Source organism: Helianthus annuus, chromosome 13, assembly GCF_002127325.2.
Source record: "Helianthus annuus cultivar XRQ/B chromosome 13, HanXRQr2.0-SUNRISE, whole genome shotgun sequence".
Classification (NCBI taxonomy): domain Eukaryota; kingdom Viridiplantae; phylum Streptophyta; class Magnoliopsida; order Asterales; family Asteraceae; genus Helianthus; species Helianthus annuus.
The window spans coordinates 149,833,413-149,905,501 of record NC_035445.2 but is presented as its reverse complement, the minus strand read 5'-3'; the positions used below and the strand labels follow the sequence as shown (position 1 = coordinate 149,905,501).

Sequence of the window (72,089 nt, the reverse complement as noted above, 5' to 3'; positions counted from 1 at the left end):
TTCACACTATTAACCGGGCCTGCAAACAAACAAGCCCACCCAATGGCATCTGGGCCGCACAAGTTTTCTGGTCGCACACAGTTATGGTAGTCACACACTGTTGTGCGACCTCACAACCCATTGGGCTTTAGGCACTCTTGGGCTTTCACGCTATTAGACTGCACACTTCTTAATTGGGTCATTTGAGATGGGCCACATACGCATACCCTCGAATGAAGTACATGTCACTAGGCCGTTGAGCTAGATGAAGCTGTTACCCGAACCATGAGCTTGTGTTAAGAATGTTTATATGATGTAAATGTTTGCAATGTGTGAGTGATGTTTATTGTCTATTACATACAATAGGTCAAATGACATGAGCTGTTAAATGCTTTCGGGAGACATGGACAACATAGACTAACCAATACGACTTGTACAACTTGTTTAATGCTAGTGCATTGTTTGTATAGCATGTGAAAAGAATGTATGACTTAAGTGATTGCGAAACTGATTATTATTGGTAACCACGCTAGGGTTTGATTGATCAACGTGGAACAAAGTAATAAAACATACCGAGCAATCTCAGGTGAGTTCACTGCTCTTTTCCAAGCATGCATCCCGGGAAGGGATATTGGGTAACGTTCCAGGGAGAATGCAGGTTATTGGGATGTTGGTTATTACTCAGTTTCTATCATATAAGACCCCTTACATCTACCGACAGTTGCCGGGAAGGCAACGAGGTTATTAGTTGATAGCGCTATTAGGTTTGGCACCCTCACACCGTCTCAGGGAGGTCGGGCGTGAACTAATTTCCTTAAAGCATGACCAATGTTTTGATAGAGACATTGGGTTTGGGCAAACACATCTTGTAGCCATTTCGGTAATCGAGTTAATAACAACATCAAATCAAATTGATAAACTGTTTTGTATATACATCTGGTAAACTAAACTCGGTAACAAAACCTTGAACTCACCAGCGTTGTCTGACACACTTGTTTGCATGCTTGTAGGTCGTTAGCTGTTTGCATTGGAACTTGCTGTCTGGAGTAGCTGGAGAGGTCATGGGTCGACTGGGGGAAATTAATGCTATTGATTTCTTGATACTATATATTGGATTTTAAACTGTTTAACTTCGTTTAATTTTGCTTCCGCTGAATACTTTGGTTTTCTTTTGAACTTGGATGGTGTTTTGTTGATAATCAAGAACTTTATTTTAGAAACATACATGGGTTCCATGTAATTAGTGGCTCTTTGCTGGTACGTCACACGCCTATTAGGGACACTCCCTAAGTGGTATTTTAGGGGTGTGACAGTTTGGTATCAGAGCCACTGGTTATAGTGAACTTGGTTTTACGACGTTTTTATAAAACCAGACTATAACCGAACAACTTCAAAAATCGACCATGACACTCGGCTCCAGACTGCAAGGTTCGTCTCTTGTTTACTATTGCATAGTATCTCTAGTGTTTGCTCATGAATAGCATTACACGTGAATACACTTGGCACTATATTTTGAGCTATATGTCGTCAACCCCTGTTACGTGTTTTAAGAGTGTGACTCTTCTTGAACTTACATGATCTATGTTGTGGTGTCACCTGTCTTATTGCTTGAATTCGGGGAACCTTTTTAACACGAATTGAGAGGAGCTGAGATAAACATGCAAATTGGATTATTATTATGGGTGCACACATATTAATAATGTGGGGTGCATGTGAGTCCCAGTGAGGCTTAACGAGTGTGAGAGGGGTTCCGCTCTGTTAATTGATATTATGTTAGAACTCCGCAGTCTATAGGAGTCATAGCAGTGATTGTCTCCTACTCGAACATGATCTTTTCACCCCTTTCTGAATCCTTACTAATCTCGATGTTATCGAATATCGCCTGATCACACATCTAAACGCCTAGCGAACTGTGTAGAATGTTAGGTGCTAGTACGAACGTCCCTGAGTTGGATGGCTCAGCGTCAAATGATCGGACTATACTTTCCTCACTTATCTTTGTTTGCTGGAACTTAGCGTGTTGACGCCTTAGATCCCGAAGTGCAATCACTTCCGCAACACTCTCGTGACATACCGTGTATTACTCAGTCAACTTGCAAGAACGATGGACAAGAGGGTAAATGTAGTACCTTACCGACTTCAGTATTTGAACGACTCTAGTTACCGGCAACGAACATCAGCGATTTGACTCCAATCGAATCCTTAACCCTAGTAAGCGACTTATGGGAGTCAACACTTACAAATCAATTGGGACGTGATCGATGACAATTGACTATAGGATGGAATGTGTAACTGCCCACACCAGGAGTAGTGCCATAGGACGTGACACGAGATGTGAAAGGATGGACCCTAATGGCGAAAGGCCGCATGACTCCGTTTCGAGCAACGACATTAGAAGCAACAGTCACGATGACATCAAGGTACTCGCAAATCATGACTTTCGGTATGAAAATGATCGTGGCCTCAACAAGGATTGGCCGATGTTAAGTCAGGACGCCAACAGCCCATGGAACAATGGCAGATTTGGAAATTCTAGTAGCAGTAGCAACACTGGAAGCGGTACTCGTGGAAGGGCATTTAGGACTGGCTTAGGCTACGCCAGGTATAATAGCAACATGGTGGCTTGTATGAGAAGCTAATCGCTTCGTCCTTGTCTTACTTAACCCTGATGCTTCTTGAAGTCGGACCTGATGTGGAATTGGTTGTTGGCAAGTCAAATTTTATTCGGGATGCAAACTAGACCTTGTGGGACAAGTGTTCGACATCAACCTTCTTTCTACCACCCTTGATGGTTACAATACAGTAGTTGGTGTAGATTGGTTATCCAGAGATCCCGCAGGTATACCAGTGAGGAGAAAGTTTTGTAGGGAGAATCGTTATTTGTTTTACAGTGTCAGAGTGGTGCAAAGGTTAGCGCCATTTCAGTTATGAAGGCCAGAAGTGCGTACGGAGGGATTACTCCGCTATATTAGCACCCGTTACTAATGATAGGGCTAAGGAAACAGAGGATCGAGGATTCACCAATTATTTGTGATTCCTTTCGGTGTGCTACCCAAGGAACTTTCAGGATTACTTCCACAACTGTTAGGCGAAATCTCAGCCTGATCTCACGCCAGAGGCAGCCCTGACTACACGCACTCTTATCGTCATGCACCAGGAGGGTCCACGAGCTGTCTAATCATCTGCAGGAATTGTTGAACAGGAGTTTTGTCGGACCTAGTTTTCGCTCCGGGGAGCCCCAGTTATATCCGTGAAGATAAGACTTTTCGTATGTGTACTGATTATCCGGAACCTAACGAGGAGGCAGTTAGGAACCGGTTGCCTCGATCATGTATTGGCAACCTGTCTACCAGTGCGAGGGTCAAGCTTCCATTCGAGGAATGACTAACGAATGAACTATTATCAGATGGGAGTCCAGAGGGGAGAATGTTCCTACAACGGCATTACAAGACGCATGGCGGCCATTGCGATGTTGTATTCCAAAACCTCTGGGCTAATCATCACATCGGCAGCTGCATGGATCACATGAATCGGCTATGCTTATTGACAACGTGTGAATCATTCCAGGAGGAAGGAACATCATAGACGGCATCTGTATTTTATTTTAGGACTCCTGAGAGAGGAGCCATTACGTGCGAAGTCTTGTTTAGTGTAACATCTAGATTTGAGAGGTGTAACAACTGTCACTAAAATCCATAATTAGGATGGTGATTAGCTATTAAGAAAACCCTAATTGAGAAACCCAAGTAATTCTGCACTAACCCTAAAATTTCCAGAATAATCAGAATCAGGATCAGGACCCCTAAAACTCAGAGGGGGGCAAAACCCTAGTTACGATTATCTAAATAACTTTTTGGCCGTTTTGAATTTTACGATTTCGTCAACTCAGCAAGCCTAGTTAGGGACGTGGCTACCTATAGAAAATAGGTTACCCCTCGCGTAGCGCGACGCCCAGGGGGGTACCCCTCGCGCTACGCGACAGGGTCAAATTTCGGGTATAAATAGTAGAGGTTGGGACTTGAATTCTGGCACAAAATCGACGTTAAAAGTCGAATTATACACGGAGTTATGCTCTGTTTACCACAATTAACACACAAACCTCGAAACGCTGCCGCAATCAGGGTAATAACTCGATCGCTATTACGATTCAACGTCCGATCGATTGTAACTATCCAACGATAGTCCAGGTGCTGCTCAATTGAGCTTGTACTTTGATTATTCGTCGTGATTTCGACTTGAATATTAGAGTGCTGTTCGAATTCGGACTATGCTCTGTTATTCGTTGTGAATCCGATTGAATTATCGAGTATTGCACTGATTAATCATTGTGAAGGTTTAATCTCGTGAATTGTCGTAATTGCTGTATTAGTTACAACCCCGTTTGTGTGAATTAGGCTAATCAGTAGACTAGACTCTGCCCAAAGTGAATCAGCAGTATATCAAGGCTTATCTGTAGACTAAACTTTGCCCGTAGAAATCTGCAATGTGAGTTCATTTCTCTTTTCTCACCGTTTGTGAGTCCATACTCTTTTATCACAGTTTTATCACCTTTTTGTGAAACAATTATATTGCAAAATGCTTTCTAAAATCCTAAATGGTTACCAGTTATACTTACAGTGATTAAGTTATTATATTTTACTGGTATGGGAGGTATTATACATTATTTGATTCTCGTTACTACTACCCAGGAAGTTAGCATGACCACAATTATTCTTAATTTATTAGGTATAAATCTAAATGGTGCATGCCATAATAAAATAATCAAATATAATACTTTTAGTCAGGTTACTATACACTGATATTACAATTAGTGAATTAATATATTTTGATAAGTTATAATAATTGACATAACATGTCATTATTCTGAATTGCATGATTTAGTGCTAGAGATAATATATTTGACAAAGTAATAAGACATCATTATGTCCAAAGTCACTAGCTGAAAGAATGATCAGCAGTGATATGTCCAAAGACACTAGTTGAAAGAATGATCAACAGTGTTATAATTAGAATCACTAGTTGAAAGAATGATCAACAGTGATAATGACCAGAAGCACTAGTTGAAAGAATGATCAACAGTGCCATGAATAGAATCGCTAGTTGAAAGAATGATCAACAGCGATATGACCAAAGACCTTAGTTGAAAGAATGATCAACAGTGTTATGAACAAGTGATATGGTCAGAGTCACTAGTTGAAAGAATGATCAACAGTGATATGACCCAGTCATAGGAATTGCCTAATGATAGATAAATTGAATAACAGTAAAGTATAGTTATTTGATTAATTCACTATTGGATGAAAGTAAACCAATAAGTGATATTATTGCTGTTATATTGGAATTGCTATTATGTGACAAAATACTGATTGAGTAAGGTAAATGCAAATAGATATAAAACCTTAATACTGTAAGGTATAACAATATATTTGTATAAAAATGGAATGAATTCACTCAGCATTCCCGCTGACAAAACCTTTTTCAAACATGTTTCAGGTAATTATCATAAGGCTGGATACGGCACTGAAAGGCATCAAGAAATGGCTTATTAAAGAAATATTGTTTTATAAAATAAAATTTATCTTTATTAAAGCTACCATTTTAAAATAGGGATTTATCCCATCTATTTAAATCAAATCCGGTGTTTTCTAAACTATGATATTTTTCCTAACTCACGGTCCTGATGAAAATTCCGCTGCAATGTTTTTCAAAAATAATCACCGGTACCACGGGACTGCTCACGGCACCCGATTCCGTCCAGGGTGGGTCGGGGGTCGTGACAAGAGGTGCATTTGATCATGTAACCAACGAAGTGGGAATACACGTGGATCTTGCTAGGATCCATTTTGCTAGAAACTGATCGACGCCAAAGATTCCTTCAGGGGTACAACAATTTGGTTTCGCTAGATACTAACGCAGATTCATTGTGGGATATTCGAAGATTGCGCAGCTTTAACCTATTTAGCACAGCGGGGAGCTGTGAACTCATAGGAACCGAAATAGGAGAACGTCTTCTCAGCTTCTGAAACTCAACTCTACAATGCACTGACTATTGTCTTTACCTAAGGGTATGGGCGATCTAGTAGTATATTATAATGGTTCGAATCAGAGTCCCAGTTATACAGCGATGCAACATGAGAAGGAGATAGCTTATGTGGTGGATTAATAGGAAGAGTTGCACGACTTACAACCTAGGTTGGAAGCCACGATCTTAAATTTGAGTTGGAGGCATTACTTAGACGGTACCGAATGCACGACTTAGACCGATCGCAAGGGCCTCCCGTGTACCCTTGTTTCAAGAGAGCTAAACACGCGATGGCAACGCTGGACGGAACTTTTGAATGAATACGACCGTGAAACCTGGACGTGCACGAGCTTTGCAGCTTGCTATCGACTCCAACGTACCTGATCAGACTCGCCTTGTTCAAACTGAAGAACGGAAGGAAGAGAGTTCTCAAGATTGACCCATGCGGGGCGTGGGGAAGCAACCCTTGGCAGGTCGGACCATATTTGCTACTTCATGGAACGAATATAGACCTCACTATACAGCAACCTTAGGGAACTGGTGCAGGCGGAGCGCATGGGTCTCAATATCATATCTATCTGAGTTTTGATAGGATGTATTAAAACCTGAAGACCATGTACGAGTGACCGTGCCTGAAGGCCCACATAGCAACGCATGAGAACGATGTTTGACTTGTGGGAAAGTCAAGGTGGGATATTAGCACCCAGAAACACATGTGTGGAGAAGAGAACAGACTGCCATGGATTGGTCACTAGTCTACTTACAACTCGAAATGGAAGCATTATCACCTGGGTGGCACTCTTTCTTGCAATCAAGAAAACTGACGAGTCGTCACAACTTGCGAATACTCCTATGAGGGAGGCGGCTTTTAGGCAAGAGGTGCCAACTCCTGTTACCTCTGAAATTGATCTACGTATGATTTACGTCAAGTAATACACAACACCCTTGGCTCATTTCAGGACCAGAGCAATGCTTATCGCAGTTGGGCAAACGATCAGAGAAAACGAACTCTCCTGGCACTCGAAGACATGCTGTGAGCATGAGTGTGACTGGCTTTGGTGCATATTGGAAGGACTTTACCTATAGTTGAGTACCACTGCGGTAGTTATCATCTTGGTAACCAGACAGCTCTGTTGAGGCATTACATAAACAATAATGCCAGTCTTCGTGTTAGACTGTGATGGTTGACAACATAATTACTGGTCCAGGAATGGTACTTGAAACTCTTGGGAAGCGCTGGAAAATCGTTGTAGGCGATCGTATCATGTTGAGAGTCTCACCCTGGGAGGTTGTGGAATACTTGGGAAGCATGGCGAACTTAACTGACATCACGAGGGACCATTCAACAGTCTGGGAGGAAATGGGTAGCGTAATCTACAAACTCGAGTTACCCGACGAATCGGGTAATGTACACGACGTCATTTACGTTTCAGATCTAAGGCAATGGTGGTCTGATGAAACACGTGTGATACCTTTACTAGAGGAATTTATCGAACACATGGACTAGGAAGTCATGGTATGTTAACTTAGTCGAATTCCAATCGTGAGTGTTCGTTGGAACTCAAGACGTGGACCGGAGTTCACGTGGGAACGCGAGGATCAGATGGAACTTAAATACCCTCAATTTTTTTACCTGATGACCAATCTCATTCTGGTAAAACTGGTGAATTTCAGGACGAAATTCCATTTCAAGCTGGGGATGATGTGGCACCTGAGGTAAATCCGCAACGATCTTGATTTATCACTCCACTTCCCTGTGATTATTTGTCAAATTTCGGGACGAAATTTCTTTCAAGTTGGGGATGATGTGACAACCCGAATCTTTAAGGTCAACACTCTTTGAAATTCCTCAAACCGTGTGTCTCTGTGTTCATTTATTTATCTTGTGCTCGTTTATCACTCCTTTATACATTTGGGCCTGAGGCCCAAACCAAGCTTGCACACACACTTATGATTGTGATAATCGTACTTAGTTAACCAAGCCCATCTAGATAGTTAGTACTTGGGGCCGGTTATACACTTGGGCCTGAATTAGAACCTGTTCATTATACTTCGGCCCAAACCAATCCAAGGAATCATGTGTATATTATATACTTTATATGATACGTAATTTATAGCTACAAGTTTTGGTAAACCCTAAACACCCTTATCCCCTATTACAAAGTACGACAACAGGAGACCCCTTTCCCCCAGTTCGTGATCACCATCACCATAATTCCTTCGGTTAGTATTACCTTATGCTCGCTTAATCTTGTAGACTGTTTTGTTTATATGCGAACAAGTATGATCTCTTGATTGATTAAGTGTTAGGGAGGATTGTGATTCTTGATTTGTGATATAGTTGTTATTATGATTTTGTTACACACCCGAAACACCCTGGTGATCATATGTGGGTTCGTGAATTGTATATAGATTGAGTGATCATGTTGATGTTTCTTAATATGTGCTAAGGGAGAGGGATCGGTCGTGGGTTGGTTCTTATTCAGAGACTGGTTAATAGTGGTAAAGTAATGAAATAACAGATTGGTAAATAAAGTTGTGTAAAGAATTCGAATATGTTATGTGGTGAATTGTTTATGTGCTAGGGTTGTGCTACAAATTATGACTTAGAAGGTGAAGTAGAAAACAAACTGATGCCTTATGAAATTAATAAAGTTAGTGGCATAATTGGTCCAATAGATGGTATGTAATCTTGAACAAGGAAATTGGCGGCCATGTGCATTGTCAGATTAATCAAATATATTAATGTCATGAAAATCAAATGTCGTGATGATGTCTTGTTGTTGAGGTTGAATTATGTGCCTAAATGACATATGAGCCGAATAACTGTTGGTGACAAATAAACTAGGTAATAAGCATGATTAGTCCAATAGGGTTGCATGATATTATTGTTCAAGCTGGTTGTGATGATGTAATTGGTAGATGATCGTCAGGCTCAAGAACCTCAATGTGAAACTGATTGATTGTGGGAAATTGTATGTCTTGCAAATTAATGATATTGGGTGAATAAATTAACACATCGCACACATACGGGCTTGATTGTAAACCGGACTGCATATTCACTGATAATATGCAACTTGATTTGGACTTAGGAATTTGAATGAATGGCATGTAAGTTTATGTGGGCTTCACACTATTAACCGGGCCTGCAAACAAACAAGCCCACCCAATGGCATCTGGGCCGCACAAGTTTTCTGGTCGCACACAGTTATGGTAGTCACACACTGTTGTGCGACCTCACAACCCATTGGGCTTTAGGCACTCTTGGGCTTTCACGCTATTAGACTGCACACTTCTTAATTGGGTCATTTGAGATGGGCCACATACGCATACCCTCGAATGAAGTACATGTCACTAGGCCGTTGAGCTAGATGAAGCTGTTATCCGAACCATGAGCTTGTGTTAAGAATGTTTATATGATGTAAATGTTTGCAATGTGTGAGTGATGTTTATTGTCTATTACATACAATAGGTCAAATGACATGAGCTGTTAAATGCTTTCGGGAGACATGGACAACATAGACTAACCAATACGACTTGTACAACTTGTTTAATGCTAGTGCATTGTTTGTATAGCATGTGAAAAGAATGTATGACTTAAGTGATTGCGAAACTGATTATTATTGGTAACCACGCTAGGGTTTGATTGATCAACGTGGAACAAAGTAATAAAACATACCGAGCAATCTCAGGTGAGTTCACTGCTCTTTTCCAAGCATGCATCCCGGGAAGGGATATTGGGTAACGTTCCAGGGGGAATGCAGGTTATTGGGATGTTGGTTATTACTCAGTTTCTATCATATAAGACCCCTTACATCTACCGACAGTTGCCGGGAAGGCAACGAGGTTATTAGTTGATAGCGCTATTAGGTTTGGCACCCTCACACCGTCTCAGGGAGGTCGGGCGTGAACTAATTTCCTTAAAGCATGACCAATGTTTTGATAGAGACATTGGGGTTGGGCAAACACATCTTGTAGCCATTTCGGTAATCGAGTTAATAACAACATCAAATCAAATTGATAAACTGTTTTGTATATACATCTGGTAAACTAAACTCGGTAACAAAACCTTGAACTCACCAGCGTTGTCTGACACACTTGTTTGCATGCTTGTAGGTCGTTAGCTGTTTGCATTGGAACTTGCTGTCTGGAGTAGCTGGAGAGGTCATGGTCGACTGGGGGAAATTAATGCTATTGATTTCTTGATACTATATATTGGATTTTAATCTGTTTAACTTCGTTTAATTTTGCTTCCGCTGAATACTTTGGTTTTCCTTTGAACTTGGATGGTGTTTTGTTGATAATCAAGAACTTTATTTTAGAAACATACATGGGTTCCATGTAATTAGTGGCTCTTTGCTGGTACGTCACACGCCTATTAGGGACACTCCCTAAGTGGTATTTTGGGGGTGTGACAGGTGAAGGATTATGAGTAATCACCGGTCTAAAATGTGCTTCAATACCTCTAGCATGTTCTCGAAGATTTCTTCTTGGCACACCCAAACGAACTCTTGGACATATAGGACCTATTGGTCTTTGAACTTGCCTACGTGGAGGCCTAAATTGTTGTGGAGGTGGTTGAATCTCGGCCCCACATGAGGTTGTTGAACACGTCTTTGCACCGGTGGACCTTGTGGTAGCAATTGTTGAGGTATAATTTGTTGTTGAGGAATCCTACCAACACTTGACATCCTTTGATTTTGACTTTGAACATAGGCATACTCCCCTTGATCTCCATCACCCCCATACATGTATCCTTCTTCATCATAACCCACAAAGTCATCCTCAAACTCATTATCGAACCCATCTTGTCTTACTCCCGAAGTATGTTGAGATTGCACTCTTGGTTGGAATGGAGTAGAATGGATATTGGATGGACCGGTTTGGTATAGGTTAGGTGGTGGTATTTGTGATGATGATGGTAGGTCGGATGTTGGGAAAAATGTTGAATAAGCTGGAACAGCGGATGATGTAGGGTTGTAACTGAAGGAGTATTCAGACTGTGTGTTCTCAGGTAAGGTAGTGTTGGTTGGATTGATTTCTGGTGTGGATGCAGGAGTGGTAGTATTTGGTGATGGTTGTGTTGAAGATGGTATAAAGGGTGGTGTAGGTTCACCCGTAGTGGGTGGAGGTGGTGGTGGATTCATGTATCTGATTAGTGTAAATGGTGTAGTAGGTGTTGTTGGTGAACCGCTGATTCTGTTTTCTCTTAGCAAAATTCTGTCTCTTCTCAAAGTTCGCTCAATTTCTGGATCAAATGCCAACGGTGATAGCTTGTGAGAGCTTCTAGTACGCATGCACCTGTAAGTACCTGCACACTAACACACCCAGCGTAACACAGAAAAATAACAAACTTATAAAAGATCAAAAATAACACATGTTGCGCACTACTCCCCGGCAACGGCGCCAAAATTTGACGTGATGTCATGGTCACAATCAAATTTAATCCAATTACAACTAATTAGCTAGCGGTAAGTGGGTATCGAACACAGGGAGTTTGTGGAATATGTGTTATCTAAATGGTTTATCTATAGTACTAAAGTTAACTAAATTTCAAGAAAAGTAAATTCAGAATTTGGATTGATAGGTTTTAATTAACTAGATTAAACTAAACTAGATTGCAAGTCAAATGTTGGTTTTGAAAACAGATTAGGAACAAGTGACCATCCTAGATTTCAGGTTTTAATCCACACTAATGTTTATGCCCAACTAGAAAGAACCACATAGACATGGCTCGTGTTTGATTATCTATTTGTGATGAAAGGGAACTAAGTACTCGGATTATAAAATGCGAGGTTGTTACCCGATGATCAGTTGACAATTATCCAACCCTAATCCCTCCCATGATATCTCGATTGCCAACGGCACCAAGAATGTATGGCTTAGACTAACATCAAACAAGAATCAACACTTTACAAATAAACATTCAAACACCATAGTAACTTAAAAAAACATTCAAAGTCATTATTCTAGAAATTCAAGCTCAAACAAAGTGTTTCAAAAGTAAACCTTACATCTAGGATGATCACCACGAATTTAGCCACTCATGACTTGGTACATCATCATCACACAAGGATTAATGTTCATATGAATCGAAAACACAAACCAATTGTTTAGCACTAAGAAGAACTAGCCAAAATCTCCCCAAGAACTGCTCCAAAACGTCCCACAATGATTGCCAATGGAAAGACACCATAAAACACCTTAAAAGGGGGGAGTTACACTTTTTTTGCAGGCTCCACCGTAAGCTACGATGGCCACCGTAGCTTACGGTGGCTTAAAATGGTTTACAGTGGATTTAAACTGTCTTACGGCATCAATTTTTGTCAGAGTCTACTGTAAATTACGCTAGCTACTGTAATTTACGGTAGGCTTCAGCAATCAATTTTGTTTTCTTCGTAACTTTCTCGTTTCAACTCCGTCTTCTTCACCGTTTTCGCCTACGTTCTCGTAATTTCACCCTCTATCATGTTATCTTCTTAGTTCTTCAATTCCAAAATTTTATTTTTTTCATTTATTCTCCATCTTTCAATCTACAATCCAGTCGTGTCTATTCGAAGCTTTATTTCCATACTTTTAAGCTCCAAATGTACCTGAAACACAAGCAACCGTGGTTATCTAATTCAAGACAATTACATGATCAAATGAGGGATTAACTCGTCTTTTAACACACTTAAGGGTTGTCCCATGGACCACCCTTCAGTAACCGCATCTTTGTTGAAACCGTACTTCGTATCATTCTTGCCTTCCAAGCTTGTTCTTCCCGTTCCAGCCATGAAATCCTTTGCCCTTCTAACAGCACTTGCAAACGCCCACTTAATATCCATTAACTCCATTTCATTATGGTCTATCTGCTGATAATCTTCATTGGTCATATTGATCTTTCCAATTTGACCTGCAACCAATCCACAGTAGGCACTAAACATTGTGTTGAGAAGTTCCATATGTTCCTTGGCAACTTCTACACTGACTTTTGAAAGATTGGAAGTATCAACTCTGAGGGTGTTGGGGTTTTGGGAATGAAAGGTGCTACTGTAATTTGCTTGTTGAGGTTGTGGTTGGGCTTGCGGTTCGGTTGGAATATAGGCATTTTGATTATATTGAGGTTTTGAAAAGGCGTGAGCTTAAGCAACAACATGCGCTGGTGGAAGATATGCACTTGGATCGAAAACCGGTGGAGGAGCTGACTGTGGAAAAGGAAAAGAACTTGTGTTGGACATAAACGCCGTTTGAGGTTTTGGTTGCTGAGCTGAACTGGAACTGGAACTAGCTAAAGAGCTAAAACCCGGGAGGTACATTTCAGTATTATGAGGAGCAGGAATTCGTTTAGCTTTCCGAATTTCTTCATCATTCTTGTGCTCCAACTTCTGAATGAATTCATAGATACTGACAGTATCTAAACTACCCGTATGCTTTAGCAATTCAATAAAAGAACTCCATTTTGGGGGTAGAGCATCAGCAAACCTTGCTACCATTTCCTGTTGAGTTGCAAGAACACCATAAGAATACATTTCACTAATCAAATGATAAAAACGAGTTGTCATATCATTTAGCGTTTCGTTGTCCAAGAATTGAAATGATTCAAATTCCTTCTTCAACAGATCATGCCGCGTCTTTCTTGTAGTCGCATTTCCTTCACCTCTTGCTACCAAGGCATCCCATAAGGCTTTCGTGTTGGTACAATAACCGAACTGGTGATAGATATCTTTGTGGAGTGCTTGTGTGAGGATAGCAAACGCCTTCTTCTCCAGATCGTATGCCTTTTTGTCAGCTTCTTGCATATTATTGAATGTCGTGGCATTTGATCCTGCTTTGATTATACGGCGCAATGAAGCACGTCCACAACTCGGTGTTTTGCCCTAGAACGTTCGTGTGAAAACGACCTTTCCATGTTGGATATTCGTTCATGTGATTCAACTTTGGCGGGCGGTTGTTGCTTCCCGTTTCGTTCTCACTTATCAACAGATTTTGAATGCTTTGATTCTGATTCGTCACCAACGCCCATTGACCCTCACTGATAGATCATGGTGTCATAACATTTCTCATCCAAGCGGCTGCGGATGTCTGATCTTCACCTGGTCGTGGATTCGTACTCCAATCCCATGGACTCGTATAGCTCATGATCAATGTATGTAAGTGAAAAACTGATTACACACTTGAAAACAAACAGTGTGAAAATAGATTTGCAAGGCTTCTGTTAAAAATTTAACAAGTTTCGACGAAACCCTGGTCTTGGCGAAACTTGTTTGACGAAAACAAACTACTCGACAAAACTTTATGTGATGAATCACTGTTCGACAAAACTTGATTAACGAAGAAACTTGATTAACGATGAAAACTTGATAAACGACGAAACTCTATGCGACGAACCCTCTTGTGAAGAAACTCTCTCTCGACGAATCTTCTAGTGACGAAACCTTTAATTACGAAACCTTAGTGACGTAATTCAAGGTTATTGCGACGAAACTCTGATGTGTAACACTGATTCGACGAAAACCTGATGTGCTAGACGAAACTCTTTTATGTATGACGAAACTAGGAGATAGTGACTGGCGAACTTGATTAAAATATCGACGAAACTTGTTTAAAATATCTGATCGACGAAACTTCTAAGAAATCAATGTGACGAAACCACTTATATGAAAGACCAATGCGCGACGAAACTTGTGTTGAACTTCTGATTGACGAAACTTATGTGATGGCGACGAAAGTTTTGAATGATGTTGAGCGACGAAACTTGTGAATTATGTTGGCCTACGTAACCTCTCTATGTGTGTGATGAAACTTGATTTGTTTCATGGACTTTCGTCAATCAAAGGATAAGATCAGTGAGTTGGTGAGATATTTTCAAAGCAAATCTTATCCCTACTGACACATGAACACAAATTTCAACTCATAGCATACCTTTCTTACCAAACTCACAACCCACCATTCTTTTGAGCACAATTTTCAAACAACATGTAATTTTTAATTCACAAACAAATTGCACAGTAACTTTATAAAGAATCAAAAAGTGGAAAGATTGAAGAACTCTTTGAAGGTTGTCGAAGAACACGATGAATGTTTGAAGATTCCGATCACGAGATTGCTTAAAACTTTCACTAAAAACCCGGTTTTAACACGTGAACAACCAACTAACAAGGTTTTTAACAAAACTTTTTTAGCAAAACAACAAGATTAACAGTTTTTTAGGATGATTTTTCCAGAAATATATGAACTTTCAAGAACACAGTTTTTAGAAAAATATAAACAACCAGTTTCACACTTGATAAAAACTGAACAATGTTTGATTTTAAACAAGGATAAGAGCCAAGGCTCTGATACCACTTGTAGGTCCCGATTCTCGGAGGATCGAAACCGAAACCGAATCCTTGTTTATAACAAACACGGTCATGGGTGCCGAATCCCCGTAACGATGCCAAACCAAACACAGATAATGATGATGAACACAAAGTAACCAATGAAACACACTCAATTGATTAGATGAGAACAAATGTAAAAACACATACAAACAATGCTTGAAATAATCTCTTAGTGGACTGTGTTCTCATGGTCTCAAACAGAGACCATGATGTGTTAATATTGCAACCAATCACAGCATATGACGAAACTTAAAAGGGGACGACGAAACTTCAAAGGGTTGATGAAACTTGGGAGTTTTGTCATCTAGTGATGGTGAAACTCCTAGAGTTTCATCACAAGGGGAAGTTTCGTCATGGAGAAACTTGAAGTTTCACCATGGTTGTCTTGTAGTATAGAGAAACTCCTAGGAGTTTCATCATGAAGAGGACTTTCGTCATAACAGGAGTTTCACCATGTGGGAAGTTTCATCATGCTTTTGTCATTTAGCATGGTGAAACTCTAGGAGTTTCCCCATGTATGATGTGCTGCAACCTGTTGTAAACACACAAACAAACCAATATGCAACATGCACAGTCATTTATACAATACATTACAGACGAAAGAAACTTGTCGGACCCAAATAGGATAGGAGGATATCCGACTTGGTCTTCATTCCGTTAAAGGCTCGAACCAAACGTGCCGCGTCCACACAAAGTGTATCAACAATTATAATAAGGCTAATTGGGTTTATTTAATGAAGTCTAAAACTAAAGTCTTTGAGAACATTGTTAGTTTTGTGAATTTAATAAATACTCAGTTTAAATTCAAAGTAAAAGTATTTAGAAGTGACAATGGTATTGAGTTTGTGAATGGGAAGATGTTAGGATTTGTTAATTCACTAGTTATTATTCACCAAACTTCTTGTTCTTACACACCACAATAGAATGGTGTGGTAGAAAGGAAGCATAGGCACCTGCTTAATGTTGCCAGAGCGTTACTCTTTCAGACTAATTTGCCTTTATATTTCTGGTTAGAGTGTGTTTTAACGGCATCTAATTTGATCAACAGGACACCCTTTTCAGTGCTAAATGGTAGGTCACCTTATTTTCTTATGTTTGGTTTTGAACCCTCTTTACATCACTTGAGAGTCTTTGGGTCATTATGTTTTTGTACTATTTTGAGTAACAATGATAAATTTGAAGAAAGAGCTAAAAATGTGTGTTTATGAGATATTCAAACTTAAAAAAGGGATACAAATTATGGAGCTTGAATGAAAAGAAATTTTTATTTTCAAGAGATGTAAGTTTCTATGAAAATGTGTTTCCATATAAACAAAAAGTGTTTGATAATTCAATTGATTTTCAAAATCTTAATGATGTCAATCATTTGAATTTTTTTTTTTTTTTTTTTGATCTTTATGACTCTTCAAGTGACATAGTGCCCAATGATGAGAAGAGGGTAATAACAGACTGGTCCTTGTAGTAGTCAGCAACCAGATGAATCTACTAGGTCTATAGGGGCTAATGATGCACAACAGCCTATAAGTAAAACAGGCAGGGTAGAGCAACCCTCTTCTGCAAGGTCTGGTAGTGAATCTGTGAGGACTGATTGTCCTAGGACCGTTCAGGAAGAGTCTGATCTGTCTGAGGGTAATATCACTAATGCAAATCAAAATGTGAGAAAATCATCTGGAAGTTTAAATACACCTAAAAAGTTTGATGATTTTGTTATAGAAGGACTGGTTAAATATGGGTATGAAAAGGTTATTAATTATGTGAATTTACCAAATGATAGTTTATGTTTTGCTGTCAACATTAATAAAATTAGTGAACCTACTTCTTACAAAGAAGCTATTAATGATATTATTTGGGTGAATGCCATGAATGATGAGATATTTGCTTTATATAGGAACAATACGTGGGAAATTGTAGAATTACCTACAGATAGAGTTCCGATAGGTTGTAAATGGATTTACAAACTTAAGTATAAGTCAGATGGTGATATTGAAAGATACAAGGCAAGGTTAGTTACCAAAGGGTTTAACCAGAGAGAAGGATTAGATTTTGATGAAACCTTCTCTCATGTTGTGAAAATGTTAATTGTTAGATGCATGCTAAGTATATCCGTTCAAAATAATTGGCAATCGTATCAATTAGATGTTAATAATGCCTTTCTTTATGGTGAACTAAAGGAAGATGTGTATATGGTCATTCCTGAAGGTTTAAATGATCATAGTTCAAATTTGGTGCGTAAGTTGAATAAGTCTTTACATGGGTTAAAGCAAGCACCCAGAATGTGGAATAATAAACTGGTTGATGTGCTTGTTAAATTTGGTTTTACTGAGTCAAAATGTGATCATTCCTTGTTTGTTAAGAACATAAATGGTAGTCTTATGATATTACTTATATATGTTGATGATATTGTGTTGACTAGGAATGATCAATCTGAGATAAATATCATTAAAAATTGCTACGAATTGAACTTTTAATAAAAGACTTAGGAAAATTAAGATATTATATAGGAATTGAAGTGATTGCAAAAGATCATGGTTTGTGTTTAACTCAAATAAAATACTGCATGGATCTATTGAATACATATGTATGAGTGGTTGTAAACCAGTTAATTGTCCAATAGAACAAAATCATGTTGTGACTAAGTTTGTAAAGATGAAGATGTGCTATTACCAAATGTTACTGAATATCAAAAGTTAATTGGTAAACTAATATATATGTCTCATACAAGACCAGATATATCATATAGTGTGCATTTTCTTAGCCAATTTATGCATAAACCTAAAAAAAGACACATGAAGTTGGCTATGAGGTTGTTGAGATATTTAAAGAAGGCTCCTGGATTAGGAGTCATGTTAAAAGGAAGTAGTTAGTTTCAGCTTATGCTGACTGATGGTTGCAAAAGTCGTTAGGCGCTCCCTAGTCGGATTCGGGAGTACTCGGGAGGTACTCAGCCTAGGCGGAGATTACTCGGGGAGTAAGGGCCTCGGCAGCCTACCTTGTAGCGAGTACTCGGGGAGTACTCGGAGCCTAGGTGAGACTTTTACAACCATGGCTAACTCTGACCGGGCGAAAAACTACACTAATAGAAGATCAGTAACTAGGCATTATGTTTTCTTTGGAGAATCACCTATCTCCTGGAAAAGTAAGAAACAATATGTTACCGCCAGATCTTCTGTAGAAGCAGAGTATAGATCAATGTGTGATGTAACCTGTAAGGTGATGTGGTTGGTAAATGTGTTGAGGGAATTGTATGTGGATATACAATATCCTGTGGTGTTGAAATATGATAATACAGTTTCACTTTCAATCGCTATGAATCCTATGTTTCATGATAAAACAAAGCATTTTGAGGTAGACTTGTTCTTTTTACGATAAAAGATTGCAGCTGGTATTATCAAGATTGTTGGTGTGGAATCAACTGTACAACTAGCTGATGTGTTTACCAAGGGTCTTCTGCCTAGCCAACATGAAAATATATGTAAGTGGCTGAGATTAGTTAATTTATTTCAAATATAAAACTGAGAGGGCATGTTAAAAATATATAATCGTTTATCAGTTTTATATTCTTTGTTCATCATGTGTGTTTTGATTCTAATAAAATTGTTTGTTTTGTTTTGTGTGAGGTATAAATGGGCTCTTATTTTGTTAGCTGCTGATGGACTTATAAAGAACATTTGGGCTGGACTTATAAAGAACATTTGGGCTGGACAAATGGAGCAAATGGGATGTGGATAACTAACTGAAGATATGAAGAGACTGGAAGTGCCTTGACTATATAAAGTGAGTCTCTCTCACATTTGCAGAACACACTTCCAGAGAGTTCTTTCACTTAGTTGTTATGCTAGGGTTTTCTATCGTTTTTCTCAGTGATTTCACACGTTGTTCGTGAATCCTGAAAGTATTAGAGTTGTTTGATCCACTAGAGAGTTGTTTAGTTATATTTTTCTCAGATCTCCAATAACGTCTAGTTGAGATTATTACAGGCCAATTCCCCTATTTTAAATACAATAAATTACCTTTTCAATCCTTGTGTTTTGGGTGTTTTAGCTAGTTAAGTTCAAAATCAAAATGTTTAACACCCTGAATATCCACATTATGAATTCTTAACCCATTGAGTCAAAAATCATGATGGTTGTTAACTCCTCTATTAAGTCCCCCCACGTGCAATCCACCTGAGGGGTATTTTTGTCCTAGCAGGTCATTATAAAAGTTTTGTTTATTCCAACACTTACCTAAAAGCCTCTCATTCAATTCCACCCCAAATTTCACACTCGCACACTGAAACAAACAATGATCCTCTTCTTCAGACTTGCACACTACAATCCAATGATCAATGAACTTGCACTACATCTCGACTTGGTCCATTTGTGGTGCCGCACAACATTTTGATTCATATGAGGAGTATGGTAAGCATTTGATAACCTAATTTTCATGTAATAACATGTAAAATTTGAAACTAAACCTACCTCTGTTTTTGTTGATATTAGTTGGTGAGCCTACATTGTTCAACATTCACGTGTTCCTTGATAGGGAGTTCATAGATAAACTTGTATATAAAAGGTAAAAGTAACCACATTGATTACATAGATGCAAACGTCGCATTAAACTCCATAACTGAATTCTCAGTTATGGAGTAACTGAATTCTCAGTTATGGAGTTTAATGCGACGTTTAAGTTTTTATATTATCCAGAAGATGAAGTTGTCACTACTAGAAAATATGGCTTTTGACACCGCATATTCGGTAGCAAAACGGTAGCAATTACTCTACTGTCACCATTTTGTAACCGAAAATGCGGTGGCAGAAACACCCGTGTCAATTGCCCTATTGGCACCAAATAGCCACCACTTTTATACTTTGCTACCAAATTTTTGCCACCACAAAAATGGTCAAAATTATTTGTGACCGCTCCATGTTTGCTACTCGATGGCCTTGTTTGCTACCAAGTTGTGACGGGTTTTTTGCCATCGTTTTGGTACCATTTAGCCATCGATGTTGCCTCCATTTAGCCACCGTTTTCACTAAAAATTTGCTACCATTTAATGACATATTTGCTACCATTTCATTAAAAATTTTACTACATTAAAAATTTGCTACCATTTAATGACATATTTGCTACCATTTCATTAAAAAATTTACTACCATAGCGATTTCTCTATTTCCATATTTTCCATTTTCCATGCTTTTTTCATCATAATACATTTCTATAATATTACAAATTTATATAAAATAATCAAATAAAATTATAAAATCCCAAAAATATATAAAATTATAAAACATTCTAATATAAATGCCAAACTAAAACATCAAATTTCCGAAATTATCCTAATATGATAAATATCAAAACATTCAAAATCAAGTGTTTATAGCCTATCTTCGAACCATAGTGGTTAACATAGCTTCATTTTGTGACATCCTATTGAGCATGACATCTTTGTCCACCTTATCTTTTTCTTTTTCAGCCAACAAGCCCGCAATAACTCCATTTAACCTTTCGTTTTCTTCATCCTTTTCCTTAAAGAGCTCCTTGATAACCGAGTTCGACTTTTCAATCTACAAAACAAACAATGAACAAAATCAAGAAGTCATTATGAAAGAAAACGTACAAATTCACACAACCGGATGAAAGAAGTCAAGTATTGGTGAGAAATAAGGCACCTATGGCCATCGTTGACCTATTTAATGGCGTGCTTCCTTTACTACAATGTGATTGCTTTCGCATCGCATGAGCTAACAATTCACGCCCAATTATCTTATCCTACAAATGTAGAATTTAGAAGTTAACAACAATGTACAAAGTAATAGATACAAGCATTCAAATTTTTAGTTACTATCCTACTAATTATAACTCCTACTGATCCATATCTAAATATATGACTAGGGGTGAGATTTTTAACCCAAATTGTGAGGCAAAAACATGGGAAAACATAGCTTCAATTTGCTTCTCTAGCGGTGTAACACCACGTAAAAAATGTGTCCAATTATGTATAGACACGTGTCATAAACTCTGAATATGTGAAAGATTGAGTTTGAAGGACTAAAGTTGACAAATAGTGAAACTATGTCTACAGAAGGACTAAAAGTGTCTACATGCCAAACTTGAGCCTCTGAATGACCATACGTGATAAATATATTCTTAATCGAGTGATTAATTGGATATAGGAAGCCATTTGTGAAAATAATCGGAAGATTATAAAACTACAAGGGTTAAACGTGTCAACATGTCAATTCTGACCTCTGGGTGACCTTTTAACGAAACCGACGCTTCGAGATATTCAAATATGCTCTTAAGAATAAGTGGTATAAATTTCACGTAGTTTCGAGATCGTTAAGCATGTTTTCAAGACTTTGGGCTATAAGTGTCAACTTGATGAAACTTGTCCTTAATTCCTTATAGTGATATTTATCGAACCCGGGCTTAACGAAGTTTGTTTATTCATCCTTGAGCCTCATCAAACTAACTACAAAGGCCTTATATGTCAAAAATCATGTTAAAAAGGGTTTAAAACAAGCAGGGACTGAAACTGCCAGCTTTGAAACTTGTTTTGCCAGTTTAACAGGTCTACGCGGCCCGCGTAAGCCCCCTCTATGGCTTACACGGCCCGCCTGAGAGTGCCTAGTGCAGAAAATGGCTGCCAGGTGCGGGTTTAAGCTGTTGCACCGCCTTAACCTTGTTTGTAACGACTCTAGTGGCTGTAAGTCGGTCATAATAAACTACTAGGACACCTGGGGTGATCCTAGGGCCTCCCTTAACACCTGGAGCTGATCTATGATCTTGTGAATTGCTATATAAAGGGACTAGTTCTTGAGTTCACAAGCACATTGCAACAATCTCTTATACTAGAACTTCTGATGCTTGCAAAGGACAAGGAGAAGACTTACAAGGGTAGAAAAGACAGCTAAGACCATTAGTAAGCTTCTAATTACTTGCTTAGTCGTTTTAATTAGCTTAATTACCTAAAAGTCAAACTTATCGTAAATCATGTTTAACTTTCGTTTTAATTACATATGGACCAGCCACTGATCAAATTGAAAGTGGTTATGGAACTATATTAAGGTAGGTGATTAACCCTTAAAAGGGCACCTCCTAATTATCTCGTTTGACTAGTTAATTGTCGGGTCAAAGTAGTTTGACAAAAAGTCAAATTGGACAGAATGTTTGAAATGATGTAAATTAATAAAACAGAAGTTCTAAATTATATTTTAACATTCTAATGACTTGGTAATTAATATTAGAACATGTTTTATCAGTCCTAACCCGGCAATTAGTAGTCTAAGGTCAGTTTATAACCGAAAGTCGCAAAAGTTTGACTTTTGCTTTGACTTTCAGTTCTGACCGTTCAAGCTTAATTCTCCCATGTTTTAAGCTTCCATTAGGACCACATTACTCAGTAGTATAACCCTCTGAAGTTATATTGCATGGTGCCTAATGGTTTGAATTATATGCACTTGATCGTAATTAATTATATGCACTTGATCGTAATTATGCTTAAAAATGCCATAAACGCCCTTTTGACACACAACTGAGATTCTTAGCAATGTGAATGGATAAACACCTTTGCTACTGATATTTAGACTTGTCCCGAAAATTTGACATCAATTTGAGGTCTAGATTAGGAGTTATGCTCATTAGCATAATTAGAAGGTTTTTTATTAATTAAATGGCGTAATTAGCATAAAGCCTATCTAAACCCAATTTTTTATACCAAAATTTCGACCTACTGTTGTAAAATAATATTTTGGGATTTTTGAAGATTTTTATTTATTTTTAGGCTGAGCATAACATAGGATTATAGCTTGATTTCGGTAATTGTCGGTTTTACCCTTTTCATGCATAAAATGAGTTCTACATAACATTTTGATGTCAAACTTTTTGCTACTGATTTTATATGATAAATAAAATATTTTGAACTATATAAACTGATCAAAAACTCAGATTTCCTATTTTAACCCAAATATCCGTTAAAACCGACTTTTTAGCGTTTTTAGCGCTTTTAGCGCATAGTATGAGTTAAAACTATATTTGGCATATAAAACTTACTACCTACTGATGCGTTATGTTAGTTTATATAATTAAACAGTAAGCCAAAGTTTTTAAACTCAGAAGTCTATTTTGACCCTTAAAGCCTATGTGAAATTACCAAAATGCCCCTACGGTGCATAGTTTGGTTATATAAGATAAATTTCACATATATGAAAAACCCTACTGTTATAACTTATAAAAATACATATATTTACTGATTAGATCAGACCTGAAACTCAGTTTAATATTTAAACTCTTTTATGAGCATTAAAATTACCAAAATGCCCTTATGGGACTTAACTTGGTTTAAATTACTTTTTGGGCATATATGTTAACATCATTCTGATGTATTAACATATTTTGAACATAATAATGATTAAGACCTGTATATAATTTATTTGGTTACCCGTTACGCGTTTATGCGTTCGGGTCGGTTTACGTGACTAGTTTACGTAAAATAGCCGAAATGGGCTTAACCTTATCATTAAATTCTCAATTTCCAGAATGTGTTTAGTTTACCCATATTATACAAGTATCCATGCTTGTCGGGTCTAAACCACATTCTATTCCGGTCTCCGCTTAATCTAGCGTTTAGAAACGTAAGGTTTCCTTCTAGCTAGCCGGTCTAAGTCCTTGACTTAATTAAAGACCTGTTAGCATCCTAATAGGTTAATAAACCTTCTATATAGATTAAATTGCTTCTGGTAAAAGGTGCCTTCAAAAGCTTTAGGATTATACTACTAGCATCAGGTAAATACTTTTAACTTATTTTCCCTTATACGGGCTTGGGATACGGTATTATAATAATACCGCTTGGTCGAGTATGAAATTATTTAATCGGATTGTGATTAATAAATTTACATAACCCGTTTTAATCTGTCTTGTTTGATAACATAAACATTGGGGGTTAATCTGACCGTGTCCTGGATATCCTCGGCTCATTTCATTTGAAAATGGCCACGACCTATGCACGGGGTGTAGGCATACACCTCACAGATGCAAATGCAAAATAATATATATAAACCCACATGTTGGGGATAACTCCTTTGTGGGTTCTATAAGTGGTGAGTCGGTTAATCACGACCGGCTTCCAACCGACCCCAATTGCATGACAAACATGTAAAGCTGTATACAAGATTATCTTTAAATAATTGTCCCAAGTTATAAATGATTTGTGCCATGTGCACTTAAATTAATTTTCATAAATGTTTTCAAAAGAGTCAGTCAATTGTATTTACCAGTGTAAACTGACGTATTTTCTTAAAGACTGATTGACAGGTACCTCTCGTAATAGGCTGGAGCTATATTAGGTGTCGATAGAGGATCTTGCAAATCCATAAGATACCTGAAGTCTGTTGTTTTGTTTCTTTGTACTTTCATGATCCGCCTGTGGATCTTATTACATTCCGGTCTGTATATTCATAAACTCGAACACTCAGACATTATGGTTTGTAATAGTTTATTCACCAAGCCTTCCGTTGGGGCTATATTATTGTGTGTATTGACAATGATGATATCAACTACGTCACGATACTCCCCGTCGGGCCCACCGGTAATATGTGGAAATATCGGGGTGTGACAAGCAGTTAACATAGCTTCAATTTGCATCTCCAGTAGTTCCACTTCAAACTGTGAGGCAAAAACATGGGAAAACAATGATACCATATTCAACTTTCACTCTTTTTGTAAAGAGTAAACTGCCATTTTGGTCCCTGTGGTTTGGCCAGTTTTGCCATTTTAGTCTAAATCTCAAACTTTTTACATCTGGGTCCCTGTGGTTTCACTTTTGTTGCCATTTTAGTCCAAAATGAAAATCAACTGCTATTTCTAAAAAAAAACTTGGTTTTTTGTCCTTTTCTACAGGGGCAATTTAGTCATTACAAGTATTATTATAACACACTATTAATTAAAATAATTAAATTAAATAATCCCCATACAGTTCATCTTCCCCCAAACACTAATCATCTTCTCCAATCACTCCACAAAACAAGATTTAACAAACAAAATTGATGTACAAAGCAAAACTGACTGAATAATCAAACAATAAACATATCTCCATACATATTTCTGCTGAGATCCAACCGAGAAAGCATCAACAAGAAACAAAGAAAATTACCCACCTACCACAACCAAGAATCACCAAACAACAATACCCAGAAATGTATTCAACAACAATGCTCAAATCTCTCATATGCACCTCCGACATCATCTTCATCGGTGGAGGAACTTCTGGAGGTGGTAACAGTGGCAGCGACGGTGGTGGAGGAACGATGATAGAGGTCTGCAAAATCCAACCACCACCGACGCTCTGATTAACCACCATCGCTGCAAAATCCAACAAACAAACAATAGGACCGATGTTGCGGTGATTATAGAGGAACGATGTTGCGGTGATTATAGAGGAGATTCGTGGTGGTTTGTGGATGTCACGACTTAGGTTTAGAGATATGAGAGAGAGAGAGAGAGAGAGAGAGAGAGAGAGAGAGAGAGAGAGAGAGCTGATAGATCGGAGTTGATGTAGATTAGGGTTCTTTAAATTTGAAGAATGCAGAGGAAGATAAACTGTATGAGGAAGCTTAGGGTTCTTCAAGTTTGAGCTGGTATTTATTTATATAATTGTGAAATGACCATTTTGCCCCTGAACAAAAAGACAAAATAGACATATTGCAACAGTCAAAAAAGGGAGTTTTTGAATTTTGGACTAAAATGGCAACAAAAGTGAAACCACAGGGACCCAAATGTAAAAAGTTTGAGATTTGGACTAAAGTGGCAAAACTGGCCAAACCACAGGGACTAAAATGGCATTTTACTCTTTTGTAATAAAAAAAGATCTTTTGACCTGTAGCTTTGAGGATTTCAGTTTTAGTTTCAGACCCCTAAGGTCCACCTTGCTCTTCTCATAATCCAACCCATGCCTAAATTCAACAATAACACAAACAATATCAAATAAAAATAAAATCTTATCAATCAGAAACATAATCAAACCCAACTCCACATAAACTTAACCATCTATGCTTGCAAACTTAACAAAAAAACCCAACACAAATCACAAAATAATAATTTTAAACATCATTAACTAAAGAATCTTGAACACTTACATTGTTTTCTTAAGAAAGTTTAAATTGCAGTGCTATGTACAAAACTCAAATCATGCCAAGTCAGCTGTTAAACATCAGTATTTGTTTGGTCCTACGTAATTACTATTTCATAACTAAACTGATTATAGTAAGAACTACTTAGTTTTTAATATAATGAATCATAATACAAGTTTAAAGTTAAGGTGAGACTTATATTGTATTGCTATAAAAATCCATATAAATTTATTTCGTATATGAATAACTTGATATTTAAAAAAAATATCACACAGCTTAAATTCCACTAAAAATCAAAATAGTTTATAATTTTTAGTATTAGAAAAAAAAAGTGCCCCTGCATCCCAGCACTTGCTTTTTATTCATGACAAAGTGAAGCAACGGGGTGTTTGTCTTTGACAATGCCATTTTTGTCCTTGAAAGCCCCATTGCGGATGCTCTAAGCATAAAACAGTTAACAAATAACAATATGTAGTGATTGTGAAATTGTGTGCATGCCTATAGCATCCAGTAACTGTAACCTACCCAAGACGGGCCGTTTTCGGTAGAGGACCGAAACTAGGCGGGTCGGGTTGACCCAGAACTTTTAAAACTAAATATAAACAGTTAACACATAAAACATAGTTACAAAACAAGTCATAATCCAATATAAATGACAAAGGGCAGTGGATCATACCAAAGAACCAGATTCGTTTCTTCAAGAGATCGATTTTTCTTAACCCAAGTAGCCAATCCCTCGCCGACACGCGGATTCTGATTAGGGAACTCTCCACCAGGAAACATTTCTTTGGGTTCATATTGTGTGACCCACAAATTGTGCATCAAAAAAGCAGCTCTCCTCAAAAACTTAGCCTTGGCCCCACCTAATGGTAAACAGTTTGATCCAGCTACTAGTTTGTAGCCGGTCAATTGACCGGTTCGGTTTACAGTTCTTGTGTTCCTGATCTGAATCATGGAACTTGTATCATTCATAGGCTATAATAAAGTTCACTATATAGGTCACTAAATATGTATCTAGTTTCTTTATTTAACTATTAAGTGCGCTATTTAATTTTAAATTCAAAACATAAAATATACTTTGGAAAATGCTTTTTTTGATTATTTTACTCATTATTTTTTGAGTAATACTTTGGATGAACGACGCGATTAGGTGATCTAATCGAAAGATAGATGAATGCTTATAGTTAAAAGCACAAATTAATATAAATCGCAATAAGAAAAAACCTGACATTTGCTATCTTTGAGAGGACTTCTTCATCTTGGCGATTGATGCACACTGGTAAATGACAATGGGGTTAGTGGGAGTTGTTCTAATCACTTGGACTCAAAACCCTAATGATAGGTGGAAAGGCTAAAAAGTTCTTTTTTTTCAAAAATTTGGCCGGCGCTCAATTAGGGCGGATAAAAACTGGGAATTCAAATTTCAATTATTAATTAGACAGTTCAACTATTATGAAATAAAGTCCAGAAAACTTGTTAAGTTACATCAAAACAGAAGGTAGACGGGCAACAAGCTGCGCCACCAATCCTTTCTGAATTGCAAACCCCAACCTCCCGAACATAAACCCCTGCCCCCCTGGGGTCGAACAATTGATGTGGATAACCCGTTGAACCCTCGTCAAGAAGTTGATGGCTTCTGGCGCTAGGGAGCCAAAAGTATCAAAGGCAAAAGGGATAAAGACATGTTGGTTCTCTGCGCAAGCTTTAGCGTGCTTATCCACTTTCTTTGATTCTGCCTTTCTTGCTGCTAGTCCAGCTACAAACCCGTTTTCCCTTAAACCAACCAAAGGGGAAACTCGTGTGAGGTCTACACAAGCATGTTTCCCCCCAGCCCAGCCAAAGACGAGCAGATCCGCTGGTTGCAGAGTAGATCTCCCTTCCATAGGGTCCGTGAGGAAATTCACAGGGGCCTCTTTCTTAGCAGAAATCCCAACTCTTCTTAAGATGTCCCCCAAAACTTCTCACACCCAGTCATGCCGATATTTAAACCCATGGAGCTCTTTACAGTGAACTGCGTGCTCCCCATATTTATCCATACAAGCTTTACGACATATCGGGCAGGTTTCATCTTCTGGGTACATAGGGATCATTAGCCGGTATTTGAGAATGGTTCTATATTCTACTGCCGACATGCATTGTCCTAACCCCTCAATCGGGATAACGGTCAAAAATTCCTGAGCATAGGGACCCTTCAGACACTCAAACACCGCCTTCTAGCGGGGTGACAAATCAAAATCTTCTCCCAGGCTTTGAGCGATTTTGCTAAAAAGTGCATTCGCCAATGTTTTATGCGGCTTCGAGGGGGCGGTGTCCTTGTTAGATAAACCGCAAATATCCAAGTCTGGGAGAGAGACATTTAAGCGTTCGAGCGCTTATTGATAGTCTGGGTCAAGCCCAACGACCCCACCGTTTCGAAGGATATGATCCTGTAGTTCCCAAGACTGAGCTCTAGACGGCATAAGCCCCAACATCTCGGGCTGAGAAGAGGCCCAAACCACCTAGACGCATTGGCAAAGATGCTAGACGCCACTGGAGGTCACCAAAGAAGGGGCCGCCACCCACTACTATGTCTTCTATAGCCTTTCTAAGGCCATCATCGAACCGAGATACCGCATCCTCCATCAAATGGGGTTGACAAGTCCGCAGCCCAAAAAGCAACTTAGCAACACCCATGCACGACCTTAGCAGGAGGAGTTCACATTGGGGATCCCTCAGGCAGGGTAAGAGTTTCATAAGGTCAACCGCCCCCGAGGCCCGCCACCCTGCCAACTCTCCAATAAAGCTAGGATCCCGACTAACAGCTCCACCAAGGAGCTTAACCCCCTTCTCTGGTCTACTGATCCCTCTCGGGAAAAGCCCGTCCTGAACTTTCTGGCCGTCGCATTTCGGCCAATAAACCTCTGTTTTCTTAATATTGAGATAAAGCCCTAGAGATGGCCCCTCCTCGTTGATAATGTCTAAGGCCTTAGTAACCTCAGAGGCGTTGCCGATAATCGTCCCATCATCCAAATACCAAGCATGAAATGGGAGTTTACAGCGGTTCTGAACTCGGAGAATAAGGGGGTGTAAGGCGAGGGCAAAGAGAAGGGGTCCCAAAGGATCTCCTTATTGAACTCCGGTAGTAGCCCCAATACACTCGTTACCAACATACAACCTAGCAGGCTGAGCGTAAAGAAATTGGACCCACCGATAGATTGACGGGCAACGCTGATGAACCTCTTGAGAAAGGCTGTGCGGTCGACCGTGCTAAAAGCATTGGAGAAATCCACAGTAAGCAAGGCTAAGGAACCATCTGCATGAAACGAGTTGAGAAACCTGTTTGCACTGTGAAGTACCGCCTCTGCCCATTTGGCATCCCCACCCCAAACTGATAGTCACCTAAGTATTGGGTCATTTCTTTCCCGACCTTCTTCATCGCCACCTTGGAAACCAACCTTCGCCAAATACCCCCCACAGCAATAGGCCGAATTCCTTTATCGGGTTTCAATAAGGGGGTGAGGGGGGCTGAGGCAACAAACTCAGCAAGCACCATAGGGCAGGATCCCCCAAGCCATAAGTTAACAACTTCAGTAAAAACTTAAAATTTGTTGTTGCTACCACTAAGAATGGTGGCAATTTAGTATTTTTATCACGTATTTTATATTTTTTACGGAATTGAGATCGAAAATAAACGGTCACAAAATTTGTGACCATCTAGCTACCATATCGTAGTAAATATATAAAAATATGTTGACTTTAGATTTATGTGGGAAATGAATTTGCTACCGTATTATTGTGGTAGCAAATTTTGGTGTCAATTGCTTAGTTTTCTAGTAGTGTGTGTATTACCATTTTAGGATTCCGGATAAAAGTTTTGCTGAAGGTATTAGGGCTCTAGGGACTCATCAAGATGTGATAGATATGTGTTAATACATTGGTAGGTTTAGGGATATAGAGGAGGTCTACATTGAACGCTGGGTAACAACAACTGACACATATTTTGTGTCACCTAAACCTACTTCAAATGTTGTAATCCAGGAAATTGATGAAGGTGGACCATCTGTAGGGAATGTTCGTCCTAGAGCTAAACCTAGAACGTGTTCTAGTATAAGAAGTAGGTTCATGGCAATCACCCAATTAATATCATTAATAGCTTCTTTATAAGAAGTAGGTTCACTAATTTTATTAATGTTGACAGCAAAACAGAAACTATCTTTTGGTAAATTCACATAATTAATAACCTTTTCATACCCATATTTAACATGTCCTTCTATAACAAAATCATCAGACTTTTTAGGTATATTTAAACTTCCAGATGATTTTCTCACATTTTGATTTGCATTAGTGATATTACCCTCAGACAGATCAGACTCTTCCTGATTGGTCCTAGGATAATCAATCCCCACAGATTCACTACCAGACCTTGCAGAAGAGGGTTGCTCTACCCTGCCTGTTCTACTTATAGGCTGTTGTGCATCATCAGCCCCTACAGACCTAGTAGATTCATCTGGTTGCTTGCTGACTACTACAAGGACCAATCTGTTATTACCCTATTCTCATCATTGGGCACTATGTCACTTGAAGAGTCATAAAGATATAAAAAAAAAATTCAAATGATTGACACCATTAAGATTTTGAAAATCAATTGAATTATCAAACACTTTTTGTTTATATGGAAACACATTTTCATAGAAACTTACATCTCTTGAAAATAAAATTTTCTTTTCATTCAAACTCCATAATTTGTATCCCTTTATTAAGTTTGAATATCTCATAAACACACATTTTCAGCTCTTTCTTCAAATTTATCATTGTTACTCAAATAGTACAAAAAGATAATGACCCAAAGACTCTCAAGTGATGTAAAGAGGGTTCAAAACCAAACATAAGCAAATAAGGTGACCTACCATTTAGCATTGAAGAGGGTGTCCTATTAATCAAATAAGATGCCGTTAAAACACACTCTGACCAGAAATATAAAGGCAAATTAGCCTGAAAGAGTAACGCTCTGGCGACACTAAGCAGATGCCTATGCTTCCTTTCTACCACACCATTCTATTGTGGTGTGTAAGAACAAGAAGTTTGGTGAATAATAACTAGTGAATTAACAAATCCTAACATCTTCCCATTCACTTGTCACTTCTAAATACTTTTACTTTGATTTTAAACTGAGTATTTATTAAATTCACAAAACTAACAATGTTCTCGAAAACTTCAGTTTTAGACTTCATTAAATAAACCCAATTAGCCCTAGTATAATCATCAATAACAGTTAGAAAATATGTATATCCTTCAATACTAGCAACCTTGTAAGGACCCCACACATCTAGATGAACTAAGTCACCTATTTTACTAGACTTGTGATCACTTAATGGAAATGAAGACCTATGTTGTTTAGCCTTGTGACATATCTCACAAGGTTCATTTTCTAGGCTGCTAACATCCAATTTTAAAACTTTTTAACACTTGGTGTGTAGGATGACCTACCCTAGAGTATCACAGCTTTACTTTTTCAGATTTATTTAGACAACAAATAATATAATTCATAGCATTACCACAGAAATATTAACCATCAGTTTGTCTACCAATCACCAGGGTTTTCCTTGTAGACAAATCCTGAATATAGCAATTTGATTCATCAAAAACCACTCTCAACTTATTATCTTTTGTAAGTTTATGAACAGAAATGAGATTAACATAGTAATCTGGAACTAGAAAAACATCTTTTAAAACAACATACTCATTTATCTTTAAACAACCAATTTTAGACACTTTGACATTAGTCCCATTTTGTTGTTTTATACCTATGTTGTACTCAGAAACATCTATCAAATTGAACATGTTTTTTTATCAGACATAACCATGTGTTGATTTGCTCCTGAATCAACTATCCAACTACATTCTAATTCGGAAAAACCAGTTGCAATAAAACAGTAAACCTTGTTATACCACCCAAATGAAGAAAACACCTCCTACATTAGACTTCGAAGGTTCTTCAGCCATCTTATCACTCAAAAGACTAGCAACTTATTAAACTATTCAGAAGTAAGAGAATTCAAAGAAGTACTTGGCTGCTGTATAGAAGACTCACTAGTATAATTATTTGAAACAGTTGACTTATTCCATTGACCAATATTCTGATTCGTTCTTGGTCTAAAGTTCGGAGGATATCCTATTAACTCAAAGCATTTTTCAACACCATGACCAAGCTTATTGCAATGAGTACATTTTAAAGTTGAATTCGAATTTCTGTTAAATATTTTTTTATACCAAAACATAAACATGTTACCATGGTTGCAAAAGTCGTTAGGCGCTCCCTAGTCGGTCGACAGGGGAGGTGAGAGTACTCGGCTAGTCGGTCGACAGGGGAGGTGAGAGTACTCGGCCTAGGCGGAGAGTACATAGGGAGTACTCGGACATGTTAAATTATAAAGAAATTAGTTTTTGGAAATTAAATATATGTAAAATAACATAAATTTACTAATATTTATAACAAAATACGTGAAGATGATATTCAGTCGTTAATATTATAGGCATAGAAATTTTATTTTATTTTATTTTATTTTAAGTCAAACTCGGCCCGAATTATCCTACTAGATCCGATTTTGGCCGATGTTGACCACGTTTGATCGATTCCGAGTAATTAGGCGGAGTTGAAGAAGTCGTCTCGGCAACTTACCTTGTAGCGACTACTCGGAGAGTACTCGGCCTTGGAGACCTTGTTTTACAACCATGCATGTTACTACAAACCAACATTTACCAAACAAAGGTTATGATCAAAAATAGTAGATTAAGATAATATAACAAGAAATTTATAAAGTAATACTATATAAGTTACAAAAGAATCATTAATTACCTTAATCTCTATAATTAACTTTTAAACTACCAAAATAACCCAAAAATCAACTTTTACTAACGTATAAATTCTCTTCATCTCATTTGCAGTTGAACCACCTTTTTATGCATTACTTGTAATCCAAACGATATAAAGAAGACACACAAGGATGTTGAAGCCCATCACATATTTTACTATTTTCAGTTTGGTTTTCGTCTCATGTATTGATTGTAAGTCAACATAATTGTTTTTTGTTTCTCTTAGAACACTTATAAGAATAAGATCATATAATTATCATAGTTTGGTTGATAAATATTCCTTAACCTGAATGTAGGCACAAGAATCGAGAGCGATCAAACACATGAAGTCAGTGTTTTAAACTCGTCAAGCAAAGTTGGCTCGTTCGCTTGCAAGAAGCGTAACATCCCTGGTTCCAAAGTAGGGTGGTGTTGTGTATGTGATAATAGCAATATCATTTGCCATAGTAGTTATGAGGAATGCGTAAGAACTTGCTCAAATTCATGTGGTGCCACAAAGTAAATTGTTCGTGAATAACCGTAATAACATTGTGTTTGGGTAGTAAGAGATGTAAATGAATTATCATTCAACTCCAAAAAAATGGCTTAATAAATAAATATTAATCTAAAAGTTTATATCGCTTTATATAGAGTGATGACTATTATGAGATGTCTTATTTATTTTCACTAAAAATGGCTTGATAAATAAAGTGTAATGTTTAATTGTTTACAACGGTTATATGAAGGGATTTTCTAATGGCACATCCCCTGTCTATCTACACACTTTTTCAATTCAATACGCATCGTATAGGCCTATACGATGCGTATTGAATTCAAGTAAAAACATGGCAGACTGACAGGTGCAGGTTATGTCTGGCGGCGGGCTTGATACGCATCGTATAGGCCTATACTATGCGTATCAAGGCGCTGTTTTTTTGAATTTATTTTTTGTTGTGTTGTGTCGAATGCGAACCCGAGAAATGAAAGGGATTTCGAGCAGTTGGTCGATGATATGATTGATAAAAGAAGCGCTTTTATCATGTGTCATATTAGATGTGTTATGGTGAGATTTTTTAAGTTTGCACAGTGAGAGAAAAGACCAGCACCTCTGTCAGTATTGTCCTTTAAATTCGCATAAACATATATTCGTTTCATAACCTCCTCCTATAAATCAACCACAACTCACCCGATACGTCTTCTTTGGATCACACATGATAAAAACGCTTCTTTAGACAATCTTGGATTATGTTCTGTCTCACATAGGGTGATAAACAACGCTGATATCATCATAGAAGCGTTGGGATTCAAGGGTTTATGAGTCAAAGTTAACATTCAGATTCAGATTCAGAAAGCAGATGATTTTGTACTTGGTTTATTCTCTTTTAATCTATTAGAACGATCCTTGTTTTGTCACGTACATGCGTTTAATTCCCAACATCCTTGTAGTGCTTAGAATGTTTGAAGGAAATGTTGGTTCAATACCACCGGTTTCTGACTTTATGCTTGCATCCACCACAGTGAATATTAACTTTGTTGGAATCTATAAAGAAACTGTTCGATTTCACGGTGAGTGGAGAAATTAGCGACGGAGAAACTGTTTGTATTTGTGGATTTCGGTTGGTTCAGAAACTTAACAAGAGAAGCAACTAAAAAAGCTGTGAACGGTATTTAACGTACACACCGCATTCGGTCATCTTTCCAAGCTACAACACACCCGATACGTCTTCTTTGGATCACACATGATAAAAGCGCTTCTTTAGACAATCTGGGATTATGTTCTGTTTCTTCAAGATTTACGTCTGATGTCCAAGTTTGATCACATTTGACTTCATCTGCGGCAGTCCAATGACTTTCTTGAGTCACATAAGGGCCCACGGATCTTATGCCCACCTGAGACCGACCTCTGGATCACACATGATAAAAGCGCTTCTTTAGACAATCTGGGATTATGTTTCGTTTCTTCAAGATTTACGACTGATGTCCAAGTTTGATCACATTTGACTTCATCTGCGGCAGTCCAATGACTTTCTTGAGTCACATATCCGACAATAGGGCCCACGGATCTTATGCCCACCCGAGACCGACCTCTGGATCACACATGATAAAAGCGCTTCTTTAGAAAATCTGGGATTATGTTCCGTTTCTTCAAGATTTACGACTGATGTCCAAGTTTGATCACATTTGACTTCATCTGCGGCAGTCCAATGACTTTCTTGAGTCACATATCCGACAATAGGGCCCACGGATCTTATGCCCACCCGAGACCAACCTCTGGATCACACATGATAAAAGCGCTTCTTCCGACAAACAGTCTTGCAATTACATCTTCAATCGAGATCGCATTATTAATTATAATGAAGCAATGAAGATTGAATGTGCAAAACCGCAACTGTTTTTTACAACGGAAACGATGGCTATGGGAAACACAAACCTGACACGAACCACAATGGACTCAGACTCATACTATCCTTGTCGTTCCGTATTTTCTCCTTTTCTAATTCTTGAAGAATCTCATAACGTATGACACATGATAAAAGGGGAAATCTAATGGAACACCTGTTTGAGAGAAACTTCTTCGAGCTAACCGCCGATATATCATCCTTCTGTTGTTCAGTACTTCCGATACGATTCAAGTTATTTCAGTTATTTCTGTTGATTCAGTACTTCGACGTATTTTAGTTGGTTTCGAATATACCCAAAGAGATATGAACCAACCTAAATCCACTTCCGATGTAACACCCTGTGTTTTCGAATGTTAAAGTCAAAGTCAAAGTTTGACTTTTGACCATGATTAGTCTATTTTAATTTTTGTATTATGTGGAGTAAGTGTTGTCTAATCTAAATAATCGAATGTTAATCGAATGTGAATCATTAATCAACTTTGAATAGTAGGAAGTATCAATGTGATAAAGTTAATCAATCAGTAATCAAGCTAATCAAATCAATCATCGAACTCAAATTTCGAATTATGCGAACTTTGGTATTGTTATACGTGTGTGTGTGTGCCTTATGTGTTACTTGTGCGTGTTTACTTTAAGTTGTTACTTGTGGTGATCAATCAAATCAATTCGAAACTCGAAAAGCAATCGAACTCAATCGAAACGGAAGCCGAGATATGAAACTATGGATGCTTATGTTAGATATAGTAGTTGGGACTGAAAGTAATTTGATTAGGAAACTCTATCATGTTTGTATCATCGTTTATCGAAATTGAAATATCAAAAATCGTCACGAAACACTCAAGAAGGGTTGCTGATCGATCAGGACATCCTGATCGAACAGGCCAGCCGATCAAACATGTTGTTCGATCGAGCAGCCCATTCGACTAGAAATCCTGGCCGATCGGTTGACACTTTCCTCTTTTGGAGCCTATAAATAGGGCTGTCATTGTCTTCTTTTCCACTTTTGGAAAGCTCTGACCGAACCAGTCCTTGTTCTTCATCTTTTCTCAGATTTCTCTCAACTCCGGTAAGTTTTCACTCTAAATCTTGTACGTTCTTAATCATTACACGATTCTACACCTTTCTATCTTTCAAATCTTGATTTCTAACCGTGAAATCACCAAGATCTAAGTGTTCTTGGATGATGTCATCATGGTGTTCTTGAAGAACATCATGTTTTGGCCTCATTCAACCATGAATAGCTTAGATCTAACCAATTTCCACATAAACAAACTAAAATCTACCATAGATCTAGACATTTCACGGTGTGAAAGACTGAAAGACGGACTTTCCAACTTTCTTTCAACTCGTTTACACTAAACACCTTAAAACCAGTAGAAACGGAGCTTGAACCAACTAACTAATCATTTTAATAGTCTTGGGGTTCAAGATTCGGATTCTATTTACGAGGTTCACCGATTCCGGGTTAAACGTTAAGCTACCGTTCCAAACAGTTCACCGGCCGGACTTGGGTGATTCCTGTTCGAACCAGTGAAGCAAGTAAGGACCCACGTTCTATGGTTCAACTCGTTGTCGAAATACCTCGAAATCATATCAAAACAAATAAAACAGCCAAGTGTTAGACGAAAGGCCGACCAGGTCAGAATTACTGGCCGCACGGCTAGGCTGTTCGAACGAACAGTTCAGCCGATCGGACATGCCAGCCGATCGACCGGACCAGCCGATCGGCTAACACATGGTCCCGCATCTTTCAAATTCATGAAGTATGGTATTGACGAAGCGATGTTCGATCGAATATGCTACTCGATTGATAAACATTACTCTTCGGATCATGAGATACTATGCTTCAACACTTAATCGTTTTCAAGCCTGTCAAGCCTTAGAATGCTGTTCGATCGGACGTGCTGTCCGATTGAGTGACCATTCGTTGAGGTCTTGCAACTGATGTGACTAACTGATCGGTTGGGCCTACCGATCGAACAACCGTTCGATCGATCGATCGACTTGAAAGGTAAGAACACTTCAATGTTTTCAAATAATGCTGCAAAAACTTCAAAAGTTCAAACCATCATACACAAACACATCCTTCCTAAAGGAAGAAACAATCCACTTGAACAGTTTAAGCCGATCGAGCCTTCCGGCCGATCGAGCAGACTATCCGAACGGTTAGACCAACCGAACGGACAGGGATGTTCGATCGAACCTACTGTTCGATCGACCAGACTGTTCGAACCAATTACACTTGTTAGCATTTCCGCGTTACTCATCGTTGCACTATCGAACTATTCAGGCTAACCCTACTCTCAGCGCTCCCTTCAATCCATAATCAATCACTGTGAGTATACTCGATCCCTTTTTGCTTTCAGCACTTTTGGGCGTTACATGCGTTACCTATCAAATTCACAATCGAACACACTATTCAAACTATTTGAACGCTAACCGATTGCATGTATTACTTGACTAAATGAATGCTTGTTTATTATGTTTACACGTGGAATGCTGTCTACCTGCCTTAGCAACATAGTACTATAGTTTGGACTCAGCACCCGTTCACACGGGGGTTGTTAAGGACAATTACTTGCATGGATTACGGTGGTAATCATGTATTGCGAACTGTCTCTGACAGTCAACCCGCAGTCGTTGGTATCGATGGATCCGTGTCGATAATTAACATGCATCGTTTTCCTCTGTGTACGTGCTGGTTATGCGTAAACTATTCGAACTCTATATGCTATTATCAAACTTGTATGCTCACCTTTACATTATATGTATTGACTTTATTTTAACGTATGTGACAGGTGTTTAAGGTGTATGCTTGCTAGGAAAGCGAGGCTAGAATAAGTCTCTAGAGGCCCCCAACAAATAGTTCTCTGTCAAGAACCAGCTTCTAGTGCATAGTTGTCTGTAGATCTTGTCAGTCTGGGTCTTCAGGGGCATTTAAAACAATATTCGGTTTTGTAATAATTAAATTTGAGTTGTCGGAACAGGAATTATTTGTTTGTATGTTATCTGTAATAACTTGTTTATTTATTCGGGATACGGTATCGGACGTATCATTTAAACTGAATTTGTATTAATAGTTGTTATGGAAACTTCTGGACAATCTGTTTCGCTCCGTGCCATGCCCCGATCATTCCGCCATCGGTTGGGGTGTGACATCCGAGACTATTCAAGTGAGTCCTATGAAGCAAGTGTCGGTCTATTCAATTGAGAGGAAACATTGCATGCCTTGAACGAGTCTAGAACACTCGTAATCCTCAACCGGGCTTTGAAACCGGACGGAATCTATGAAGAAACTGTTCGATTTCACGGTGAGTGGAGAAATTAGCGACGGAGAAACTGTTTGAATTTGTGGATTTCGGTTGGGTCAGAAACTTAACAAGAGAAGCAAGTAAAAAAAGCATACACAAATTGTTCTAGTGGACGAAACAAATGAAACCGGAGTTGTTATCTTGGTTGTTCAGTACTTTTGTGCTAAATACAATGTTCATCTTCGTTATCCTTTGCTTTCTGCAATTCAAGCAGGCACGGATGCTAAACGTACTGTTATTACATCCGAGACGATCCAAGTGAGTCCTATGAAGCAAGTGTCGGTCTATTCAATTGAGAGGAATCATTGCATTACATCTCCGTTGAAAACAAGTGGTTGTAATGATGGAACTCTTGATTTGAAAAAACATTTTGAGAAATTTATATTTCAATACGCATCGTATAAGGCTATACGATGCGTATTAATCGATGATTTTACTGAAATACCCCTGGTTTTTTGATAAATTCAGGGGTACTTTTGAGAAAATTCCAAGTTTAATACGGATCGTATAAGCCTATACGATTCGTATTAACCTGATATACGATACAACATAGGCCTATACGATCGTATATGGCATTATTTCAAATTTAGTGTTATCGTGTTTCCCTCGGTTCGACGCGTATACGTCTCGTTTTTTGCCGAACTTTCGCATATTTTGTCGTTTTATTACGTATACCTTCAACATAAGTCGTTTTGGTGTCGTTCGGTTGCGTGCGGATATCTTATTCTATGATTACGTACAATTTTGTTTGAAATCCACTTGAACTCCATAGTGCCGTATTATATGTATACGTGTGTGGAAATATCGTTAGTCGCGTACTTTGACGTATTTTTGCGTATTTTGACGTATTCTAACATATTGTTGCGTATTTAATAGAATTTTAACGTATTTTATCGTATTTTTACGTATTTTAGCGTATTTTAGAGTATTTTAGGGTATTTTAACGTATTTTAACGTATTTTAACGTATTTTTGCGTATTTTAACGTATTGTAGCGTATTTTAACGTATTTTAGGGTATTTTAACGTATTTTTACGTATTGTAATGTATTTTGGCGTATTTTAATATATTTTTACGTATTGTAACGTATTTTAGCGTATTTTAACGTATTGTAACGTATTTTAGCGTATTTTAACGTATTGTAACGTATTTTAGACAACAACAGATAATGAACGGATTGTTGGACTTCTTGTTCCTAATGTACGCCTCAATTCATCTTTTTTACTCTTTTCTTCGATTTCAACAGATAGTACCGCAACCGTTTTTACTACGGAAACGGTGGCTATGCGAAATACAAACCGCAATCGTTTGTGACTATGGGAAACACATGTGTTCGGATCAGCGTTGTTTATCACCCTGTGTGAGCATTGGAAACCCGACAAACAGTCTTGACAACTGTGACAACTTATCTATATGTGTGTGTCACATCCATCCTGTTATAGCAATCGATATCATTAACTACCAAAAGAATGCATACACAAATAAGTTGTTAGGGTTTCGTTTCTTCATGCTCCAACTATTTGTGCATGCATTCTTTTTGGAGAACTTATCGTGTGTTGCAGTTTGGAAAGATGACCGAATAGAGATCTGAAAAACAAACGATGGAGAACTTGTTTGCGTTATCCATCAACAAAAGATAAAAATACTCTAAAATTAACAAGGCGGTCTCTTTGTTGCATTATCCATCAATTTTTCACTTTCAAAATTCAAATCAAACGTTCATGTATCACAAGGAATGACCGATCTAAGGCAGAGAACCTGATTCAGATACACAAATTCGATTTCAACAAATCTTTCAAGGTCTTAAGTGATGGACAATTGGTTAAAAGATGTAGAAGAGTTTGTGTAGAGATCTTTACAGTATGGTTTCTAGACAAATGAAGTATTAAAAGATGTTACTTTCATGACAGTATCGGGCCCACGGATCTTATGCCCACCCGAGACCGACCTCTGAATCATCACAGAAGACGTATCGGGTTCTTCTGCTAGTGAGTCATATGAAGCAAGTGTCGGTCTATTCAATTGAGAGGAAACATTGCATGCCTTGAACGAGTCTAGATCACTCGTAATCCTCAACCGGCTTTGAAACCGGACGGAATCTACAAAGAAACTATTTGATTTCACGGTGAGTGGAGAAATTAGCGACGGAGAAACTGTTTGAATTTGTGGATTTCGGTTGGTTCACAAACTTAACAGGAGAAGCAACTAAACAAGCGGTGAACGGTATTTAACGTACACACCGCATTCGAAGATCATTGCATTAGACACAATTTGTTGTAATTTGTGGATCAACAGAAATAACTGAAATAGTTCTCTTTAATCTATTAGAACGATCCTTGTTTTGAGAACCTGATTCTGTTGTACAGTACCAACAGAATGCATACACAAATAGTTCTAGTGGACGAAGCAAATGAAACCGGAGCTGTTGTTCAGTACCATCAGCGTTGTTCACTACCAAAAGAATGCATACACAAATAGTTCTAGTGGACGAAGCAAAGAGACCGCTGTGTATCTGAATCAGGTTCTCAAACAAACCGTGAAATCGAACAGTTTCTTCGTAGATTCCGTCCGGTTTCAAAGCCGATTTCAACTCAAATAATAAAAACCCTAAGAATGCATACACAAATAGTTCTAGTGGACGAAGCAAAGAGACCGCCTTGTTAATTTTAATGATGCAATGAAGATTGAATCTGCAAACCGCAACCTTTATTGATCAGGAATTGGAGAACCGTTGTTAACAAGAGTATGTTGTTCCAAGATCAATTCCAAGATTATTGATGGTAACAAGAGTATGTTGTTCCAAGATCAATTCCAATTGCAGTTGATGAAACCGGAGCTATTATCTCGGTTGTTTAGTACTTTCGTGATAAATACAATGTTCATTTTCGTTACCCTTTGCTTTCTACAATTTAAGCAGGCACGAATGCTAAACGTATTGTTATTACATCCGAGATGATTCAAGTGAGTCCTATGAAGCAAGTGTCGGTCTATTCAATTGAAAGGAATCATTGCATTACATCCCTGTTGAAAAACATAATCGATAAATTGAGGGGAAATGGGGTTGAAAGATGATAACCCAACAGTGGAGGATCTCATTCCACAGCTTCGATAAATTAAGGGGTATTCTCAAATAATGTTTTCCTAGATGTTAGAAGACCAACAAACGTCCAAAGTGTTACTTCTTCGTTCGCGTGACGGAAAGCTACCGCGTGACAGGAAGCTACCTTGCAAAAATTAAAAAATTAAATCGACACCCTCAATACGCATCGTATAGGCCTATACGATGCGTATTACTTTTTGGTAGGGGACAATGGCAGCCTTTGGCAGGCATAGAAGTTTGAACCCACCTCAATACGCATCGTATAGACCTCTACGATGCGTATTGAGGGTGTCGATTTAATCCCCAAGGTGTGCCAATAATACGACCCTATATGAATTAGCTAACTGTAGTGCAATTTACAAGTATTTGTTTCAGATTAAAATTTACACATGTGCTAACCAACAATACGATAGGAGGTCAACTGACAGTAATTTTTCAATTTACATACAAAAAATCGAGTAAGTTGCAAAAATCGTTCCTAGGTTTGGGCATATTTGTCATTTTCATTCAAAACAATTTTTTTTTTGTACAATATAGTTCTTCACTTTTGAGATTTTTTGTCATTTTCATCCAAACGTCTAATTTGTTTTTTTTTTCTATCAAACATAACATTCTGATGAAAATAGCAAAAAAATCACAGATCTCAGGGAAGATTTTGGCAAAAAAGTCAGACGTTTGGATGAAAATAGCAAAAAATCCGAAAAGTGAAGGACTATATGGTACAAAAATATTGTTTTGGGTGAAAATGACAAACATGCCCAAACCTTAGTGACGATTTTGACAATTTACTCTAAAAAAACCCGATCCGATTAATCATGATAATCCCGAGTAGTCGCTAGTCTCCACCTCACCGGCCGACTAGCCACTAACGAGTTCTCCAACTTTAGTACCAGTATTTACCGGTGTTTTACCCGTAAATATCGGTACCGAACAACAGGAAAAGTGAGTACCGGACCACCGGTACAAGAAACGCTCATCCCTGATTCAAACAAGTATTTGACCCGAATTACTTGGGCGGGTAAGTCAAACCGGGTCGGGTCAAAACTGTTCCTAATCTATTTCCCCCAACCCTTCATCTTCTCCAAACAATTTCTTCTGCTCGTTTCAATGGCGTCCCACTTGTTCCCTAGCGCACACATCCTATCAAAACCCAATTCAACAAACACTCGCACATCTTCTTCTTCCTCCATTAAAGCTTCTTTATCCACCAATTTTATATCTCCGTACGTCGGCACCGGTATTTCCAGCGATTTCTCCGGCCATAAGATCCGACCCGCATCCCTCAACCCGTCTTCAAGCTCTCATGGAAAACGCCTCGGTGTTACTATGGTAATTTTCCCCCTTTTTTCGTCTCAATTTAAATTGCAATTCGTTATGTTTGTTATATTCGTTATTTGATGGGTATATGTTATTTAATGCCAAAAGATTACTGCTTTAATTAGATAATTCAGTTGAAAGTAAATATTATAAATCACTGGTTCAGTTACAGCAAAAGGAGCAACAGAAAACAAAAATATTTTGCATGCTTACAAGGTAATTCTTGAATTTGAATGTATTAAAATTAGGGGCGTTCACGGTGAGGTTTGACTGGTTTTGTTATAAAATATGGGCCGAATTACTAACTACGATTTCGGGGAATGATGAACGGAATTGGACGGGTTGGGACGGTCAGCCAGTTTGGTGGTTTAAACCAATATTTCGTATTGGTTTGTATACGCGTTTAGAATCATAAAGATGTTCATGATTATAATACATATACATAAGTGCAACAACAACAGTCGTACACAGTAAATCTCACAAATAGCAGAGCTATTGGTAGGGTATGGGGCATAGTTGTTAATAGCGACAAATAGCGGTAACTGGTAAGGTACCTATATGCTACGTAGCGAATAACGATAAAAAGTGGGCGGCTATTTTATAAATAGCGATACCTTAGAAAAAAATTATTAAAAAAATTGTTATATGTATATTATATCAAAATACCGTGGTATGTATGCTATTTTACATGTATATTTAACAAAAACCTAAAATCCAGCTATTTTATAGCTATATTTAATTGCTATTTATAATAAAAAAAATCAAAAAATAAAATAAATGTCGCTATTATCGCTATCTATCGCTACAACCCTAATAGGGAGCCTAGACTTATGCGCTACGTAGCGCACTATAGTGACCGCTACGCTCGCTGTTGACAACTATGGGTGGGATGTAGGCAAAACCTTACCTCTATCCCTGGGAACAAAGAGACTGCTTCCAGAGAGATCCTCAGCTCCAGAACAAACAAAAATAACTTAAAAGTATAGAAACAGAAGCTACCAATGAGTCGGTAACAAAAAAGGGGTGAATAGTACCATAGTAAACATATATAACATCATTGAACTACATGTAGACATAAATACAGAAGAACAATCACATGCATAGAACATCAGTGACTTCATTTTATAGGGTTAGAAATAGATTACTTAAATAGGAACATTCTTTTGTTTCTTGTTGTTATAAACTACAGAACATATTTCTTCCGGTAGTGCTTTATAGTGATCGATAAATAAGCTTCACATGCTATTGACACAAACGTAAAAGACTGTTGATTGTTGGTTATTCATTATTGGAATAAAATCTACATTTGGTGTACTAATTATGAGTTTATGACAGGTGATTCCTTTCTCGAGGGGAAGTGCTTGGGAGCAACCACCTCCGGATTTAGCATCTTATTTGTACAAGAACAGAATTGTGTATTTGGGTATGTCGTTAGTCCCATCCGTCACGGAACTAATACTGGCAGAATTTCTGTACCTACAGTACGAAGATGACAAAAAACCAATTTACCTTTACATAAACTCTACGGGAACAACCAAGGTATTGCCTTTTTTTTAACTGATTCAACATGCTTTATAAATGCAAGGTTTTACTAAACTCATAGCTTGATTACTAATGGATAAAATGTAGTCTCGGACCTCAGCACTCGGCAAACGTACTTTTTTTATTTAGACTCTTCTTTTTGTTTCTACATCTCCATGGGCGAAGGATAGTGGGGGCGGCCGACCCCCTGAACTTTTCGCTCAGTAGTGGAGAGTATGTAGTTTTTGTATAGAAATTTTTGGGTATATACGTTTTCGACACCCCATTTTATACAAATTTTTGGGTATATACGTTTTCGACACCCCTTTATACAAATTTTTGGGTATATACGTTTTCGACCCCCCATTTTATAGAAATTTTTGGGTATGTTCGTTTTGACCCCCCGGTTGGAAATCTCAAGCTTCACCACTGTACATCTCTCTCAGTTGTAGCTAAATGACGCTCAAGGTTCATATGCACAGATTGCAAACAAATTCTGTTAATATTTGCACGGGTTGCAAACAAGTTTTATTTGTTTTTACTTTCTCCAGGGTGGTGAAAAGTTGGGATACGAGACAGAGGCTTTTGCAATTTATGATGTTATGAGGTAGCAAGTCTTTTTGCATCTCATAAGTACGATATTACACACATGAATACCATTACGATAGTCGTTTATTACATTATCAATTGATTGTTGCCTTGTTTATATACTAGCATATATTAGTTTTCTATACAGCTTCAAATGTTTATACATTTGAATGTTTTCGCAGATATGTGAAGCCGCCGATTTTTACACTGTGTGTCGGAAATGCGTGGGGAGAAGCTGCCTTGCTTTTGGCTGCTGGTGCAAAGGGAAACCGTTCGGCCCTGCCCTCGTCAACCATCATGATTAAACAGGTAAACCAATTAAAAAAATAGATGTAAAAGAATTATAAAAAAGATAAAGCAAGTAACTTTTGTACACATGCTCGATCAATGTTGCAGAAATCGGCCTAGGCGGCCGATTAATCGGCGCCTAGGCGCTAGTCGGTGGGTTACTGCCTAAATTTAAGCTAGTCAGTCAAAAAATCGGTTATGGTCAAAATTGGTCAAAGTCAGTAAAAGTCGGACAAAATCGGTAAAAAACGGACTAATCGGGCCCATGTTTTTGACCCAAAACCATGTTTTTTTTGACCCAAAAAACCCAATTTTTGAAACCTGGCCCATGGTTTAAAGCCCAAATTTTAGTTATAAACCTATTTTAACCTTTAAGTTTAGGTATTTTAACATTTAACCCCCTCTATCTTTCACTAGTTTACGTATGGTTCCTAAACTTTTAAATTTATTAATAAAAAGTATAAAGTTATCTCCTAAACTTGTAAATTTATTAATAAAAAGTATAAAGTTATCTATATATATATATATATATATAGGTAAAGGATCCTGTAAAAAGTCCATCTTTTGTAAGAAGTGTAAGAAATAATCTTGGAATGACAAGTGTCCCTCCTCTTAATTAATTCAAAAGGGTAGATTAGTAATTGTACATTTTTGTCATTTAATTGATTTACAATATAACTGAAAAAAAAAACTGGCCATGAAAATTTTTAGGATTGATTGTTTCATCATCATCTTCACGTCATCTTCTCCGATTTGAACACACATGCATCTCCGACCACCGTCACCAATTTCTTTCGTCTCCACAAATCATTCACCATCATCGTCTTTCATCTTCGTCATCCTCATTTCTGATCGTGACTTGAATCATGGTCATGGTGTTTTAAAATATGGGAATGTTTTGTATTTTGATTGTCCAGATGTTAAAACACCATGGATGTAATCACAATACAATGTTTTCTGGATTCTAGATAAAGCACCATGACTTGAATCATAGTCAATTTATCCAGTTATTTTAAAACACCACGCCATGAATCTGATTATACAATGTCTCCATATAAAACACCATGACTTGAATCATAGATGTTTAAAACACCACACCATGAACAATGTCTACAGATAAAACACCATGACTTGAATCATAGTCATGGTGTTTTAAAATCTGGGGATGTTTTTGTATTGATAAAACACCACGCCATGAACAATGTCTCCAGATAAACCACCATGACTTGAATCATAGTCATGGTGTTTTAAAATCTGTGAACGTTTTCTATTGATAAAACACCACGCCATGAACAATGTCTCCAGATAAAACATCATGACTTGAATCATAAGCGTATAAAACACCACGACATGAACAATGTCTCCAGATAAAACACCATGACCTGAATCATAATCAATTTATCCAGTTTTTTAAAACACCACGCCATGAATCTGATTATAGATCTATTTATGATAAAGTATGAAGAAATTCGTTGATTTTTTGGAGATTGATGACGGTTACCATATAATTCGCTGGTTACCATATAATTCGCTAATCTTTAGGAAGGTTGATGGGGGTTTTGAAACGGTTACCATATTTTGAAACGTTGGAAAAGTCACTATTGCCCTTTAATTTTTACATAAGGTCCTTCTAATTAAAACACAATTTACATTTTATACCCTATTGATCTCAACCATTAGATCAAATATCCAATGGTTTAAAAGACTTCTTACCCTTCTTACATTTTAGACACTTTTTACCATATCCCTACCCTATATATATATATATATATATATATATATATATATATATATATATATTAAATTTGTAAAATTATACTTAAAAAGTCCAATCTGATTAATCCCGACTAATCCCTATTAATCCGATTAATCCCTAGGCGGTACCTCACCGCGCGACTAGCGCCTAGCGCCTTCTACAACATTGTGCTCGATATCGCGTCTATGCTTCCAAAGTTAATGATAAATGTGATGATGTATGTTGATTGTTTTGCAGCCAATTGCAAGGTTTCAAGGTCAAGCAACAGATGTTGAAATTATGAGAAGAGAAATAAAGAATGTGAAAACTGAATTGGTATATACGAGGACTTCAATATTTTTCATTAGTTTAAAAATACCGATTTGACTAATTGGTTACTTAAATGTAGTTTTTTAATAATGATCAAAGGTAAAACTGTATTCAAAGCACATTGGCAAGACAGAGGAGCAGATTGAAGAAGATATAAGGCGTCCAAAATACTTTAGTCCTAGTGAGGCTGTTGAATACGGAATCATTGATAAGGTAACAACGGGTCAATGCATGATTGGGTCAAAACTCAAAAATGTTTCTGTTTATATTTAGGGGTGCAACTGCAAACGAGCCGAGGCCGAGCTCGATTAACTTATGAGAGCTCAAGCTCGGCTCAGTAGCTTCTCAAGCTTGAGCTCGACTCGGGCTTGGCTCATTTATTATCTGTTAATTAATATATTAAATAAAAATAATATAAATAATAGACTCATTTAGGCTTGCGAGCTCGATAAGTGAAGCTCAGACTTGTTTACTAAACAAGCTTATTTTTAGGTTCGGGCTCGGCTCGTAAACAAGTTTAAATAAGTTCGGCTCGGCCGTTTACTAGACAACTTTAAATGAGGGGTAAATGTTATTAAATACTAAAAAAAACTAATATTACACTAAGGCTCGACGACAGTGACGAGCTTCACATGCCAGGCTTGATAAATAAACGAGCTTTATTTTGGCTCAAGCTCGGCTCGTTTCGAGCTTTTTCTCGAGCCGATCTCAAGCAGCTCGAGCGGCTCGTTTGCACCCCTAGTTTAAAATAGGCCGGGTGGGGTTGACCCACCAATAATGTTTTATATACAGTTAGAAAGGCTGGGTCTATTCGCACACGCTGGTTGTCTTTTTGCACATCCAAAGCGCCTCGCTATGGCCAAAGCGGGGCGCTTTGGCTTGGTCAACAGACAAGGACTGAGTCCTTGTCTGTTGACCAAGCCAAAGCGCCCCGCTTTGGTCATAGCGAGGCGCTTTGGATGTGCAAAAAAGACAACAGCCTTGGTTGGGGATTATTTGGGTTGATGTGGGTTAGTTTGGTAGGGATTTTTGGTTGAATTAGTATGGTAGAGATTTTTTGAGTAAAAAATTTTTATGTGAGATTTGCCGTTGTGAATGGGAATTTGTTTTTGAATGATTGAATGTTGCCTTTTTTGAATTAAAACGTTGTTATTTTATTAAATTAACGTTGTTTTGTAATTACGTCGTTACGTCATTATTTTTATAGAAGGTGTATAACATAAGTTCAACGAACACGTTAAATAAAATGTACAGAAAGCCATAAGAATTAAACGTAAACAATCCAGAACCAACGTGATGTAAATAGAAGATTAACTGCAATATATATATATATATATCAGTTTGTACATACAATACACAACAAAAAGGTACAACTGAGTACATAATACATAACAAAACACTAAACAAACAAACTAATGTACTAATCCTCGTGCGGTGGGGACGGTGGGAGGGGACGTGGAGGCAACGCAGCGAGCTCTCGTAGCTCAACGAGCGTCTGGACCATCCAGTCAATGAGTGCGCCCTGACGTCTGAGGCGCCGGTCGAAGTCCCGAGCCACCTCACGCGCTACCGGAGGTAGGTCAGCGTAAACGTGCTGCGGGTACTGTGGCGGCTCAGGAGCTGGCTGAACTGGTGGTACGTGGACCTCCTCGACCCGGTCCTCCTGCGCCGGATCATCCTGAGCCTGAGCCTGAGCCTGAGCCTGACCCTCAGGCTGATCCTCAGGCTCAGGGATGCCCAGAGCCTGTCGCTGAGCCCGCCGAGCGTCCCGCTGAACATCAGGAGGGGCTAACACCCCAGGCTTCACCTCAATAACAACCGGGATGACCTCCGGCAACGCCTCTGGCTGCCAAATCAGCCCGTCAGCACCCCTGAACCGCAGACCGACATCAAAGGTACGGGTGATCTGCATAGCGGCTACTGACGCGCGGCCCAACCTGGATGACGGGACCGGATCGGACAGCAGCGGATCAAGCTCGGGCACGATCCCTAGCGATCGTGCAATGGCGGTGATAAACGAGCCAGTGTGAAGAAACCCGCGAAGCTGCCGGTGGTATGCAGTAGCAAAGTACTCTGCCAGGCTAGCTGCTAGATCGCAGGGCTGGCGGCGTAGTAGGCAGTAAAGAAAGAAAAGGTCACTAAGTTTGACCTTCTCCTTGCTGGAACCCCGCGGCACGATAGTCGACGCAATCACCTGGTGCAGGTATCGGTACAAGGGATCTATGATGGTGGTGGCCTTTTGCCAGGATTTCCCAAAGGGAACCCTGGAAATGGCCCTCCAGAAACTAATAAGCGTCTGCCTGTCCATCATCGTAACAGCCTGCGTATATAAATCAGTATCAAGCTCAGGCTCAGTGTACAAACCTGTGTGGACAGCAAACTCCCGCACACTCATCTCAAACTGCTGACCGGCCAGACGGAATGTAACCTCGTGTACCGGAAATAAAGGGTCCTCCACGTAATCCGCCGGATGAGGCGCGTATGTAAACGTAGAGCAAAACTCGACCGTAAGCTCCGGGTACGAGTCCTCCATCGCTAACTCAAATAGGCGCGACCAAGGAGTATCTAGCCCAACTATCTCACGCGCCCGCTCGATCTCCCCCACGGTAGATAGCAGCTCCCAGTCTATGCCTACGTGCTCCCCAATCGGTATGGTGCGCAACCTAGCGCATCTCCCCCTCGCCCGTGACCCCACCGGAAACTGAAGATACGGACATGCCGGCTCCTCCTCGTCCCCCACCAATCCCTCATTCATATGCTCAATCTCCTCATCGGATAAATCCATCCCTGCACGTTGATCAATTAAACAAATATTAATAATTAAACAAATAATAATTAAACAAATAATAATAATTAAACAAATAATAATAATTAAACAAATAATTATTAAACAAATAATAATTAACTAATAATAATTAAACAAATAATAATTAAACAAATAATAATAATTAAACAAATAATTATTAAACAAATAATAATTAACTAATAATAATTAAACAAATAATAATTAAACAAATAATAATAATTAAACAAATAATAATAATTAAACAAATAATAATTAACTAATAATAATTAAACAAATAATAATAATTAAACAAATAATAATAATTAAACAAATAAAAACAAATAATAATTAACTAATAATAATTAAACAAATAATAATAATTAAACAAATAATAATAATTAAACAAATAATAATTAACTAATAATAATTAAACAAATAATAATAATTAAACAATTAATAATAATTAAACAAATAATTATTAAACAAATAATAATTAACTAATAATAATTAAACAAATAATTATTAAACAAATAATAATTAACTAATAATAATTAAACAAATAATAATAATTAAACAAATTATTTAATAAACAAATTAAAAAAAAAATAAACATGAACCAAAGCGCCCCTCTATGGCCTCGGCGCGGCGCTTTGGTTCTTCATTCTGAAGAACAGAAGCCAAACAGCAGCGGATCTAGCTCAAAATCAACAACAATCAACCAATATTTTTTAATGCAAAGATAAAGGAAAGATTAAGGGGTTTAGATCGAACCTTTATGCGGTTGAAAGCTCAAAAAATCTTCGAAAATGGCTCGAGTGTGTGTGAATCGCACCTTGTGTGTGTGTTTGGTTGTTTGGGTGAAGTGGGGGGGAAGATGCCCCGCTTCAGTGTATAACGAGGGTCCAAAGCGCCCCGCTATGGCCATAGCGCGGCGCTTTGCTTCCAAAACGCCGCGTTATGAGCATAGCGGGGCTTTTTGGGCTTTTTTTAAATTTTTTAAAATTGTATTTAATTAACAAACGGGTCAATAAATAGTCTAAATTTGCCGTTTTTTCCATTATACATCATTTTTTAATATATATGGACTATACGGCAAGTTCCGGATCAAATCGGTTACGTGTGATGTCTTATTCCGTTATCTCGTATCATTTAGGTTTGAAATCACAAGTACTCCTGTGAGAAGTGTTATGTGTATCAGCCGCCTACCGTACATGAACATGACGTATTTTTTCATTAATTGCAGTATTATGATGTATATTGTCATTTCGGGTCGTACAAGTGCGTATTGAATCTGATTGGGTCGTGTCGGTGACATTCGGTTTTTAACGTGATGTAACGCGTATATTGAACAAACACAAACGTGGTTATTATTAAACACATTTAAGATACACAAACACAAACGTGATTATTATTAAACACATTTAAGATACATCGTGAACATATGGGGTTGCATTAAGGTCAGGGGCACGATACGTAAGCATTTCGTACGTGTTGATCTGATCCATGTATAATGTATGCCAGGCTGCTGCGCGCTCTGTTCTGTTCGCTGTCCAGAGTAGGTTTGGGGGAGGCATTGGATAACAACCTCCAAGCTCTACATGTATGAAATGCCCCTTGTCGACGAACACAACCGCAACTACCAGGTGAGGTTCCTCAGCTTCGTTTGGGCCGCCCAGCATAGGGAAAATTGTATCGCTCCTACGAATGTCGAAGGTGTGAACAATCACACCGTATCGTTGGGCAATAAGAAACCCCGTCTCAGGCATCGACATGTAATTTTCGATACCTGCTCGTCCCACCCCCTTGAAATCGATCCGTTTAACCAGCGCATCATAATGTCCTACATTTTCCGGATCGAAAACCTGCCTCTAAAGCGATTCGTTCATACGTAACTCCTTTAGAAGCTGTTCCCGGATATTCAAATATGAATTTTGTTTCACTCCTAACCCAACAGCCACCGATCTAAATCCACAATGACCATCTGGTTTCACGTCCTTTATTTTAACGATGTATGGATGGATCACTTTGGGAATCTGAGATGCGTAGTTGCGGATCGCTATATCCGTCTTAGGACCGAGCTTGATATTCGGGAAATCAGGGTGTAGGTTGAGCGGTTTGGTATTCTTTTCTCTTCTAGAATCTTCAGCTGATATGTACGAGCTGTGACGGGGAAGATCGTCTGAGGCATCGACCCAAGTTTCTTCTGACGGAATGTAAGAGCTTTGTCTAGCAGCTTCAACCTTTCTTTCTTCCTGCGTTTTCAATGTTGGTCGACCACGAGTTTTCTTCAGAACAGCAGGAGGTTTTTTGTTACTGTTCCCTGGATTGAGGATTTGCTGAAACTTTTCAAAGAAGCTCCTTTTCACTTGAGGGGGTGTTGGATCGATCTGTTTTTTCAATTTTTCAAATTCCGCGTCTACATCAATATCCTCTATTTTATTCCTTGCAGGCTTGAAGTCAAGCTTCTTCCAAAACACGTCTATGTGTGTGATCCGGATTTGCTGACCTGTGGATGAAAACAAATTAGGTGGCAAAATCATAACGAGAAAGTTCAAAAATAATAATTACCTTTATTTTCCAACCTTTCCAAACGACAGGCACATGGCAAACCACAGCTGGTAAAAAGTTGGCAACCACAGCTTGCACCGTAGGCTCTCAACCCGTCTTACTTACGTTTTAGTTCCATACTCAAAAGCTCAATCGCATATATTGAAACCTTTCTGAGAATATATGCAAGCATGGGCTGCTTCCTGTGGTGCGTCATCACTTTTCGGAGGCTTGTTTCAAAGGTACTTCTAATCTCGGCGTATTGTTTAGCAACAACATGATCAACATACAGTACAAGTTTATCCAGTGTGTTGCGATGACTTGGAAAGTGACTTTTTAATGTTGCATGCATGCTCTCAACCCTGTTAGTCGTAGTCTGGTGAAAGTTGATAGTTTGGTTAATCTAGCAAGATACAAACTTTTCACGGTACGGATCCAACCAGGATTTCTTCATATAATCATAAACCTCTAAAATTAAAAAACGTAAATAGTCAGTTTTTGTTATTATATAAAATTTGAACATAATTATGTAAGAAATACTCACGTTCACGGTCAGCTTCTTTCAGCTCTGCTTCAAAGTTTTCCAAGTTATACATGTATATTTCCTCGGTCGTAGACTCGCACAATGTCCAAAATGTACGTACGAATTCTTTCCACTCCTTGTCAGAGAATTTCTTCTTGCTGTTCTTATTAATATTTTGTTGAATATGTAACCGACAAAGATACTTATGCGCTTTTGGAAAAACTTGTTCACACGCGTTCATTAGCGCAAAATCCCTGTCTGTTAAAATCACGCGCGGTTCCATACATCCTGCCAGCATAGACTTGATCCTCTGCAACACCCATAGGTAGTTCTCTGACTTCTCGGCGGAAATTACAGCACAAGCAGCCGTAAACGATTTGTTTGTCGACGTCATGCCTACGACCTGAACAAATGGCAGGTTGTACATGTTCGTTTTGTATGTGGCGTCAATCATTAGCACATGCGGGAAGGCACACCACATAGTGAATGATTTTTCGTGAACAAAGAAGACGTCTTCAACTTCGTTCGATATCTCATTCGTGCGCATGTAATAAGTGTAATTTTTTTCGATAAGAATGTTTTCAAGTTTTTGCATCGGAGACTTACCGACATTTTTTTCGGCGTTGATCTTCTGAACAGCGTTGTGTATATCTTTCGGAATAAGCTTTCTAGCCGGATTGTTTTTTGTCAGCGTTCGCCAAATACTTTGGTTGCGAATATCTTGCTCTGCCAACTCCTTAACCAGTTTTTTGTCCTCCGAAGAAAGCCTTCTCGCATACGCGTGACCCTCGAAGTTTTCAATAGGAGTGTGGTTATGCTTCGCCTTCGTCACCTCGATCCTCCAAACACTTCCGGATGATTCCGAAAACCCGATCATCTCGAACGGGCAGCCTATTTTCTTGCTACCCGTTTTCCTCTGTGTAGCTACACTCTTATGCTCCCCACCAAAAGTACATTGAAACCAAATCTTGTAATTCTCTCCTCTTTTATTCGACCTCTTTGTCACAATGAGGTAACCATTGTCTTTTGCCGTGTCTTGTACCCAACGCACCAACTCTTTACGTGACGAAAAGGTCTGCGTTGTATCAAACGAAAATTTAACCGGGTAACAACCTTCCTCGTCAACAGACACATCCTCCGGCTCACCATCGTCACCGAGATTCGAATAAACTTGATGTTCAAAGCTCTGTTCACAACCGTAACTCTGGTTTGGATAACACTCCTGCTGTACAAAGCTTTGCTCGCCACCGTAACCGAAATTCGAATAACCTTGTTGACAACCGTAACTGTCGTTTGGATAACACTCCTGCTGTACAAAGCTATACTCGCCACCGTAACCGAAATTCGAATAACCTTGTTGTGCGTAAGGGTCCTCCACAGGGGTATTCAAATCCAGCTGCACCGTGTTATCACGATAACGAATGCCAGATACAACCTCTGTCTCCCTCAAGTTGGACGACACCGGTTTCTCAAACGAGTCAGAAATAGCGGTCCCCTCGTAAGAATCAGGAACAACTGACCCGTCAGAATATTCACCGAAAAGATAGTTACTGAACCACGACATCGTTTTTTCAAAAAATTTAACTAATAGAGCAAAGAAGATCGACAGAAAACAATTCGAGTGATGAATCTGTTGTCTGGCCAGTGATTTAAAGCCAGAATTTGGGATCGAAGCGCCGCGCTATGGCCAAAGCGCGGCGCTTAGGGTTCACGAGGCGACTGAAACCTCGTCACCTTTATGTCTGTCAGTCTGTCACTCAGTCAGTCATTCGAAACCTCGTATCACCTTTTGTCACCCTAAGCGCCGCGCTATGGCCAAAGCGGAGCGCTTAGGGGTGTGAAAATTATTTTGGCTGTGTGTGATTAGCATGATCCGTTAGAAAACGTGTATCATTACACTAAGATTTAAGAATCTGATTTTGGCCAAAGCGGAGCGCTTAGGGGTGTGAAAATTATTTTGGCTGTGTGTGATTAGCATGATCCGTTAGAAAACGTGTATCATTACACTAAGATTTAAGAATCTGATTTTTCGAATACAGTGATTTAGAAGGTTATATGCATGAAAAGTACACTTTGGACTCGTTTGATTTGACTGGTAGAACACATGACCAACAATCCAAACTCGACTCGTTTATAAGTAAATGGGTCGTAAATTGGCATCTTTATAGCGAATAAACTATATTTGTTGTTTGTAGGTTATATACAATGAGAGGGGGAGTGAAGATAGAGGAGTTATTTCTGACCTGAAGAGAGCACAACTAATCTGACAGCTGTCGGTTGCTAGTTATTATTCTTTCTTATTTGGTGTAGCAGTTGTGATATTATATATGATGGCAAAGGTTATACTTGTATCTTGCATCAAGAGACTGATTTCAAAAGCCAAAAAAAAAAAAAATAGATTTTCCAGTAAATTTAATATCTGGTGTAACATTATCGGTCTCTACAATCCCACCCATTATTCACTCCCTGTTACTCGTAACGAAAGTGGTTCGGCTTCATGATGAACACCATAAAGTTGCTGAACTATTGGTTCACACCAAGCTTGGTATAACGGAGGAGGTTGGTTCAGGTTGTGTTGTGATTTCGACCAAAATGAGTGTGGGCTAGATGAGTTTTTTTGGCTTTGTGCTCCTTTACAAAGGGTCAAGGAGTTGCTCGAGTCTTCTCGCCTCTTAAACGTTTGACAACTTAATAGAGAGCATAGATGGGGTGGTGTGACCACAATGTTGTCTTATATGGCGATTTGTCATCATTGATGCAAATTGGCAACTGACAAACCTGCCACTATATATCTATTATAACAAAATTTATCTAAAATTTTCTGTTAGCGTTCATGCTTCTAGCCTTCGGATAGGTTGATAGTGTTTATAAGTTGATAATTTAGCGATTGAATATTAACAATGTAAAGCAACTTTTATATTCTTTTATGCTTGTGATATTCTTTTTCCCCAATATAACCACTTTAGTAGAAGTTCACATCTTGTCAAATTATAATGACATAAAAATCTAGTTAAGTGTTTTAATTTAAGGTTTTTTTATTCTACCAATACCTGTTTAACTGTTTCTTTCAATAATAACATTAGATGTAATAAAATTATGCTCATTTTGTGCTGCTAAAGTTACATTAGACATTCACTATCTTAATAAAGTCGAGTTAATGTATATATGTGTGAGTTATCGGGGGGCAAAAGTGAAAGTGCACGAATTCTAACGTTATTTTACTAATTTAGTGAAAATAACGTTAAAAGCTGAGGACAGTTAATCATGCATCATGTGGTGGCGTTGATGGCTGAAAGACAAAAGGGTACATTCACTAATCAGTCTTTGTCCCGAGTGCTAAGTGTTATGTGCCTTATGTCCAACGCTTGATGCAAAACTACTATCGAGCCGGGGGTTCTCACTGGAAGCAGTCTCTCTATTCCTACGGAGTAGAGATAAGGCTGTCTACATCTTACCCTCCTCGGACCCTACCTTTGTTTTGCTATTGGTGGGATTTACTAATGACGCTGAAAGATATAACACAACGTCGAGGAAAAAAGACACAATGAGTTGCAAAAAAGACACAATGATGCAAATATAGAAAAAACACAATGATAAATAAAAGACACAATGATAATAAACAAAAAATTTAAAATCTACAACCTATAGATCCAAAAGTGAAAACCTAAAATCTCACATCGTAGAGTTCGATAAGACGGTTCCAGTGCCGCTTGAATGAGGTCAATCAAAGTCCGTTTGATACCTTTGTACAACTTCTTATTTTTAAAAGTCTTTGTGTTTGATCCTAAACCAATAAAGTCAGAACAACTCATAATCACTATCAGCCTCACATAAAACAGGGATGTCTAGGATTTAACACCACTTTGCAACGTAAAATGCCGTTGGGCTTGCTTTGACATATCGGGGGCACTAAATTTTTATATACAGTTTCTATATACATCTTTTAGAAAATATGAAACCAAAAAACTTATCGACCCTCTATATTAAAACCTCTAAACTTATTAAGCCCAAATAAAAATAATTGATCCATTACCCACTAAAAACCCAGCCCAACTGAGGCAGATCCAACCTTTTTACGGGCCTAACGCGAATTAAAATTGTGAGGCCCTTTTTCGTGTTTGTTTATTATAAACCATGTTCCTTTATCCAGGCTTCGAATGAGGCAAAACTAACACAACTACTACAGAAAGTGGTTTGCTTGCAAAAGAAACCATACTAATCTAAAACAATAAGTTTGCACTAATATTAATAGCTAGCATAATTAATTTTTATAAAGTTCGGGTCCTATTTTTATGGGGGCCAGTCTCAAGGGTTGCTTGTACTATAGGGCCGGCCCGCAACTCATAACCTTACGATAAAACCCATTCTTGTTGCTAGATACCACTGAAGAACCCTATTTTCATCCTCTTTCAAATGGGAACAAATAACGTGGTTGTATTTCCTTTCCCATGCACAGGCCACCTCTCTTGAACCTATGCCATCTCCTCTCTACTCGTTCCGGCCTCACCACCGTTTACACCGTCTTCGTCACAGACGCGGGTCTGACCCGAAACCTGATAACATCAGATTCGCCACTATCCCATACATTTATTCACCGGAGCTTGAGCCTAATGACACTGAGATGGCAAAGCAGTTCGAGCGGCTGCTTGACACAATGGAACTACAAGCGAAATTCATTATCGCGGATGTTACACTGGGACGATCCACTTTTGAACTAGCTAACCGAAGGAACATTCCGGTTGCAGCATACTGGCCAATGTCAGCGTCCACGTTAACCTTTTTGCATTATATGTTAGACATATAGCGGCCAATTAGGTATGACTTTTCCTTTGTTAACTAGTTTTTTACCCGTAGGTTGCGATGGTGGTCCTACGCGAATTATAGACTACAATCAACATCGCTCGCTTTCAAACTAAATTTATGTTGAAACGTAGAGTAATCCGAATTACTTGACCCGACCGACTTGCTTCCGAACAAAATTTACGTAAAAACGTAGACCAACTCAAAACATATATAAAATAAACATGTGTGGCTTCGTACGCGGCATGATAAAGTATAGACTACAATCGACCCGACTTGTTTCCGAACTAAATTTACGTTGAAACGTATAATCACTCAAATTTATACCGTCGAATGAAAAAATATTATATTTGACCCGATTTGTTTCCAAACAAAATTTACGTCAAAACGTAGTCCAACTCAAAACTTACATAAAATAAAACATTTTATAATTGACCTAACTCGTTTTCAAACAAAAATTACGTTAAAGCGTAGACGAACTCGAATTTATGCTGACACGTACATAAAAATAAAAATGTAAGATATTAGTTTTAGGGTAAACTCGAAACTTGAGAGGGTCAAATTGACTTTTGACATTATAGCAAAGTTTGGGGATAGAATGCCACCAACCTTTGTTTTTAAAGTTATATAAATAGAAAAATAGTTATTAAATAATGTCTTTAGTTTAACTACGGTGGAAAGAAAATCGTAAGACCATACGGTGTCGGTGTGGAAATCTGGTGTGGAGGCCAATCCACGCCCACAAAACCACTGTGTGCTTGGCATTTTCCACGGCGTTATGTGTGGTGCGAGTTGATTGGTGATTTGTGATTGATTAGTTTTTAAGGTGGGGCCCTATCCACGCCCAGCCACCCCGTGCTTTTTTTTTTACCACGCCTTCTTGCTTACGTGGCTGCCACATGCGTATGGTCTTAGCGCCCTTTTTACATGCCTCTCCACACCGTATGGTCTAGTATAAGCTATTTCACATTTGTTTATTATTTTCCGCAGGGAATGATGACACATATGTTGATTATATACCCGGTTTGTCTCAAACCCGTTTGCGAGACCTTCCAGGGATGGTTTGTACGCCGAAAATTAGATCACTTTTTCCATTGGATAGAATAGCAAAATGTCTTCTATTAACCACCACATACGAGCTAGAAGCTGATGCAATTGATGAAATAGTAAACAACACTTTTATACCTGTGTATGTCCTTGGTCCAAACATACCCTATTTCCGGATTCGAACAAGTTTTCCATCAAGCAAATCTAGTTATTACTCATGGTTAGAATCCAAACCACCAAGATCCGTACTCTACGTGTCATTGGGAAGTCTTGTACGCGTTGAAAATAATCAAATAGCCGAGATCTTGGCTGGTTTGAAGCAAAGTGGTGTTGCGTTCATGTGGGCCGCGGGTGGTGAAGCCTTGCGGCTAAGTGGTGACTATGGGAGTGACGGTTTGGTGGTGGAACGGTGTGATCGGTTGAGGGTATTGTCACATTCTTCGGTTGGAGGGTTTATTAGTCACTGTGGGTGGAACTCAACTAAAGAGAGTTTATTTTCAGGGGTGCCATTGCTTACTTTTCCTACACGAGGTGATCAAGCGTTTAATGGTAAACGCGTTTGTGAAGATTGGAAAGTTGGGCGGAGATTGAAGACTTGCAACGCGTTTGTGAGTAGGGATGTGGTTAAGGATGTTGTAAGGGAGTTTATGGGTTTGGAGGGTGATTTGAGGGCGTGTTTGATGGAACATGTGAAGCGCGTTGAGGGTATTTGTCGCGAAAGTGTGGTGGAAGGCGGACAAGTTGAGAAAGAGATCGATTCGTTCATGAGAGATTCGGAGACGAATTGGTTAATGTCTTCAAGTAATCTCGGCCTAACTGGTAGCTGTGGTGAGACATTTCGAATTTTAATACAGTTTGATAACAAATCAGTTTACACAATTTATATTTCAATATTAAAGACCAATATAGAATTACAATATTTGTTGCTAACTTCCCTTGAAGTGCTTTTGCATCCAAGAACCCATCAGTTGATTTCAAAAATTTAGAGGGGAAACGGGTCAACAGTTATCTTTGTTATTTAGTTGTCACGGTTCATGCATTTTGCTTTGGGAAAATTACACGATAGAAAATGTTGACTTTGATTTTTCCAAAATAGACATACTTTTTATACTTTTCTAAAGGGTCATGCTAATTACACACGCAGAAAATAATTTTCACACTCCTAAGCGCCGCGCTATGGCCAAAGCGGGGCGCTTAGGTCGACAAAAGGTGATACGAGGTTTGACTGACTGACTGACTGACATTGCAGAGACATAAAGGTGATACGAGGTTTCAGTTGTCTCGTGAACCCTAAGCGCCGCGCTATGGCCAAAGCGCGGCGCTTCGACCCCAAATGTTCACTTTAAAACCCTGCTCAGACTCAACATTCATCATTCGGTGATTTGTTTTTTGTCGATTTTCTTTGCTCTATTAGTTACATGTCTTGAAAAAACGATGTCGTGGTTAAGCAACTATCTTTTCGGTCAATATTCTGACGAGTCAGTTGTTCCTGATTCTTACGAGGGGACCGTTATTTCTGACTCGTATGAGAAACCGGTCTCGTCCAACTTGAGGGAGACAGAGGTTGTATCTGGCATTCGTTATCGTGATAACACGGTGAAGCTGGATTTGAATACCCCTGTGGAGGACCCTTACGCACAACAAGGTTATTCGAATTTCGGTTACGGTGGCGAGTATAGCTTTGTACAGCAGGAGTGTTATCCAAACGACAGTTACGGTTGTCAACAGAGCTTACAAGGTTATTCGAATTTCGGTTACGGTGGCGAGCAAAGCTTTGTATAGCAGGAGTGTTATCCAAACCAGAGTTACGGTTGTGAACAGAGCTTTGAACATCAAGTCTATTCGAACCTCGGTGACGATGGTGAGCCGGAGGATGTGTCTGTTGACGAGGAAGGTTGTTACCCGGTTACATTTTCGTTTGATACAACGCAGACCTTTTCGTCACGTAAAGAGTTGGTGCGTTGGGTACAAGACACGGCAAAAGACAATGGTTACCTCATTGTGATTAAGAGGTCGAATAAAAGAGGAGAGAATTGCAAGATTTGGTTTCAATGTACTTTTGGTGGGGAGCATAAGAGTATAGCTACACAGAGGAAAACGAGTAGCAAGAAAATAGGCTGCCCGTTCGAGATGATCGGGTTTTCGGAATCATCCGGAAGTGTTTGGAGGATCAAGGTGACGAAGGCGAAGCATAACCACACTCCTATTGAAAACTTCGAGGGTCACGCGTATGCGAGAAGGCTTTCTTCGGAGGACAAAAAACTGGTTAAGGAGTTGGCAGAGCAAGATATTCCCAACCAAAGTATCTGGCGAACGCTGACAAAAAACAATCCGGCTAGAAAGCTTATTCCGAAAGATATACACAACGCTGTTCAGAAGATCAACACCGAAAAAAATGTCGGTAAGTCTCCGATGCAAAAACTTGAAAACATTCTTATCGAAAAAAATTACACTTATTACATGCGCACGAATGAGATATCGAACGAAGTTGAAGCAACCTCCCCTGATGGTTGCGGTTGTGTTCGTCGACGATGGGCATTTCATACATGTAGAGCTTGGAGGTTGTTATCCAATGCCTCCCCCAAACCTACTCTGGAGAGCGAACAGAACAGAGCGCGCAACAGCCTGGCATACATTATACAGGGATCAGATCAATGCGTACGAAATGCTTACGTATCGTCCCCCTGACCTTAATGTAACCCCATATGTTCACGATGTATCTTAAATGTGTTTAATAATAATCACGTTTGTGTTTGTTCAATATATGCGTTACATCACGTTAAAAACCGAATGTCACCGACACGACCCAATCAGATTCAATACGCACTTCTACGACCCAAAATGACAATATACATCATAATACTACAATTAATGAAAAAATACGTCATGTTCATGTACGGTAGGCGGCTGATACACATAACACTACTCATAGGAGTCCTTGTGCTTTCAAACCAAAATGATACGATATAATGGAATATGACATCACACGTAACCGATTTGATCCGGAACTTGCCGTATAGTCCATATATATTAAAAAATGATGTTTAATGTAAAAAGCGTAAATTTTAGACTATTATCGACGCGTTTGTGAATTAAAAACAATTTTCAAAAAATAAAAAAAGGGCCTAAGCGCCGCGCTTTGAGCTAAACGAGGCGCTTAGGACATCAAAGCGCCGCGCTATGGCCATAGCGGGGCGCTTCGGTCCCTCGTTTATACTAAAGCGGGGCAGCTTCTCCCTCATTTCAACCAAAAACAAAAAACAACCCAAAACACACACAAGCGGGGCGATTTGGTTCATCGAATCCGGAGATCGATTTTTCAAGTTTTCAACCGCTAAAAGGTAAGATCGAACACCCTTAATCGTTTCGGTATATCATACATGTTGATATGTGTTTTGATTGGGGCGGTTCAGATCCGGCTGGTTCATGTTCTTCAAAATGAAGAACCAAAGCGCTGTGCCGAGGCCAAAGCGGGGCGCTTTGGTTCATGTTTATTTTATTTTATTTTTTATTTATTATTTGGTTAATTATTATTATTTGTTTATTATTATTTGTTTAATATTATTATTTGTTTAATATTATTTGTTTAATATTATTTGTTTGTTTAATATTATTTGTTTATTTAATATTATTTGTTTAATATTATTTGTTTATTTAATATTATTATTTGTTTAATATTATTTGTCTAATATTATTTGTCTAATATTATTTGTTTAATATTATTTGTTTATTTAATATTATTATTTGTTTATTTAATATTATTATTTGTTTAATATTATTTGTTTATTTAATATTATTTGTTTATTTAATATTATTATTTGTTTGTTTAATATTATTTGTTTAATATTATTATTTGTTTATTATTTAAATTGTTTAATAATATTATTTGTTTATTGTTTTATATTTAATTAATATTATTTGTTTATTATTTAAATTGTTTAAATAATGTTATTTATTTATTATATTTTCAACGTGCAGGGATGGATTCCTCCGATGACGAGATTGAGCATATGGAGGCTGAGGGAGAGGTGGGGGACGAGGGAGAGCCGGCATATCCGTACCTGCAGTTTCCGCAGGGTTCACGGGCGAGGGGGAGATGCGCTAGGTTGCGCACCATAGAGATTGGGGGCATGTAGGGATAGACTGGGAGCTGCTGACTACCGTGGGAGAGGTCGAGCGGGCGCGTGATATAGTTGGACTAGATACTCCTTGGTCGCGCCTATTTGAGTTAGCGATGGAGGACTCGTACCCTGAGCTTACGGTCAAGTTTCTTTCTACGTTTACATACGCGCCGCATCCGGCGGATTACGTGGAGGACCCGGATTTTCCAGTCCACGAGGTTACATTCCGTCTCGCCGGTCAGGAGTTTCAGATGAGTGTGGGGCAGTTTGCTGTCCTTACAGGTTTGTACACAGAGCCTGAGCTTGATACTGATTTATATACGCAGGCGGTTACGATGATGGACAGGCAGACGCTTATCAGTTTCTGGAGGGCCATTTCCAGGGTTCCCTTCGGGAAATCCTGGCAAAAGGCCACCACCATTAGAGACCCCTTGTACCGATACCTGCACCATGTTATCGCGTCATCTATCGCATCGCGGGGTACCAACAGGGAGAAGGTCAACCTCAGTGACCTTTTCTTTCTATACTGCCTCATTCGCCGCCAGCCCTGCGATCTAGCAGCCTGCCTGGCAGATTACTTTGCCACAGCATACCACCGTATAACAACCCTCGGTAAAACCGACACCCTCATAATAATTTTGACACCCTAATATATCTTGAAATGTATCAATATGTCTTTATATGCACCCCGTATATGAAAACCGAGCCCAAAAATAGATTGTATATATATAATAAATTAAAAACACTAAAAATTTAAGCTGAGGCGGGCCGCATAGGACCTCACCTCAACTTAACGCGGGCCGCATTAAGGTGTAACCGGACTCCGCTGAAATCTTTAGTTCATGCGGGCCGCGTATGAGTTTGTCTAAGTTCATGCGGGCCGCGAGGGACCAGGAATGTGGCGCAGCCCTGGGCCGCCACGTGGCCCAACACATGGCAAGCCTATACGCTGAACCAGCCAAGCTACGCGTTGACCCAGCGTTGACGCGGGCCGCGTAAGCTTGGCCTGTACTTGACGCGGGCCGCGTGAAGACGCGATTACAGCCCTATAAATAGAAGGCAACGGGCCTTCAGTCCGATCGTTCACTTTCTTTCTTTCTTTCTTTCTAAATTTCTGTAGTGGCGTTATTATACCCGGGCATTATACCCCCTAATTAGCGAGGTTCTGCTACGATGTAAGTATGATACCCCTGGAGACGTATTAGATACTCTGCCCGATTGATCTAGGGTTCCGTAACGGCTGTCGTGGTTCTGCCCGACGTAGTCGTTGGAACACCGTCTCGGGGAGGGTATTACTAATGTTAAAATGGGTTATTATACTAACAAACGTGCATTTATGTAAATTATAGATATTCACCAGGAAACCCTAAAGAATAACTTAAGACAGCAATGTGAGTAATCCTCTTTTTGTTAAATGTTTTTACAAAACCTTACATACTTTTCCATGCGAATAACAGTTATTGAGTATTTGTTAGAATACAATTATCGTGGGTACGTTGGGGTTTTGTATACAAAATTTGTTACCTCCTGGTTAAGGAGTAACATTTCCACAAGTCAGGACTGACAGTACCAACGGGTGATAATTGATATAACTTGGAAACAAATGTAATTGCGGGATCGCCCTCAATACTGTTCACTGTGACTTTTTATTTAAACCTGATTAAAATGGGATTCACTCACCAGTATTTCCCACTGACAAAATGTTTTTAAAACGCGTTTCAGGTAACAAAATGTGAAAGCCAAATAGAAGCTAGCTGGACAGCAATGAAAGCTTGGAAAAGTGGCAATAAAGTTACCTAAGAATAAAATGGATGTTTTTATTAAATAAATAGGATTTATTCCTATAAAATGTGTGTACTGAAAACTTGGGTTTTACCCATATGTTTAATGTTATAAAACATGGTGGTTTACTCTGATTAAATATTTCCTAACTACGGTCCTGATGAAAATTTCCGCTGCCAAATTGGATAAATAAACGTGATACCACCAAAACTGGCTCACGGCCGCCCGTTCCCGGGAACTAGGGATCGGGGGCTGTGACAGAAGGTGGTATCAGAGCTATGCCACTGATTCAGCCACAGAAGTGTTCCGCTGACATCAAAATTCAAAGTGTTAGGAAATAAATTACGAGAACACGTGCATAATTGTATTTTATTGCTATGTGTTATCTGACTATTTGTTTGTCTACAGTATGAGCGACCAAGGACCTTCTGACGCCTATCGTCAACTGTCTGGTTCGCCTAGGAGCGAAGGCACCTCCTCTTCTCAGCCTGCCCTCTCAGGGTACTCTGCTGACACAGAAGAAGGAATCTTTGTGTTTAAGGCTCAATCTGAAGAGCCATTTCCTCAGAAAAAGAGGGGATGGTTCAGTAGGGGAGCACACGAGCGTAGGAAACGAATGAAAAAGTTGCAGGAACAGCGAGTGTTAGCCGCAGCAAAAAGAGAGACTGATGCTTATAATCAAGATATGCTCAATAGGGGTATCGCCAATATCCATATTTTAGCAACCACTGCTGCTGACCCAAACCTGGAACAAATGCTAGCACCTCAACCACAACCACAAAATCCTGACCAACCCATGGAAATAGAAAATCAAATAGAAATGCCTGATTACAACCCGGAGGAGATACCTAGGGTACCTGCACCAAATCCTCTAGACCCAAACAACTACGACCCCTGGTGGGACGATGTTAGGGACTACGTGCAACAAAACCCAATACAGGAAAATGTGCCAATGCCCAACTTAGGAGCTTACCCAGGGTTAGATCCTCAAGATCCCTACAACATTAGTGATGCTATGTTAGGGAAATTTTAGAGAATCCATACCCGTACCAGGCCCCTATGCCTCCATATCAGGAACCCGTACCACAGATTCCAAACCCAGTCCTAGAACCTGCACCCCCAATGAGTGCAGAAAATGTCCAAGAACTTAGGACTTTCGGTGAGGAAATTTTAGAAAGCAGTGAGAGAATGCGACAGGTGGGAGAACGCCTCGTATGGAAATACGACGAGTGTAATATGGATTTTTGGATGAATCCATATCAGGGAATGTGATGGCAGGAACGATAGTAATAATAATAATAATAATAAAATAATATATGTGTGTATGTGTTAGAAAAAAAACACTACGGATGCCTACTATTAGTATTGTAGCTTTACATTTCAGTCGGTATTGTAATTTAAATTTCAGTACTGGTGTGTAATGATGCATACTATATAAATAGAGTAAAAGTCGCAATGCTCGACGCTTTTGGCTAAAAGTGCGTGTCATGTAATTGGCTATATTCAAATATTATTTGTGATATTAATATTTGGTAAATGTTTAAAATTCAGATGGCCGACGAGGGAAATCAAGATAATCTGAATAACGATAACCAGAGTAACATTAACGTGGTTAATGAGAATCCGGACAACAATAACAATGGAAACCAAATGGATAATAGTGTCGTTCAACACATAGTGGCACAAGGAATTATAGATGCAATGCCATTTATTATTCAAACGGTCCAAGAAGCGAATAATAAAAGTAAGCATAGCAGTAAACGACCAAGTGAACCGGAACACAGCGTGAACAATGGACCCATACTTCAAGCGCCCATTCCCAAAAGAAGAAGAACCGTGCCATATGGTTGTTCTTATAAAGAATTCTGGTCCTGCAAACCAATAGAATTCTCGGGCAATGAAGGACCCATTGCAGCCCTACGCTGGATAGAGAAAACTGAGGCTGTTCTAAAAATAAGCAAATGTGCTGAAGAAGATAAAATAATGTTTGCTTCAAATCTGTTTAAAAATGCAGCCCTAGAATGGTGGAACACTATCCTCCAGTCAAGAGGAAGTGATAGAATTTATAACATAGAATGGGAGGAATTCAAAAATATGGTAGAAAGGAAATTCTGCCCTCCCAATGAAAAGGAACAGATAGCAAATAAGTTTCTGAATCTTAGAATGACCGGGGTAGACAGTAAGGGTTACACTACCACATTCTTTGAATATGCTAGGATAGTACCAACCCTTGCATCACCTGAACCGGTATTAATCTCCCATTACATCTGGGGATTAATTGGAGAAATTAGACATGTAGTCAAGGCAGCTAGACCCCAAACCATAGAGGAAGCTGTAGAACTAGCCAATACCTTGACTGATGAACTAGTGCGAACTAGAGAAGAAGATCAGAGGAGAAACCTAACCCAAAGGCTTACTCAAGAATTCCGTTCAGGGAATTTTAACCGTAGGAATGTAGGTTCTACCTCATCACCATACTGCAGAAACTGCAAGAAGAAGCATTCTAGAAGATGCTCTACTTACTGCAATTACTGTAAGGTGCCAGGGCACAAGGAAGAAAATTGCAGGAGAAAAACCAGTAATGGAATGTGTTACAACTGTGGAGAAAAAGGTCATATTAAGACAAACTGTCCAAAACTGGCTCCAGCTGAACGGTCGATGTGCTATCTCTCTTCTGTAAGGTGCTCTCTCTCTTCTGTAATAAGTAAAAAGCGGTCGATCTTTTTTTAGGGAAGGGAGACGTACCCTCGACTGCAGTCGAGGCTCATGATGGAAACGAGGGGTGGCAGAGCACCCCGATAATGATAGCTACAGTTTTGAGTTCTCAAAACAACAGGATCGACCTTTTGAGATTAAAAAACAATGGTGTAGCATTTCTTTTTTATGTCTCAAAACCGCCTTTCTTTGTCTTTTGTGTTTTCTTTCCTTGTGATTAGTTGCTTGTTGAGGGAACAAAAGAATTCTATGACCATCTTGACTTAAGACAAAATGATTTCTTTCAAGATCAATATAGGGTACCATTTGAGACCAGTGAACAACTGCTTTAAAAGGCCGTAAATCATCAATAAGAAAGGAGTTACATCATAACGAAAGACCGAACCCGGACCACAAAACCATGCTCTCGTTGAGCGAGGGCCTGCACTCACTCCGTTCACCTCCCCTGAAGGTATAGAGCGTTGTCTTTTTTTGTTATTTTGTTTTTATGCCTTCAGGGGAAGAAGGGAAGGTGTAGCCAGGCGAGGGAAGCCCCGAAAGGCTTCTTCGCCGGGCGGCTAACAACAGCAGGTAAAGGTCTAGAGATTTCATCTCTCTCTCTGCCGGTTGTAGCCAGGGGAATGAAGTTCGGATGATCTTCATTCTCCGGGCGGCTAACCTCTAGTGACTTTGTATTAAAGCCGGCTGAAACAGAGGGCTTGCTTGTATCCCAAAAAGAGGAAAGCAAGCCCTCATGCCTGAAAGCCGGCTAAAGAGGAAAAGTCACAGAGAAAGCCTAGCCTCGAGTCCGCAATTCGTTTACGAATTGAGTAAGGACTCGCCCTTAAAAGAGGGGGTGGGGGTTCGGGGGAGGGGGAGATGAAATCTCACCACTCCAACCGGGAAATCCCTCCGAAAACAAAAAAACAAAAAAAACAAAAAGACAACGCTCCATACAATTTTTCAGGGTATAGAGCCAATGGAACCTCCAAATTCCATATGTTCCTTGTTCTAACTCCTTAATCATTCCTTTTAATTTTTCAGTATCTTCCTTGATTACTGATTCTTGAACTTTCCTAACCTGATCGTTTAAATCTACTTGTAGCTTTAATTTAAGAGAACGTACCCTTTTTGGCTTTTCGTGATACTTTCGACTTAAAGCATCAGCCACCACATTGGCTTTTCCTGCATGATACTGGATATCACAATCATAATCACTAAGTAATTCCATCCAGCGTCTTTATCTCATATTCAACTCTTTTTGCCTTACGTCACCGTATATTAGAAGAAGCTCATAAGTCTAAATATACAATGCATCCAGGAAAGTGATAAAGTGTACCAGGATTTAAGGAAAATTTTCTGGTGGATAGGAATGAAAAAGGATATAGCAGCTTATGTTTCTAAATGTCTAGCTTGCTCGCAAGTTAAAGTTGAACATCAGAAACCCTCAGGATTGTTGCAACAATTAGAAATGCCAGTTTGGAAATGGGAATTGATAACAATGGATTTTGTTACCAAATTACCCAAAACAAGAAAAGGTAATGATACAATCTGGGTGATTGTAGATAGGCTAACCAAGTCAGCTCATTTCCTATCAATGAAGGAAACCTTTAGTATGGAACAATTAGCCAAATTGTATGTAAATGAAATCGTTTCTTTACATGGCATTCCTTTATCAATTGTTTCAGATAGAGATAGCCGTTTTACTTCTCATTTTTGGTCAAGTTTCCAAAAAGCAATGGGAACCAAGTTGAACTTAAGCACAGCTTATCATCCTCAAACAGACGGGCAAAGCGAAAGGACAATCCAGACGATGGAAGACATGCTTAGAGCTTGTGTAATTGACTTCGGAGGTAATTGGGACGAACACTTACCTTTAATAGAATTTTCTAATAATAACAGTTATCACACAAGTATCAATGCTGCACCATTCGAAGCACTTTATGGACGAAAGTGCAGAACCCCAGTCTGTTAGGCAGAAATTGGGGAAAAACAACTATCTGGACCCGAGATAGTACAAGAAACAACTGATAAAATCATTCAAGTCAAGGAACGACTGAAAGCAGCGCGTGATCAACAAAAGAGCTACGCTGATAACAGACGCAAACCATTAGAATTTCAAGTAGGAGATAAAGTGTAACGTTCCGCATTTTTGAATTTTCTATTTATAGCTTTATCAGTTGTACTTTCCAATTTTAGTCATTTGTACTCTCGTTTATTCCCAATTTCATTTCGAGACTTGAATCATAATGAAAAATGCATTGTTATGATCATATGCTTGTTTAATTTCTATGTTATGGTTAAACACGTTAAAACACGTCAAACTATGTTAAACACGCAAAAACAGTGGAAAGATATTCTAATCTTGGCTCTCGATACAAGTAATATCAAGAGATTACCCTAAACCGAACAAAAATCGGGAATTCGTACGTTAATTCGGTAGTTTACCAGAAAATTCGGGTTGAATCGAATAATTACAATATTTATTAATATTAAATAATTAATTACTATTTTAATAAATTAAATAAATAAATTATTTATTTATCATATTTTATAAAATAAATAAATAAAAGGAATTTTTTTAGATATTAGTTAGTTATGTTAAATTAGTTAGGAAATCTAAATTCAACCAAGTTAATTTAACAATTTAACTTACTCCTTAAAGTTGGGGGTCTACTTGTGTAACTATCAGAAACATATAACAGGGACAATTTGTGCATTTATATTAGAAACAAGTTATTGAGTTAAAAAGGAAAAAAAACGAGTGAACCGGGACTCGAACCCGGGTTCCCAGCCGTCACACAACCACAACTTGACCACTCGGCCATGTCTTAATATTGTTTATTATACACAGCCTTTAATCATTTATCCGCTGATTTCGTTCCTTCCTTTTTGAAACCTTAACCGCCAATTGTTACAGCAACTGTTGACTTTTATCTATTTTAAGGACCAAATCAATTACCGAAACATAGAGCCTTTCTTAATCTGACTCACAATCATTCCTTTTTACGACAATTCGCAAATCATGCGAATAAATCATGGTTTCGTTTCCGAAGTTACGAGATCGTTTCCATAATCCTTGCGAGACCCGTAGCCTATAAATACCGAGCCACCCTCACCTCTCGTTCACACCTCCCTCCTTCCCTCGATAACCTACACACTACTGTTCATCACCGTTCAACACACCACCGGAGAAACCAAGCACGTCGCCGGAGTTCAAAGCATCGCCGGAGATCGGAGCTCGTGACGAACACACCACTGTTTTGCCGGAGCCTCGCCTGAAACCACCGGAAAGCCGACAACCACCTCCGTCTTCGCCGGAGAAGACAACACAGTCCGGTAACCCTCCCCCTCTTCCGGTTCTCTTTACATCTTTCTTTCCTTCTTATTTTTTTTTACTGTTATTATTATTATTATTATTATTATTATTATTATTATTATTAGATTTAATGAACAGATTTATTATATTCAGAATTTTTACTTTCAGATTTAATATATCATTTAAATCAGAAATTATTTTGTAATCAGAATTTTTACTTCTGTTTTATTTTCAGAATTTTTATCTTAATAATCTGAATTATTATTTATGTTATAAATCAGAATTATTATTTAAAATGATATTCAGAATTTATAATTTATATTTCTAATCAGAAATTGTATTACTTATTTAAAACAGAAATTATATTATTAAATCAGAATTTCCTATTTAAATCAGAATTTGTATTTTTAATAAATCAGAATTTATTTATCAATTTCCAGAATTATTATTAAATTAATATTTAAACAATCTGAATTATTATTTATTTTCAGATTTATTGAATTGTTATTTTCAGATTTAATATATTATTTAAATCAGAATTATCATTGTATTATATCAGAATTTGTATTTTTGTTTTA

At 38.5% G+C, this 72,089-nt stretch overlaps 2 protein-coding genes across 2 annotated transcripts; both read left to right on the top strand.

The window, feature by feature from the left end:
* The first annotated feature begins 43,192 nt into the window (after positions 1-43,192).
* Positions 43,193-52,350, top strand: LOC110899733 (ATP-dependent Clp protease proteolytic subunit-related protein 4, chloroplastic). Its single transcript, XM_035981632.1, has 7 exons — positions 43,193-43,443; positions 44,767-44,970; positions 45,504-45,559; positions 45,723-45,849; positions 47,822-47,899; positions 47,993-48,106; positions 52,200-52,350. Exons 1-7 carry the CDS (start codon positions 43,222-43,224, stop codon positions 52,257-52,259), a joined length of 861 nt encoding a protein of 286 aa, XP_035837525.1. The 5' UTR covers positions 43,193-43,221; the 3' UTR covers positions 52,260-52,350.
* Positions 52,351-59,606: 7,256 nt separating this feature from the next.
* On the top strand, positions 59,607-63,731 carry LOC110901945 (UDP-glycosyltransferase 87A2). Its single transcript, XM_022148697.1, has 2 exons — positions 59,607-60,423; positions 63,574-63,731. The coding sequence occupies exons 1-2, from the start codon at positions 59,607-59,609 to the stop codon at positions 63,729-63,731; spliced, it is 975 nt and encodes a 324-aa protein (XP_022004389.1).
* Positions 63,732-72,089: the final 8,358 nt, after the last annotated feature.

Excerpts from the sequence above, each read along its gene's own strand:
- LOC110899733 (XM_035981632.1), top strand. The coding sequence starts at position 43,222 with ATGGCGTCCCACTTGTTCCCTAGCGCACACATCCTATCAAAACCCAAT. Across the intron at positions 45,560-45,722 it reads GCAATTTATGATGTTATGAG|ATATGTGAAGCCGCCGATTT; the intron begins GTAGCAAGTCTT and ends ATGTTTTCGCAG. Across the intron at positions 45,850-47,821 it reads CAACCATCATGATTAAACAG|CCAATTGCAAGGTTTCAAGG; the intron begins GTAAACCAATTA and ends ATTGTTTTGCAG.
- LOC110901945 (XM_022148697.1), top strand. The coding sequence starts at position 59,607 with ATGGTTTGTACGCCGAAAATTAGATCACTTTTTCCATTGGATAGAATA. Across the intron at positions 60,424-63,573 it reads CGGCCTAACTGGTAGCTGTG|GGATGGATTCCTCCGATGAC; the intron begins GTGAGACATTTC and ends TTCAACGTGCAG.